Source organism: Aegilops tauschii, chromosome 6 (assembly GCF_002575655.3).
Source record: "Aegilops tauschii subsp. strangulata cultivar AL8/78 chromosome 6, Aet v6.0, whole genome shotgun sequence".
In the NCBI taxonomy this organism is placed as follows: Eukaryota; Viridiplantae; Streptophyta; class Magnoliopsida; order Poales; family Poaceae; genus Aegilops; species Aegilops tauschii.
In genome coordinates, this window is record NC_053040.3 from 457529314 (window position 1) to 457601402 (window position 72089).

The following is a 72089-nucleotide window of genomic DNA, read 5'->3' on the forward strand; positions in this document are numbered from 1 at the left end:
ATAAATATGAATTGCCTGTTGTGCCTGAGGGCTATGTTATGGATGAAGAAACTAAAAGAGACTTTCTTGCTTGCAATGATAGAAGTGATCTTAAGAAATTATTAGCTAAGCTTAAACAAAAAACACTGAATGCTTGAATGAAATATGATCCTGCTTATGCTACCTCACCTATCTTTGTTACTGATAAGGATTATGAATTCTCTATTGATCATAATATAATTACTTTGGTTGAATCTGATCCTTTTTATGGCTATGAATCTGAAACAGTTGTGGCACACCTTACTAAATTAAATGATATAGCCACCCTGTTCACTAATGATGAGAGAACTCGCTACTTTTATATCCTTAAAATATTTCCATTCTCATTAAAGGGTGATGCCAAGATATGGTTTAATTCTCTTGATCCTGGTTGTGTGCGTAGTCCCCAGGATATGATTTATTACTTCTCTGCTAAATATTTCCCTGCTCATAAGAAACAAGCTACTTTAAGGGATATATCTAATTTTGTGCAAATTGAAGAAGAGAGTCTCCCAGAAGCTTGGGGGAGGCTTCTCCAATTACTCAATGCTTTGCCTAATCATCCTCTTAAGAAAAATGAAATACTTGATATCTTTTATAATGGACTAACCGATGCTTCCAGAGATTACCTGGATAGTTGTGCTGGTTCTGTTTTCAGGGAAAGAACACCAGATGAAGCTGAAATTCTATTGAATAATATGTTGACAAATGAAAATAATTGGACACTTCCTGAGCCAACTCCTGAGCCTATTCCTAAGCCAACTCTGAAGAAGAGGGGTGTTCTATTTCTCAGTCCTGAAGATATGCACGAGGCAAAGAAATCTATGAAAGAAAAGGGTATTAAAGCTGAAGATGTTAAGAATTTACCTCCTATTGAAGAAATACATGGTCTTAATTTACCGCCTGTTGAATAAATATATGATCTTAATCCATTACCTATTGAAGAAACTCATGGTCTTGATAACCCGACACAGGTAGTAAATGTAAATTCTCTCTATAGATATGATAAAGCTGAGATCCCTCCTACTAAGTTTGCTAGCCAATGTTTGGATGAGTTTGATAACTTTATGGTTAAGCAAGAAGATTTTAATGCTTATTTTGGTAGACAATTAAAACAAAATGCTTATATGATTGAACACTTGGGTGATCATATGTCTAGAGTTAAAGGTGAACTTAAACTCATTAGTAAACATGCTTCTATGGTTACCACTCAACTAGAAAAAGTACTTAAGGCTCAAAATGACTTGCTCAATGAATTGAATAGTAAGAATAATGACTATGTTGTTAGAGTGGCTACTAGAACTGGTAAAATGATTCAAGAACCTTTGTATCCTGAAGGTCATCCTAAGAGAATTGAGCAAGATTCTCAGAGAAATAATTTAGATGCACCTAGTCCTTCTAAAAAGAAGAAAAATAAAAATGATAGGACTTTGCATGCTTCTAGTGAACCTATTGCTGAACCACCTGAGAATCCTAATGATATTTCTATTTCTGATGTTGAAACACAATCTGGTAATGAACATGAACCTAGTGATAATATTAATAATGATGTTCATAATGATGCTCAACCTAGCAATGATAATGATGTAGAAATTGAACCAGCTGTTGATCTTGATAACCCACAATCAAAGAATCAACGTTATGATAAGAGGGACTTTGTTGCTAGGAAACACGGTAAAGAAAGAGAACCATGGGTTCAGAAACTCACGCCTTTTCCTCCCAAACCATCCAAGAAAAAGGATGATGAGGATTTTGAGCGCTTTGCTGAAATGATTAGACCTATCTTTTTGCGTATGCGATTAACTGATATGCTCAAAATGAATCCTTATGCTAAGTATATGAAAGATATTGTTACTAATAAAAGAAAGATACCGGAAGCTGAAATTTCCACCATGCTTGCTAATTATACTTTTAAAGGTGGAATACCTAAGAAACTTGGAGATCCAGGAGTACCTACTATACCATGCTCCATTAAAAGAAACTATGTTAAAACTGCTTTATGTGATCTTGGAGCCGGTGTTAGTGTCATGCCTCTCTCTTTATATCGTAGACTTGATTTGAATAAGTCGACACCTACTGAAATATCTTTGCAAATGGCTGATAAATCAACTGCTATACCTGTCGGTATTTGTGAGGATGTGCCTGTTGTGGTTGCAAACGTTACTATTTTAACGGACTTTGTTATTCTTGATATTCCCGAGGACGATAGTATGACTATTATTCTTGGAAGACCCTTTTTGAATACTGCAGGGGCTGTTATTGATTGCAGCAAAGGCAATGTAACTTTTCATGTTAATGGTAATGAGCATACGGTACACTTTCCAAGGAAACAACCTCAAGTCCACAGTATCAATTCTATTGGAAAAATTCCATCAATTATTTTTGGAGGTTTTGAATTTCCTCTTCCTACTGTCAAAAAAGATATGATATTCTTATTATTGGGGATGTGCATATCCCTGTTGAGGTAACATAGTGTTATTCGAAATTTCTCCGGTTCCATGTTAGTTGGAATGAGTTTGTTAACAAGACTTGATCAACCTTGTTAGTGGATTCCTTTTGATGAGCATGAGCTGGATGAAGTTAGAAAGCACAACCTTCTGTACGCTCTCTCTACTTTCTGTTATTTAGTTGAAATAAAGTAAAAATAGTATTTTTCTGTCTGTTTTCTGAATTATCCGTGCAATATAAAAATACCCCGAAAATAAAAGTTCTCCAAATGCCCTGCCAATTTAATATGATTTTTTCTGGAATATTTGAGAATATCTGGCACTGAGAACACAATAGGGGGAGCAAGCACCTGGCCACGAGGATCCAGGGCGCGCCCACCCCCTGGGCGCGCCCCCTGCCTTGTTGGCCCGCGGTGGCCCCCCTCCACTTATGCCAGCCACCACACACTTCTTCTTCCTCCCAAAAAAATCACCATCCAGCTCAAGCACGAGTTCTAGCTCATTTTGTTGCGATTTTCGACCTCCTTGCTCAAAGCACCTCTCACAAAACTGCTTTGGGGGATTATTCCTTGGTATGTGACTCCTCCATTGGTCCAATTAGTTTTTGTTCTAGTGCTTTATTCATTGCAAATTTGTGCTGCCTAGGTGACCATGTCCTTGAGCTTGCATGTCAAATTTATATGGTTCCAAGTAGTTCTAATGCATGATATAAGCTCTAGGCACTTGTAGGAGTAGTTGCTATCAATTTTGTTGAGCTTGGTTCACTTTTATTTGAAGTTACTAAAAATTTCAGAATTTTTCAGAAAATAATGAAGAGATTTTTGAGGGGCTCATCGAGCCAAAGCTCGAAGGAAAAGCAAAGTGAAGAAGCAGAGAGGCCCAAATATAATGTGCCTCGCACCGCGGAGGTTCGGCCGTGTGAATGGCCTTCCGATGATTTCTGGAGAGCAGCCGGGATTTATGATGATATTTATGAATTGGCTGAGAATGCAGGCCTCACCGACTTCCTCCATGACCAACGCGAACAGTATCTCTTACTCACCAATACTTTTGTGCAAAACCACTACTATTATCCTAAGGAATCACCTCCTTCAGTAGAGTTTCATTTATATGATGTGGTTAGGAAGATGTCACTATATGAATTTTGTAGGGTTTGCAAAATACCTTTTGAGTGTAGCTTAGAGGAACCACATCGTAAAGATGTGGACGGGTTTATTGATACTATTACTGTACGGGAAACTAGGAAGGTTTCCGATGCAAGAATCACTAGCATACATTTTCCTGTTTTACGCTACTTTGCAATATTTGCTAGTCGTTGCTTAATTGGTCGCGGAAACTGTGGAAACCTTAGTGTTCCTGATATTATTACTTTGTTCCATGGTTTATTCTGTGATAACTCTGTTAGTATGGGCGGTATTATTGCCAAACGGTTAAGTCTGAACCGTACAAAGGGCCCCATCTTTGGAGGCGTCTATGCTTCACGCCTTGCTGCATATTATAACATACCTATTAGGCACTATGAAAAAGAAGAAAAATTGCTGCCTACTGTTTATTTAGATTATAAGAGTATGGTAGCGCATGATTTTATTGTTAAGAACAGGGAAAGGGCGCTTAAATACAAATTGTTCTTTGATAAACATCACCCTGAGACTATTACCTTGCATGTTCCTTCTTTGTTTGATTTATCTGCAGGCTAGTATCTTGTTCCGCTGGCGGCCATTCACGCCTACCGGAACCCTACATCAGCCACAGAGCCAGAGCCAGAACCACAATTTGATCCTCCACGATAGTCTAATTACCAGTGGGATCCGGAGATGATTGCCAACCAGTGGCAATCAGAGTCTTCTTCATCTCAGTACGACCCCAACTACAACTTTGGATATCCGCCAGGCCATCCGTGGCAATAGACCAACTTAGGCCAAAAGCCTAAGCTTGGGGGAGTACGTATCTCTCACCGACATTACATTCATGTTCACACACTCATTGCTAGATGTCGGTGCTCATACTTTTTCACTGTAATATCCATGCTAGTTTATTTTCCTTTTTATGCTTTCTTCTTGTGTGTTTGATAAATCTTAAGAAAAACCAAAAAAAATTAGTTGTAGCTTTAGCTAGTTTACTTTTCATGTTGTAGTAGTAATAATTAAAAAGAAAACCCAAAAAGATTTCCCGTTCTTCTTTTGCTTGTCGGGAGCTTTCCCGTGTAAATAGTTTTATTTCTTTTCTTTTCTTTGGAGGTCGATAGGAGAAGACCATAATTAAAATGTTGAAGTGGCTCTTATATGCATTATTGTTGATTTAACCAAGAGCCCATATTGCCTTGTCTCCTCCTGTTTATTGAATGCTCGCAGATTCCAGCTTAGTCCAATGCACGTGCACTATTATTATTATTCCCATCGTTCGGTCGTGCAAGTGAAAGGCAATAATGACGATATATGATGGACTAATTGAGATGAGAGAAGCTGGTATGAACTCGACCTCTCTTGTTTTTGTAAATATGATTAGTTCATTGTTTCTAATTCAGCCTATTATGAATAAACATGTTTGCAATTACAATTAGAGATTATAGTTGCTTATGCCATGCTAAATTAGCTAGGAGTTTATAATGGTTTACCTTGCGTGCCAACATGCTATTAAAATGGTTGTGATGTGGTATGATAGGGTGGTATCCTCCTTTGAATGATTCGAGTGACTTGACTTGGCACATGTTCACACATGTAGTTGAAACAAATCAAGATAGCCTTCACGATATTTATGTTCATAGTGGATTATATCCTACTCATGCTTGCACTCAATGTTCATTAATTTTAATGCATGTTCATGACTGTTGTCGCTCTCTAGTTGGTCGCTTCCCAGTCTTTTGCTAGCCTTCACTTGTACTAAGCGGGAATACTGCTTGTGCATCCAATCCCTTAAACCCCAAAGTTATGCCATATGAGTCCACTATACCTTCCTATATGCGGTATCTACCTGGCGTTCCAAGTAAATTTGTATGTGCCAAACTCTAAACCTTCAAATGAAATTCTGTTTTGTATACTCGAATAGCTCATGTATCAACTAGGGTTGTCCTTATCTTCCATGTTAGGCGGGTTATTCCCAAGAGGAGTGGACTCCGCTCCTCACTCACAAGAAAATGGCTGGTCACCGGGATGCCCAGTCCCATGCTTTATGCAAACCAAATCAAATAATTGCAAACAAAACTCCCCCTGGGACTGTTGCTAGTTGGAGGCACTCGTTGTTTCGAGCAAGCCATGGATTGATGCTTGTTTGTGGAGGGGGAGTACAAACTTTACCATTCTGTTTGGGAACCGCCTATAATGTGTGTAGCATGGAAGATATCGCCATCTCTTGGTTGTTATGTTGACAATGAAAGTATGCCGCTCAAAACATTATTTATCTCTGCTTTAAAATCGAGCTCTGGCACCTCTACAAATCCCTGCTTCCCTCTGCGAAGGGCCTATCTATTTACTTTTATCTTGAGTCATCACCCTCTTATTAAAAAGCACCAGCTGGGGAGCACCGCTGTCATTTGCATCCATTACTGTTAATTTATATTGGGTATGACTATGACTGGATCTCTTTTACCATGAATTACAATGTCTAGTCAGTCTTTGATCTTTAAAGGTGCTCTGGATTTATGTTAGTCTCAGAAAGGGCTAGCGAGATACCATCTTGTTATATCATATTATGATTGTTTTGAGAAAGCGTTGTCATCTGAGATTTATTATTATTGCTCGCTAGTTGATTATGCCATTGATATGAGTAAACATGAGACCTAAGTGTTATTGTGAATATGGTTAGTCATAATCTTAGCTGAAAACTTGAATGCTGGCTTTACATATTTACAACAATAAGAGCAAACAGAGTTTGTAAAATTTTTTCTTTATCACTTTTAGTTTGTCAACTGAATTGCTTGAGGACAAGCAAAGGTTTAAGCTTGGGGGAGTTGATACGTCTCCAACGTATCTACTTTTCCAAACACTTTTGCCCTTGTTTTGGACTCTAACTTGCATGATTTGAATGGAACTAACCCGGACTGACGCTGTTTTCAGCAGAATTGCCATGGTGTTATTTATGTGCAGAAACAAAAGTTCTCGGAATGACCTGAAACTCCACGGAGATTATTTTTGGAAATAATAAAAAATATTGGCAAAAGAATCAAGGACAGGGGGCCCACACCCTCTCCACGAGGGTGGGGGCGCGCCTGCCCCCCTGGGCGCGCCCCCTGCCTCGTGGGCCCCCTGGAGCTCCACCGACCTCAACTCCAACTCCATATATTCGTGTTTGGGGAGAAAAAAATCAGACAGAAAGATTCATCACGTTTTACGATACAGAGCCGCCGCCAAGCCCTAAACTCTCTCGGGAGGGCTGATCTGGAGTCCGTTCGGGGCTCCGGAGAGGGGAATCCGTCGCCATCGTCATCATCAACCATCCTCCATCACCAATTTCATGATGCTCACCGCCGTGCGTGAGTAATTCCATCGTAGGCTTGGTGGACGGTGATGGGTTGGATGAGATTTATCATGTAATCGAGTTAGTTTTGTTAGGGTTTGATCCCTAGTATCCACTATGTTCTGAGATTGATGTTGCTATGACTTTGCTATGCTTAATGCTTGTCACTAGGGCCCGAGTGCCATGATTTCAGATCTGAACCTATTATGTTTTCATGAATATATGTGAGTTCTTGATCCTATCTTGCAAGTCTATAGTCACCTACTATGTGTTATGATCCGGCAACCCCGAAGTGACAATAATCGGGACCACTCCCGGTGATGACCGTAGTTTGAGGAGTTCATGTATCCACTATGTGTTAATGCTTTGGTCCAGTACTCTATTAAAAGGAGGCCTTAATATCCCTTAGTTTCCATTAGGACCCCGCTGCCACGGGAGGGTAGGACAAAAGATGTCATGCAAGTTCTTTTCCATAAGCACGTATGACTATATTCGGAATACATGCCTACATTACATTGATGAATTGGAGCTAGTTCTGTGTCACCCTATGTTATGATTGTTACATGATGAACCGCATCTGGCATAATTCTCCATCACCGATCCAATGCCTACGAGCTTTTCACATATTGTTCTCTGCTTATTTACTTTTCCGTTGCTACTGTTACAATTACTACAAAACCCAAAAATATTACTTTTGTTACCGTTACCGTTACTTCCATATTACTTTGCTACTAAATACTTTGCTGCAGATACTAAGTTATCCAGGTGTGGTTGAATTGACAACTCAACTGCTAATACTTGAGAATATTCTTTGGCTCCCCTTGTGTCGAATCAATAAATTTGGGTTGAATACTCTACCCTCAAAAACTGTTGTGATCCCCTATACTTGTGGGTTATCACCTTTCCCAGTGACAGCAGGGGCAGCAAGGCGCGTATTGTATTATTGCCAGTGAGGATAAAAATATGGGGTTTATATCATATTGCTTGAGTTTATCCCTCTACATCATGTCATCTTGCCTAATGCGTTACTCTGTTCTTATGAACTTAATACTCTAGATGCATGCTGGATAGCGGTCGATGTGTGGAGTAATAGTAGTAAATGCAGAATCGTTTCGGTCTACTTGTCGCGGAGGTGATGCCTATATACATGATCATGCCTAGATATTCTCATAACTATGCGCTTTTCTATCAATTGCTCGACAGTAATTTGTTCACCCACCGTAGATTATGCTATCTTGAGAGAAGCCACTAGTGAAACCTATGGCCCCCGAGTCTATCTTCCATCATATTATTTTCCTATCAATTTGCTATTTTTGCCGCCGTTTATTTTGCAATCTTTACTTTCCAATCTATATCATAAAAATACCAAAAATATTTATCTTATTATTTCTATCAGATCTCACTTTTGCAAGTGGCCGTGAAGGGATTGACAACCCCTTTATCGCGTTGGTTGCAAGGTTCTTATTTGTTTGTGCAGGTACAAGGCGACTTGCGCGTAACCTCCTACTGGGATTGATACCTTGGTTTTCAAAAACTGAGGGAAATACTTACGCTACTTTGCTACATCACCCTTTCCTCTTCAAGGGAAAACCAACGCATGCTCAAGAGGTAGCAATCACTATCTTATCTGGAAGATTAACTCCCACTTGATTGAAGTGATTGTAGTACTCAGACATTCTTAGCACATGCTCATTAGCTGAGCAATTCTCCTCCATCTTGTAGGCAAAGTACTTGTCAGAGGACTCATACCTCTCGACTCGGGCATGAGTCTGAAATACCAATTTTAGCTCTTGGAACATCTTATATGCTCTGTGGCGTTCAAAACGTTTTTGAAATCCCGGTTCGAAGCCGTAAAGCATGGTGCACTAAACTATCAAGTAGTCATCATACCGAGCTTTTGTCAAAACGTTCATAACGTCTGCATCTGCTCCTGCAATAGGTTTGTCACCTAGCGGTGCATCAAGGACATAATTCTTCTGTGCAGCAATGAGGAAAATCCTCAGATCACGGACCAAGTCCACATCATTGCTACTATCATCTTTCAACTTATATTTCTCTAGGAACATATAAAAAATAAACGGGGAGCTACATCGCGAGCTATTGATCTACAACATAGATATGCTAAAACTATAAGGACTAAGTTCATGATAAATTAAAGTTCGATTAATCATATTACTTAAGAACTCCCACTTAGATACATATCCCTCTAGTCATCTAAATGATCACGTGATCCAAATCAACTAAACCATGTCCGATCATCACGTGAGATGGAGTAGTATTCAATGGTGAACATCACTATGTTGATCATATCTACCATATGATTCACGCTCGACCTTTCGGTCTCAGTGTTCCGAGGCCATATCTGCATATGCTAGGCTCGTCAAGTTTAACCCGAGTATTCTGCGTGTGCAAAAACTGGCTTGCACCCGTTGTATGTGAACGTAGAGCTTATCACACCCGATCATCACGTGGTGTCTCGGCACGACGAACTTTCGCAACGGTGCATACTCAGGGAGAACACTTATACCTTGAAATTTAGTGAGAGATCATCTTATAATGCTACCGTCGAACTAAGCAAAATAAGATGCATAAAGGATAAACATCACATGCAATCAATATAAGTGATATGATATGGTCATCATCATCTTGTGCCTTTGATCTCCATCTCCAAAGCGCCGTCATGATCACCATCGTCACCGGCGCGACACCTTGATCTCCATCGTAGCATCGTTGTCGTCTCGCCAACCATTGCTTGTACGACTATCGCTACCGCTTAGTGATAAAGTAAAGCAATTACATGGCGATTGCATTTCATACAATAAAGCGACAACCATATGGCTCCTGCCAGTTGCCGATAACTTTGTTACAAAACATGGTCATCTCATACAATAAAATTTAGCATCATGTCTTGACCATATCACATCACAACATGCCCTGCAAAAACAAGTTAGACGTCCTCTACTTTGTTGTTGCAAGTTTTACGTGGCTGCTACGGGCTGAGCAAGAACCGTTCTTACCCACGCATCAAAACCACAATGATATTTCAACAAGTATGTGCTGTTTTAACCTTCAACAAGGACCGGGCATAGCCACACTCGATTCAACTAAAGTTGGAGAAACTGACACCCGCCAGCCACCTGTGTGCGAAGCACGTCGGTAGAAGTACTCTCGCGTAAGCGTATGCGTAATGTTGGTCCGGGCTGCTTCATCCAACAATACCGCCGAATCAAAGTATGACATGCTGGTAAGCAGTATGACTAGTATCGCCCACAACTCACTTGTGTTCTACTCGTGCATATAACATCTACGCATAAACCTGGCTCGGATGCCACTGATGGGGAACATAGTAATTTCAAAATTTCCCTACGCACACGCAAGATCATGGTGATGCATAGCAACAAGAGGGGAGAGTGTTGTCTACGTACCCTCGTAGACCGTAAGCGGAAGCGTTATGACAACGCGGTTGATGTAGTCGTACGTCTTCACGATCGACCGATCCTAGTACCGAACGTACGACACCTCAGCGATCTGCACACGTTCAGCTCGGTGACGTCCCACGAACTCACGATCCAGCAGAGTGTCGAGGGAGAGTTTCGTCAGCACGACGACGTGATGACGGTGATGATGAAGCTACCGGCACAGGGCTTCGCCTAAGCACTGCAACGATATGACCGAGGTGGAATATGGTGGAGGGGGGAACCGCACACGGCTTGGAACAATCAACTTGTGTGTCCTAGGGTGCCCCCTGCCCCAGTATATAAAGGAGCAAGGGGGGAGGCCGGCCGGCCTTGGGGCGCGCCAAGGAGGGGGAAGTCCTCCTCCTAGTGGGAGTAGGACTCCCCTTTCCTAGTCCAACTAGGAAGGAGGAAGGGGAAAGAAAGGAGAGGGAGAGAGGGAGGAAAGAGGGGGCGCCGCCCCCCTCCTTATCCAATTCGGACTCCCAAGGGGGGGCGGCCAGCCCTAGGCCCTCTCCTCTCTCTCCCACAAGGCCCATGTTGGCCCATTAGTTCCCCCGGGGGTTCCGATAACCCCCCGGCACTCCGATAAATATCCGGTGACCCCCGGAACTCATCCGGTGTCCGAATATAGTCGTCCAATATATCAATCTTTATGTCTTGACCATTTCGAGACTCGTTGTCATGTCCGTGATCACATCCGGGACTCCGAACTATCTTCAGTACATCAAAACACATAAACTCATAATACCGATCGTCACCGAACGTTAAGCGTGCGGACCCTACGGGTTCGAGAACTATGTAGACATGACCGAGACATGTCTCCGGTCAATAACCAATAACGGAACCTGGATGCTCATATTGGTTCCTACATATTCTAGGAAGATCTTTATCGGTCAAACCGCATAACAACATACGTTGTTCCCTTTGTCATCGGTATGTTACTTGCCCGAGATTTGATCGTCGGTATCCTCATACCTAGTTCAATCTCATTACCGGCAAGTCTCTTTACTCGTTTTGTAATGCATCATCCCGCAACTAACTCATTAGTCACAATGCTTGCAAGGCTTATAGTGATGTGCATTGCCGAGAGGGCCCAGAGATACCTCTCCGATAATCAGAGTGACAAATCGTAATCTCGATCTATGCCAACTCAACAAACACCATTGGAGACACCTGTAGAGCACCTTTATAATCACCCAGTTACGTTGTGACGTTTGCTAGCACACAAAGTGTTCCTCCGGTATTCGGGAGTTGCATAATCTCATAGTCATAGGAACATGTATAAGTCATGAAGAAAGCAATAGCAACATACTAAACGATCAAGTGCTAAGCTAACGAAATGGGTCAGGTCAATCACATCATTCTCTAATGATGTGATCTTGTTAATCAAATGACAACTCATGTCTATGGCTAGGAAATTAACCATCTTTGATTCAGCGAGCTAGTCAAGTTGAGGCATACTAGTGACACTCTGTTTGTCTATGTATTCACACATGTACTAAGTTTCCGGTTAATACAATTCTAGCATGAATAATAAACATTTATCATGAAATAAGGAAATAAATAATAACTTTATTATTGCCTCTAGGGCATATTTCCTTCAGAAGCGTGCTGCTAATCGCCAGCCACGACCTGCGCGTAGTGTTCAGCAGGGAGAGGAAGTTGAGGTAAGTGGCATGCTGATGACACAAGCACCTTATTTTGGTTTTGTTTGGGTCATATAATATATTTTTGTTTTTTCCCATGCCCATGTTTTTTATTTTCTTAGGATGTTGATCAGTTTCGGGCTGTAAAGCGGACTGGACGTGCAACAGTTGCATGGGGAGCTGAATCATCTACTAGGGTAAGTAAATCCTTGAATATCAATGTTTCTCGCTTTTTTAGACGCTGATGAAATTATGCAGCCGTTGGCACCACTATTTTTGTTGTAGTTGCTCAATAACCATCTTGTAGTTGACATCACTGGCCATCTTGATCTAAATATAGTTTTCGCAGAAGTTGACATGAGTTGGCATCTTGTAGTTGACATCACTGGTCACCATTTTGTGCAGGGAGCAGTTGCTAGAGGAGCCGCCTCATCTTCCGCAGCAGATGCTGAGGTATGTGGGTTTTGTGTGTGTTTGTGAGCTATTGAACAGTTTCTTGCAAACCTTTTTTTTCTTAGTTGATGTTATCTTCTTGCAATATCATGCTTATCGTTGCACATCCCCTAGAACTTTTTGTAGTTGTCAGGTCTAGTATGTTTTCTTAGTATTTTTGCAGGTTGCACACTGGTAGTCTTTCAGTTGTCATGATGAACTTTCATAGTTGCACAAAAACATCATATTAGTTGGCATGATCCATTTTATGTTTATATAGTTTTTGCAATACTGGTCCAAATGATCATTGCTAGTTTTTTCTCAGTCCATTTTTTGTCTTGTGTTTAATTTATTTTTCTCATCATCAGGCCAGCGGTGAAGGAGTTGAGGTGGCTGCAGGGGAAGATGTGGTGCGACCATCACAAGCAGGCAGGATAAGGGCATCACCAGGGCGGTTTGCGAAGTTCAACAGCTCGCTATCCGCACCGCAGAAGTCTGAGCTAGTTTCGAGGTGTTTGGGGGCCTCTTGAACTTATCAGACACACTTCCAACGGACCTCACTAAATTCCTAGTCCAGTCCTACCAGCCAGAGAGCTCTGAAATGGTGTTCCCAGGCAGGGGAAGGATCCGTGTCGATGCTGACAGTGTTCATAGGGTATTTGATCTCCCAAACAGGGGTCAAAAAGTCGAATATGTAGTTGACAAGGATGCAACTAGGAGATTCAGAGAGGCTTTCAACATAACTGGAGATTCTCATCCCCAGATCACTACATGGTGGTGTTGGAAATATGCCCTAGAGGCAATAATAAATGGTTATTATTATATTTCATTGTTCATGGTAATTGTCTATTGTTCATGCTATAATTGTGTTATCCGGAAATCGTAATACATGTGTGAACACATAGACCACAACGTGTCCCTAGTAAGCCTCTAGTTGACTAGCTCGTTGATCAACAGATAGTCATGATTTCCTGGCTATGGACATGGGATGTCATTGATAACGGGATCACATCATTAGGAGAATGATGTGATGGACAAGACCCAATCCTAAGCATAGCTCAAAGATCGTGTAGTTCGTTTGCTAGAGCTTTTCCAATGTCAAGTATCTTTTCCTTAGACCATGAGATCGTGCAACTCTCGGATACAGTAGGAGTACTTTGGGTGTGCCAAACGTAACAACGTAACTGGGTGACTATAAAGGTGCACTACGGGTATCTCCGAAAGTGTCTGTTGGGTTGGCACGGATCGAGACTGGGATTTGTCACTCCGTATGACGGAGAGGTATCTCTGGGCCCACTCGGTAATGCATCATCATAATGAGCTCAATGTGACTAAGGAGTTAGTCACGGGATCATGCATTGCGGTACGAGTAAAGAGACTTGCCGGTAACGAGATTGAACAAGGTATTGGGATACCGACAATCGAATCTCGGGCAAGTAACATACCGATTGACAAAGGGAATTGTATACGGGATTGATTGAATCCTCGACATCGTGGTTCATCCGATATGACGCCCCCGATTTGACCGTACACTAATCATGCACGCAAATGTGTACGATCAAGGTCAGGGACTCACGGGAAGATATCACAACACAACTCTACAACATAAATAAGTCATACAAGCATCATAATACAAGCCAGGGGCCTCGAGGGCTCGAATACAAGTGCTCGATCACAGACGAGTCAGCGGAAGCAACAATATCTGAGTACAGACATAAGTTAAACAAGTTTGCCTTAAGAAGGCTAGCACAAACTGGGGTACAGATCGAACGAGGCGCAGGCCTCCTGCCTGGGATCCTCCTAACTACTCCTGGTTGTCGTCAGCGGCCTGCACGTAGTAGTAGGCACCTCCGGTGTCGTAGGTGTCATCGTCGACGGTGGCGTCTGGCTCCTGGACTCCAACATCTGGTTGCGACAACCAGATAGATAGGAAAGGGGGAAAGAGGGAGAGAAGCAACCGTGAGTACTCATCCAAAGTACTCGCAAGCAAGGAGCTACACTACATATGCATGGGTATATGTGTAAAGGGGCATATCAGTGGACTGAACTGCAGAATGCCAGAATAAAAGGGAGATAGCTAGTCCTGTCGAAGACTACGCTTCTGGCCATCTCCATCTTGCAGCATGTAGAAGAGAGTAGATTGAAGTCCTCCAAGTAGCATCGCATAGCATAATCCTACCCGACGATCCCCTCCTTGTCGCCCTGTTAGAGAGCGATCACCGGGTTGTATCTGGCACTTGGAAGGGTGTATTTTATTCAGTATCCAGTTCTAGTTGTCATAAGGTCAAGGTACAACTCCGGGTCGTCCTTTTACCGAGGGACACGGCTATTCGAATAGATAAACTTCCCTGCAGGGGTGCACCACATAACCCAACACGCTCGATCCCATTTGGCCGGACACACTTTTCTGGGTCATGCCCGGCCTCGTAAGATCAACACGTCGCAGCCCCACCTAGGCTCAACAGAGAGGTCAGCACGCCGGTCTAAACCTATGCGCGCAGGGGTCTGGGCCCATCGCCCTATGCACACCTGCACGTTGCGTACGCGGCCGGAAGCAGACCTAGCCCCCTTAATACAAGCGCGAGCTTACGGTCCAATGCGGCGCGCGCAACTCAGTTGCTGACGTCAAAAGAGCTTCGGCTGATACCACGACGTCGGGATACCCATAACTACTCCCACGTAGATGGTTAGTGCGTATAGACCAAATGGCCAGACTCAGATCAAATACCAAGATCTTGTTAAGCGTGTTAAGTAACCGCGAACGCCGACCAGGGCCAGGCCCACCTCTCACCTAGGCAGTCTCAACCTGCCCTGTCGCTCCGCCACAAAGATCCACTCGCGAGTACTCCTACGAGCCGACCCGACTTTAGTCATCTCATGTGTCATGTATGTAGTATATAAGTATATACCCGTGATCACCGCCCAGGTGATCACGGCCCGATAGTATAGCACAGCAGACGGACAAGAATGTAGGGCCACTGATGGAAATCTAGCATCCTATACTAAGCATGTAGGATTGCAGGTAAAGGTATCAACAGTAGTAGCAAGGATAGGCTATGCATCAGGATAGGATATCAAAAAGCAGTAACATGCTACACTACTCTAATGCAAGCAGTATAGAGAAGAATAGGCGATATCTGGTGATCAAGGGGGGGGCTTGCCTGGTTGCTCTGGCAAGTAGGAGGGGTCATCGACTCCGTAGTCGAACTGGGCAGCAGCAGTGTCGGTCTCGTAGTCTACCGGAGAGAAGAGGGGGGAAGAAACAGTAAATACAATGCAAACATAAGCATGACGATGCGTGACATGAAAATGAGCGGTGCTAGGTGTGACCTAACGCGACAGTAGACGGTACCGGTGAAGGGGGGAAACAACCGGGAGGTATTCCCGATGTTTCGCGTTTTCGGTCAGACGGACCGGAGGGGGAAAGTTGCTAGTTCGATAGGTTAGGGAGGTGTGGTGGACGAACGGACTGCGTATTCGGATTCGTCTCGTCGTTCTGAACAACTTTCATATAGAAAACATTTTCATCCGAGTTACGGTTTAAAAGATATGAATTTTCAAAGTTTATTTGAATTTCTGGAATTATGTGAATTAAGCAAAAATGAATTATGACGTCAGCATGAGGCAATGCTGACGTCAGCAGGTCAACAGGTCGGCTGACCAGTCAAACCAGACAGGTGGGTCCAGTGGGACCCACATGTCAGCCTCTGTTAGTCTAATATTAATTTAAACTAAACTAACAGTCTAATTAGAGGGGTGGGCCCCATATGTCAGTGAGTGATTAGTTAATCTAATTATTTTTATTTATAAAACATTTTTCTTTTTCCTTTTGTTTTTAATTTTTGCGGCGGGGCCCGCATGTCAGTGCCTGGGCCTGCCCAGTCAACACGTTGACTGGGTGGACCCAGTCAACGGGGCCCACGGGGCCCACTGGCAGTGGCACTGGGGGGGGGGGCCAGGCCAGCCACGTCGGCGGCCGGCGCCGGAGCAACTCCGACGAGCCAAACGCGGCGGCGCGGCTCGGGAGGGGCGCGGGTTTCGCGCACAGGGGGTCTGCGGGGTCGTGGCTGGGCGCGTTCGACGCGGCTCGGCGCCGCGCGTCCAACGGTGGTGGCCGGAGCGGCTGGAACGGCGGGGGCGAGCGCTACGAGCTCGCCGGCGGCGAGGTACTTCGGGCTGTGGCGGGTGCGGCGTTAGGGCGCGCGAGCGGCCGAACTAGCTAGCTAGGCGGGTGCTACACGGTGCGGTCGAGCTAACGGGCATACGCCCATGACCAAATGGTCACCGGAGACCCGCCGGCGACGAGCTCCGCGGAGCGGCGTTCGGGCGCGCGTGGGGAAGCCGCTAGGGGGCGCGCGAGAGAGAAAGGACAGGGGAGGAGGGGGGAGGCTCACGGCGAGGCTGTAGGGGGACGGCAGCGTGCTCGGGGAGGCTCGAGGCGGCGAAACGAGGCGGCGATCGACGGCGGCCGTGCGGGGAAGACGAGCTCGGGGAGGTCGTTGCAGTGGCTCGGAGCTCCAACGGAGAGGTGGAGGTGGTGTAGTCGAGGGCGGCGACGGCGTACGACACGGCGAAGTGGCGATTGGGGCACGGTGGCCGCGGGAACGACGGTGAACAGCGGCGACCGCGTCGGGCGTGGGGAAGGGAGGAGCGGCGCGGATCTGGGGGGGGGGGGGGGAGAGAGGCGCAGAGGCCGAGAGGAGAGCGGGGCGAGTGGGAGAGAGGCCCGAGGAGGCGGGGGTGCTGGCGCCCTTATCCTCCCCGTAGCCGGCGAGGGGGTGCGGCGGGGACTGCCCCTGTTCCGACCCCGGTCGGGGGAACAGGGAAGGGGGCGAGTGGGAGAGGTGGGCTGGGCCGGGGGTCGGCCCAGTCGGGCCAGGGGTCCAGTGGGGGGGGAGGGCCTTCTCCTTTTTTTCTTTTTTCTTTGCCTGTTCTGTTTTCTGTTGTATTTTCTTTTTATTTATTTATTTTCTTTTCTGTTTTATTTCATTTAAAAGTATTTAGGTATTTTATAAAAATGTGTTTTCTCCACCATAATTACGAGTGTATTATTTGGCACCCACCGAACATTTTTGTTTAAATTTTTGAAAACTTTTATTTTCCACTTTGATTTTAATTGAAGTTTGAACTAGGAGTTTGAAAAGAAATGTGATGCAATTGTGATCAAGCCCTGTTTAGCAACATGATTGGCTTAATCTCAGAGAGTTACTGTAGCATGATTCTCGGGGTGTTACAAATCTCCTCCACTACAAGAAATCTCGTCCCGAGATTTAGGAGGTAGAAGGAAACAGTGCGGGGTATTCTTCGCGCAGACGATCCTCTCGTTCCCAAGTGGCCTCATCTTCAGAATGGTGCGACCACTGGACTTTGAGAAACTTGATCGCCTTCTGACGTGTGCGGCGTTCAGCTTGGTCGAGAATGCGGACCGGATGCTCCTTATAGGAGAGGTCTTGCTGCAATTCGAGCACTTCATGATCCACAGCTCGGATTGGATCCTTGAAGCAACGGCGGAGCTGTGACACATGGAACACATCGTGAACCTGAGAAAGGTTCGGCGGTAGCTCCAGTTGGTATGCCACTTTTCCACGCCTTTCGAGAATAGTGAATGGGCCAATATAGCGAGGAGCTAGTTTTCCCTTGATCCCGAAGCGGTGAGCACCCTTCATAGGTGTGACTCGAAGATAAGCCTTTTCGCCAGGTTGATAGACCATGTCTTTATGATGACGGTCATACTGACTCTTCTGACGTGACTGAGCAGTCTTGAGATTCTCGCGAATAATGCGGACTTGTTCTTCGGCATCTTGGATAATATCCGGACCGAAGAGTGGACGTTCCCCAGTTTCTGACTAGTTCAGAGGGGTTCGGCACTTTCGTCCATATAACACTTCGAAGGGGGCCATCTTCAGACTAGCTTGATAGCTATTATTATAAGAGAACTCAGCATACGGGAGAGATTCCTCCCATTTCTTGCCGAAGGAAATAACGCAAGCTCGAAGCATGTCTTCGAGAACTTGGTTGACGCGTTCAACTTGTCCTTGCGATTGAGGATGAAACGCAGTACTGAATGACAGATGAGTTCCCATAGCTTCTTGGAAACTTGCCCAGAATCTTGAAGTGAATAAGCTGCCACGGTCTGAGCTGATAACCAATGGAATACCGTGGAGTGAAACAATCCTGGACATATAGAGCGTTGCCAACTGGCTAGCAGTGATCGTTTCTTTGACTGCCAGAAAATGTGCAACTTTGGAAAGTCGGTCAATGACGACAAGAATAGCATCATTGCCTTTCTGTGATTTGGGAAATCCAGTGACGAAGTCCATCTCAACATGGTCCCATTTCCATTCAGGAATAGAGATAGGTTGCAGAGTTCCAGCAGGCCTTTGATGTTCTGCTTTGATACGACGGCAAACGTTACACTCAGCAACATAACGAGCAATGGCTTGCTTCATATTAGACCACCAGAATCTCTGACGGATGTCTTGGTACATCTTTGTACTACCAGGATGGATACACAGAGGTGTATCATGAGCTTCTTTCATAACTTCCTGTGTCATATCCAGGTTTTTCTCTGCACATGGCACCACTAGGCGGCCCTTGAAGTATAAGGTGCCATCTTCAGCAATAGTGAAGAATGAGGGCTTTCCTTCTGCGAGGTAGCGCTTAATCTTGTGGGCTTCAGAGTCATACTTCTGTAGCCTTTTGATGCTGTCCTCGAGATCTGGTTTAGCAACTAGGGTATTGAGGGAACCCTGGGTAACAACGTGGAGGTTCACCTTGCCAAACTCCTTAGGAGGGGGAGCGAGTGCACCCGGAGGAACAATATGGAGGTTCAGCTTCCTGAATTCTTCAACAAGCGAGGGCTGAACTTTATGAACCTGGAGGTGGTTGCAGTAAGACTTGCGGCTCAAGGCATCAGCCATTACATTAGCCTTGCCTGGCGTATAGGAAATACCCAAGTCAAAGTCTGCAACAAGCTCCATCCATCTCTGCTGACGGAGGTTCAGATCTGGCTGAGTAAACAGATACTTCAGGCTTTGGTGGTCAGTGAAGATCTCGCAATGATTACCGAGAAGGTAATGTCGCCACTGCTTCAGCGCATGAATGACAGCAGCAAGTTCGAGGTCATGAACTGGGTAGTTCTCTTCGTGAGGGCGCAATTGTCGAGAGGCATAAGCAATCACTTTGCGGTCTTGCATTAGGACACAGCCTAATCCTTGACGGGAAGCGTCGCAGTAAATGACAAAGTCCTTCTTAGTATCAGGTGGAGCTAGAACTGGAGCAGAAGTCAACTTGTCTTTGAGTGCCTGGAAACTTTCCTGACACTTGTCTGTCCATTGGAACTTGACACCCTTATGCAATAGGTTAGTCAGAGGCCTGGCGATCTTAGAGAAGTTCTCGACGAATCGACAGCAATAGCTGGCGAGACCGAGAAAACTTCTGACTTGCTTAACGTTCTTGGGAGGAGTCCAATCAAGAATAGCCTGAACTCGCTCGGGGTTGACGGCAATACCATCCTTAGAGATGACATGCCCAAGATAGGTTACTTCCGGTAGCCAGAATTCACATTTGGAGAACTTGGCATATAGTTGATGTTCTCGTAGCTTTTCCAGCACAAGTCGAAGATGTTCAGCATGTTCTTCTTCGTTCTTGGAGAATACCAGGATATCATCCAGATAAACCACGACGAACTTGTCGAGGTAATCCATGAATATATAGTTCATCAGACGAGAGAAGGTGGCTGGAGCATTGGTTAAACCGAAAGACATGACGGTGTACTCGTATGAACCATATCGAGTCACGAAGGCGGTCTTTGGGATATCCTCTTCGCGAACACGGATCTGATGGTAGCCCAACCTCAAGTCGAGCTTAGAGAACACTGACGAACCCGCCAGTTGATCATACAGATCATTGATCCGAGGAAGAGGGTATTTATTCTGAATGGTAGCTTGGTTTATAGGACGGTAGTCTTGAACCAATCGGTTAGTCCCATCCTTCTTCTTGACAAAGAGAGAAGGTGCTCCCCAAGGAGAGCAACTTGGGCGAATGAATCCTTTGCGAAGAGATTTGTCGATTTCCTCCTTAAGCTCAAGGAGTTCATGCGGCAGCATTTTGTAGGGTCGCTTGGCTATAGGAGTGGTGCCTGGTTTCAAGTCGATGATGAATTCGACAGCTCTAGCAGGGGGAATCCCTGGGAGTTCTTCAGGGAAGACGTCGAGGAATTCACGCACGACGGGAATGTTTTCAATGCCCTCGAGTGGTGCAGCGTTCAATGCATTCAATGCATAGAGCCTTGCCTCGGCATTTTGCACCAGATGAGCTTGGTAAGCAACTATTTCATCTGAAGGGTGTAGCAGATGGACGGTCTTAGTGGCGCAAACTATAGAAGCAGTATGCGCTTTCAACCAATCCATACCCAAAATGAGGTCGATGTTAGACGTCTTCAGGATAATGGGAGAGGCATAGAATTCCAGCCCTTCGATTTCCACGGGGACATCGATGCCAACCAAGGAGGTTTGACACTGTCCCACGGGGGTTTTGACCAATACAGAGGTGTTCATCTCCTCACATTTAACGTTGTGCTTGTATGCAAAATCTTCTGACATGAATGAATGCGATGCACCTGTATCAAATAAAACGGATGCTGGTACTGAATTTACGAGGAGTGTACCCATCACAGTAGCAGGCTGGTCTTGAGCTTCGTTGAGATCAACGTGGTTGGCATGAGCACGACCATAAGGCTTAGCATTGTTGTTGCGGGGCTGGTTGTTACCACGGCCCGTTGCTGGAAGGGCAAGTTGATTCTGATTCTGATGGCAGTCCCTGGCATGGTGACCTGGTTGTCCACACTTGTAGCACAGACCATTATTGGGAGTGGGAACAGGAGCCTGGGATGGTGGAGCTGGAAGCCTTGACTGCCTAGATGGTGGTGGAGGCAGACGAGGTGCAGCATAGTTCTGCCTTGGGGCAGATGCATTTGGACGGTACATGCTGTTCGGGATCCATATCTTACGCTTCTGTGAAGGCGAGCCCGAAGATGAGCCCGTGTCACGGTTGCGTCTGTGAGAGCTCTGGTATTCCTACAGACCAGTTTCGACATTGATGGCCTTGCTCACCAAGGTGGCGAAATCAGCAAAGTCATGCACTAGAAGTGCGAGCTTGTTGTCAGCTTGAAGGCCATCACAGAACTTCTCCTGTCTGCGTGCATCAGTTGCAATGTCTTCTTCAGCATAGCGGGACAAGTCCAGAAACTCCCGCTGATAAGCTTCGACAGTTTTGTTGCCTTGGGTGAGGTTGCGGAACTCACGCTTCTTCCGGTCCATGACTCCCTGAGGAATAAAGCGGGCACGGAAAGCTGCTTGGAAGTCTGGCCACGTGATGATTGTTCCAGCTGGCAGAGTACGCCTGTGGCTGTCCCACCATTGAGCTGCGGGTCCCTTCAAGAAGAAGGAAGCAAAGGTGACTTAGCTGGCAGGGGCTACATCGGCAGACTCCATCTCATAGGTGATGTCACGGAGCCAGTCATCAGCATCCAGAGGCTGAGTTGAGCTGCGGTAGATGGTTGGGTTGAGGCGTATGAAATCTTGAAGAGTCACTTGGGCTGGCTGCTGGTTCATATTGGGGCGAGGAAACTGAGCCATCATATTTTCCATGAACTGGCGGTTCAGTTCAAACTGTTGGATCATACCAGCCATGTACTCAGGTGGTGGTGGGGCATCGCCACCACGACCACGACCACCTGGTCTAACCATCCTGCTAATATATAACAGGGGTAGTTCAGCACTGAGAAATATTTGCAAAGACAAGAATCATTCATGATGAAACATGCATAACGAAAGGAGCACGATAGCTACTACATAGTAGTCGGCATAACTTACAAAAGGGGTCATGCATAGAGTTCAGTACATAGAGTTCAGTACATAGACTAAAACATCATAGGCGGCACACAGGCTCGCGGCGACTGCAACTAATACTACAAGCAAGCCTACATCAGTCCCAAGAGGTACTGTGGAGGTAATCGTAGCCCGACAGCTGGTAGTGAGGCAACAGATAGCCCTCGACGTCAGCAGACTGGGGGCCGCGGATACTCAGGTGTAGAACCCGACGCTCAGGTGGCAGAAGAGGGCCAAGTGCTGGAAAGTAGCCTCCCACCTCTGGCAAACCGACACCGTGGGGCATCACGGTCCTGGCTGGGTAGATCGCAGTACGTGGTACCTGTCCAGACCGGACAAAGGGGTGCAGCAGCGTCAGAGCTCGGTAAAGGTGCTGACGGGTGGTGTACATCTCGTGGCGAAGAGCTCGGTTAGCTCGATCCAGCCCATCAGCATGCAGAACAAGGTGCTGATGGTAGAAGGGCTCTCGGGTGACCGTGGAGTAGGCAGCAGTATAGTATCCCTCCGCACCAACATCAGATGCGATAGCAATGTGCCTGAAAGGGGAGGTGTCCAACTCCTGATACTCTCCACGAAGACGTGTCAGAGCAGCATAGGCAGCATCGTGGACAGCCATATCGATGGCCACACCAACACCATGTGCGGTGTGCAGCACAGTAGTGGAGTCGTACTCCCGAGAGTAGAGGTGGACGATGGCACGGTACTGCTCCTGGTTAAAGTCCTGGTACTCCTCGTAGACGGTGTACTCAGGGTTCCAGCGATAACCCAGATAGGTCATCATCTCAGCTAGCACCGCAGATGATCCCGAGGCACCAATGGCCATCGTGTGGCGAACGACCTGCCTCGTGGGTTCCATCTGAAAGCAAAGACGTTTCAAAGGAGTCAAATGACAGTGTGTGAATTGTTCAAAATACTACTCTAAGAAACAACTATGGTTTATCCAACTTTGGGGTGAACGCGGTCACGGGATCCTAGTGTTAAAGTTAGTAAATTCGTTTAACCCGAGTAGAAGAGAGTTCAGAGTCCCAGAGTAAAGGTCGAGGAGTAAAAGATCCTAGTACCACCCAATGGCGACGTGGGCCCGTAAGACACACAGCCATGTTAGTAAAAGTTTTGTAATGTCTAGACTCGACTTCGGCCAAGGAGTGTGGAAAGGGGGATTCCTACAGGCAGTCGGCTCTGATACCAACTTATGACGCCCCCGATTTGACCGTACACTAATCATGCACGCAAATGTGTATGATCAAGGTCGGGGACTCACGGGAAGATATCACAACACAACTCTACAACATAAATAAGTCATACAAGCATCATAATACAAGCCAGGGGCCTCGAGGGCTCGAATACAAGTGCTCGATCACAGACGAGTCAGCGGAAGCAACAATATCTGAGTACAGACATAAGTTAAACAAGTTTGCCTTAAGAAGGCTAGCACAAACTGGGGTACAGATCGAACAAGGCGCAGGCCTGCCTGGGATCCTCCTAACTACTCCTGGTCGTCGTCAGCGGCCTGCACGTAGTAGTAGGCACCTCCGGTGTCGTAGGTGTCGTCGTCGACGGTGGCGTCTGGCTCCTGGACTCCAACATCTGGTTGCGACAACCAGATAGATAGGAAAGGGGGAAAGAGGGAGAGAAGCAACCGTGAGTACTCATCCAAAGTACTCGCAAGCAAGGAGCTACACTACATATGCATGGGTATATGTGTAAAGGGGCATATCAGTGGACTGAACTGCAGAATGCCAGAATAAAAGGGAGATAGCTAGTCCTGTCGAAGACTACGCTTCTGGCCATCTCCATCTTGCAGCATGTAGAAGAGAGTAGATTGAAGTCCTCCAAGTAGCATCGCATAGCATAATCCTACCCGGCGATCCCCTCCTTGTTGCCCTGTTAGAGAGCGATCACCGGGTTGTATCTGGCACTTGGAAGGGTGTATTTTATTCAGTATCCAGTTCTAGTTGTCATAAGGTCAAGGTACAACTCCGGGTCGTCCTTTTACCGAGGGACACGGCTATTCGAATAGATAAACTTCCCTGCAGGGGTGCACCACATAACCCAACACGCTCGATCCCATTTGGCCGGACACACTTTTCTGGGTCATGCCCGGCCTCGTAAGATCAACACGTCGCAGCCCCACCTAGGCTCAACAGAGAGGTCAGCACGCCGGTCTAAACCTATGCGCGCAGGGGTCTGGGCCCATCGCCCTATGCACACCTGCACGTTGCGTACGCGGCCGAAAGCAGACCTAGCCCCCTTAATACAAACGCGAGCTTACGGTCCAATGTGGCGCGCGCCACTCAGTTGCTGACGTCAAAAGAGCTTCGGCTGATACCACGACGTCGGGATACCCATAACTACTCCCACGTAGATGGTTAGTGCGTATAGACCAAATGGCCAGACTCAGATCAAATACCAAGATCTTGTTAAGCGTGTTAAGTAACCGCGAACGCCGACCAGGGCCAGGCCCACCTCTCACCTAGGCAGTCTCAACCTGCCCTGTCGCTCCGCCACAAAGATCCACTCGCGGGTACTCCTACGAGCCGACCCGACTTTAGTCATCTCATGTGTCATGTATGTAGTATATAAGTATATACCCGTGATCACCGCCCAGGTGATCACGGCCCGATAGTATAGCACAGCAGACGGACAAGAATGTAGGGCCACTGATGGAAATCTAGCATCCTATACTAAGCATGTAGGATTGCAGGTAAAGGTATCAACAGTAGTAGCAAGGATAGGCTATGCATCAGGATAGGATATCGAAAAGCAGTAACATGCTACACTACTCTAATGCAAGCAGTATAGAGAAGAATAGGCGATATCTGGTGATCAAGGGGGGGGGCTTGCCTGGTTGCTCTGGCAAGTAGGAGGGGTCGTCGACTCCGTAGTCGAACTGGGCAGCAGCAGTGTCGGTCTCGTAGTCTACCGGAGAGAAGAGGGGGGAAGAAACAGTAAATACAATGCAAACATAAGCATGACGATGGGTGACATGAAAATGAGCGGTGCTAGGTGTGACCTAACGCGACAGTAGATGGTACCGGTGAAGGGGGGAAACAACCGGGAGGTATTCCCGATGTTTCGCGTTTTCGGTCAGACGGACCGGAGGGGGAAAGTTGCTAGTTCGATAGGTTAGGGAGGTGTGGTGGACGAACGGACTGCGTATTCGGATTCGTCTCGTCGTTCTGAACAACTTTCATATAGAAAACATTTTCATCCGAGTTACGGTTTAAAAGATATGAATTTTCAAAGTTTATTTGAATTTCTGGAATTATGTGAATTAAGAAAAAATGAATTATGACGTCAGCATGAGGCAATGCTGACGTCAGCAGGTCAACAGGTCGGCTGACCAGTCAAACCAGACAGGTGGGTCCAGTGGGACCCACATGTCAGCCTCTGTTAGTCTAATATTAATTTAAACTAAACTAACAGTCTAATTAGAGGGGTGGGCCCCATATGTCAGTGAGTGATTAGTTAATCTAATTATTTTTATTTATAAAACATTTTTCTTTTTCCTTTTGTTTTTAATTTTTGCGGCGGGGTCCGCATGTCAGTGCCTGGGCCTGCCCAGTCAGCACGTTGACTGGGTGGACCCAGTCAACGGGGCCCACGGGGCCCACTGGCAGTGGCACTGGGGGGGGGCCAGGCCAGCCACGTCGGCGGCCGGCGCCGGAGCAACCCCGACGAGCCAAACGCGGCGGCGCGGCTCGGGAGGGGCGCGGGTTTCGCGCACAGGGGGTCTGCGGGGTCGTGGCTGGGCGCGTTCGACGCGGCTCGGCGCCGCGCGTCCAACGTTGGTGGCCGGAGCGGCTGGAACGGGCGGGGGCGAGCGCTACGAGCTCGCCGGCGGCGAGGTACTTCGGGCTGGGGCGGGTGCGGCGTTAGGGCGCGCGAGCGGCCGAACTAGCTAGCTAGGCGGGTGCTACACGGTGCGGTCGAGCTAACGGGCATACGCCCATGACCAAATGGTCACCGGAGACCCGCCGGCGACGAGCTCCGCGGCGCGGCGTTCGGGCGCGCGTGGGGAAGCCACTAGGGGGCGCGCGAGAGAGAAAGGACAGGGGAGGAGGGGGAGAGGCTCACGGCGAGGCTGTAGGGGGACGGCAGCGTGCTCGGGGAGGCTCGAGGCGGCGAAACGGGGCGGCGATCGACGGCGGCCGTGCGGGGAAGACGAGCTCGGGGAGGCCGTTGCAGTGGCTCGGAGCTCCAACGGAGAGGTGGAGGTGGTGTAGTCGAGGGCGGCGACGGCGTACGACACGGCGAAGTGGCGATTGGGGCACGGTGGCCGCGGGAACGACGGTGAACGGCGGCGACCGCGTCGGGCGTGGGGAAGGGAGGAGCGGCGCGGATCTGGGGGGGAGAGAGAGGCGCAGAGGCCGAGAGGAGAGCGGGGCGAGTGGGAGAGAGGCCCGAGGAGGCGGGGGTGCTGGCGCCCTTATCCTCCCCGTCGCCGGCGAGGGGGTGCGGCGGGGACTGCCCCTGTTCCGACCCCGGTCGGGGGAACAGGGAAGGGGGCGAGTGGGAGAGGTGGGCTGGGCCGGGGGTCGGCCCAGTCGGGCCAGGGGTCCAGTGGGGGGGAGGGCCTTCTCCTTTTTTTCTTTGCCTGTTCTGTTTTCTGTTGTATTTTCTTTTTATTTATTTATTTATTTTCTTTTCTGTTTTATTTCATTTAAAAGTATTTAGGTATTTTATAAAAATGTGTTTTCTCCACCATAATTACCAGTGTATTATTTGGCACCCACCAAACATTTTTGTTTAAATTTTTGAAAACTTTTATTTTCCACTTTGATTTTAATTGAAGTTTGAACTAGGAGTTTGAAAAGAAATGTGATGCAATTGTGATCAAGCCCTGTTTAGCAACATGATTAGCTTAATCTCAGAGAGTTACTGTAGCATGATTCTCGGGGTGTTACATCCGATGAGATCATCGTGGAACATGTGGGAGCCAACATGGGTATCCAGATCCCGCTGTTGGTTATTGACCGGAGAGGCGTCTCGTTCATGTCTGCATGTCTCCCGAACCCGTAGGGTCTACACACTTAAGGTTCGGTGACGCTAGGGTTGTAGAGATATGAGTATGCGGAAACCCGAAAGTTGTTCGGAGTCCCGGATGAGATCCCGGACGTCACGAGGAGTTCCGGAATGGTCCGGAGGTGAAGAATTATATATAGGAAGTCCAGTTTCGGCCACCGGGAAAGTTTCGGGGGTTATCGGTATTGTACCGGGACCACCGGAAGGGTCCCGGGGGTCCACCGGGTGGGGCCACCTATCCCGGAGGGCCCCATGGGCTTAAGTGGGAAGGGAGCCAGCCCTTAGTGGGCTGGGGCGCCCCCCATGGGCCTCCCCCTGCGCCTAGGGGGGCGCCCCACTTGCCTTGGGGGCAAGTCTCCCCCCTGGCCGCCGCCCCCCCATGCAGATGGGTTCCTGGCCGGCGCCCCCCTCCCAGGGGGCCTATATAAAGGGGGGGAGGGAGGGCAGCAACATTACAGCCTTGGGCGCCTCCCTCCTCCCCTGCTACACCTCTCCCTCTCGCAGAAGCTTGGCGAAGCCTTGCCGAGATCCCGCTACATCCACCACCACGCCGTCGTGCTGCTGGATCTCCATCAACCTCTCCTTTCCCCTTGCTGGATCAAGAAGGAGGAGACGTCGCTGCACCGTACGTGTGTTGAACGCGGAGGTGCCGTCCGTTCGGCACTCGGTCATCGGTGATTTGGATCACGGCGAGTACGACTCCATCAACCACGTTCATTGGAACGCTTCCGCTCGCGATCTACAAGGGTATGTAGATGCACTCCTTTCCCCTTGTTGCTAGTATACTCCATAGATGGATCTTGGTGAGCGTAGGAAAATTTTAAAATTCTGCTACGATCCCCAACAGTGGTATCAGAGCCAGGCCTATGCGTAGTTACTATGCACGAGTAGAACACAAAGTAGTTGTGGGCGTTGATGTTGCCAATTCTTCTTGCCGCTACTAGTCTTATCTTGTTTCGGCGGTATTGTGGGATGAAGCGGCCCGGACCGACCTTACGCGTACGCTTACGTGAGACAGGTTCCACCGACTGACATGCACTAGTTGCATAAGGTGGCTAGCAGGTGTCTGTCTCTCCTACTTTAGTCGGAACGGATTCGATGAAAAGGGTCCTTATGAAGGGTAAATAGAAATTGGCAAATCACGTTGTGGTTTTACGTAGGTAAGAAACGTTCTTGCTAGAAACCTATACAAGCCACGTAAAAACTTGCAACAACAATTAGAGGACATCTAACTTGTTTTTGCAGCAAGTGCTATGTCATGTGATATGGCCAGAAGATGTGATGAATGATATATGTGATGTATGAGATTGATCATATTCTTGTAATAGGAATCACGACTTGCATGTCGATGAGTATGACAACCGGCAGGAGCCATAGGAGTTGTCTTTATTATTTTGTATGACCTGCGTGTCATTGAATAACGTCATGTAAATTACTTTACTTTGTTGCTAAACGCGTTAGCCATAGAAGTAGAAGTAATCGTTGGCGTGACAACTTCATGAAGACACAATGATGGAGATCATGATGATGGAGATCATGGTGTCATGCCGGTGACGAAGATGATCATGGTGCCCCGAAGATGGAGATCAAAGGAGCAAATGATATTGGCCATATCATGTCACTATTTGATTGCATGTGATGTTTATCATGTTTTGCATCTTATTTGCTTAGAACGACGGTAGTAAGTAAGATGATCCCTTATAATAATTTCAAGAAAGTGTTCCCCCTAACTGTGCACCGTTGCGAAGGTTCGTTGTTTCGAAGCACCACGTGATGATCGGGTGTGATAGATTCTAACGTTCGCATACAACGGGTGTTGACGAGCCTAGCATGTACAGACATGGCCTCGGAACACACGCAATACACTTAGGTTGACTTGACGAGCCTAGCATGTACAGACATGGCCTCGGAACACGGAAGACCGAAAGGTCGAGCATGAGTCGTATAGAAGATACGATCAACATGGAGATGTTCACCGATCTTGACTAGTCCATCTCACGTGATGATCGGACACGGCCTAGTTAACTCGGATCATGTTTCACTTAGATGACTAGAGGGATGTCTATCTGAGTGGGAGTTCATTGAATAATTTGATTATATGAACTTAATTATCATGAACTTAGTCTAAAATCTTTACAATATGTCTTGTAGATCAAATGGCCCACGTTGTCCTCAACTTCAACGCGTTCCTAGAGAAAACCAAGCTGGAAGATGATGGCAGTAACTATACGGACTGGGTCCGGAACCTGAGGATCATCCTCATAGCTGCCAAGAAAGATTATGTCCTAGAAGCACCGCTAGGTGAAGCACCAATCCCAGAGAACCAAGACGTTATGAACGCTTGGCAGCAGCGTGCTGATGATTACTCCCTCGTTCAGTGCGGCATGCTTTACAGCTTAGAACCGGGTCTTCAAAAGCGTTTTGAGAAACATGGAGCATATGAGATGTTCGAGGAGCTGAAAATGGTTTTCCAAGCTCATGCCCGAGTCGAGAGATATGAAGTCTTCGACAAGTTCTTCAGCTGTAAAATGGAGGAAAATAGTTCTGTTAGTGAGCACATACTCAGAATGTCTGGGTTGCACAACCGCTTGTCTCAGCTGGGAGTTAATCTCTCGGATGACGCGGTCATTGACAGAATCCTTCAGTCGCTTCCACCAAGCTACAAGAGCTTCGTGATGAACTTTAATATGCAAGGGATGGAAAAGACCATTCCTGAGGTATATTCAATGCTGAAATCAGCGGAGGTGGAGATCAGAAAAGAACATCAAGTGTTGATGGTGAATAAAACCACTAAGTTCAAGAAGGGCAAGGGTAAGAAGAACTTCAAGAAGGACGGCAAGGGAGTTGCCGCGCCCGGTAAGCCAGTTGCCGGGAAGAAGTCAAAGAATGGACCCAAGCCTGAGACTGAGTGCTTTTATTGCAAGGGAAGTGGTCACTGGAAGCGGAACTGCCCCAAATACTTAGCGGACAAGAAGGCCGGCAACACCAAAGGCATATGTGATATACATGTAATTGATGTGTACCTTACCAGTACTCATAGTAGCTCCTGGGTATTTGATACCGGTGCGGTTGCTCATATTTGTAACTCAAAACAGGAACTGCGGAATAAACGGAGACTGGCAAAGGACGAGGTGACGATGCGCGTCGGGAATGGTTCCAAGGTCGATGTGATCGCCGTCGGAACGCTACCTCTGCATCTACCTACGGGATTAGTTTTAAACCTCAATAATTGTTATTTAGTGCCAGCTTTGAGCATGAACATTGTATCTGGATCTCATTTAATTTGAGATGGCTACTCATTTAAATCCGAGAATAATGGTTGTTCTATTTATATGAGAGATATGTTTTATGGTCATGCCCCGCTGGTCAATGGTTTATTCTTGATGAATCTCGAACGTGATGTTACACATATCCATAGTGTGAATACCAAAAGATGTAAAGTTGATAACGATAGTCCCACATACTTGTGGCACTGCCGCCTTGGTCACATTGGTGTAAAGCGCATGAAGAAGCTCCATGCAGATGGATTTTTGGAGTCTCTTGATTACGAATCATTTGACACGTGCGAACCATGCCTCATGGGTAAAATGACCAAGACTCCGTTCTCCGGAACAATGGAGCGAGCAACCAACTTATTGGAAATCATACATACCGATGTGTGCGGTCCAATGATTGTTGAGGCTCGCGGAGGATATCGTTATGTTCTCACTCTCACTGATGACTTAAGTAGATATGGGTATGTCTACCTAATGAAACACAAGTCTGAAACCTTTGAAAAGTTCAAGGAATTTCAGAGTGAGGTTGAGAATCAACGTGACAGGAAAATAAAATTCTTACGATCAGATCGTGGTGGAGAATATTTAAGTCACGAATTTGGTGCCCACTTAAGGAAATGTGGAATCGTTTCACAACTCACGCCGCCTGGAACACCTCAGCGAAACGGTGTGTCCGAACGTCGTAATCGCACCCTATTGGATATGGTGCGATGTATGATGTCTCTTACCGAACTACCGCTCTCATTTTGGGGCTATGCTTTAGAGACTGCCGCATTCACTTTAAATAGGGCTCCGTCGAAATCCGTTGAGACGACACCGTATGAATTATGGTTTGGGAAGAAACCTAAGCTGTCGTTTCTAAAAGTTTGGGGATGCGATGCTTATGTCAAGAAACTTCAACCTGAAAAGCTCGAACCCAAGTCGGAGAAATGCGTCTTCATAGGATACCCTAAGGAAACTATTGGGTATACCTTCTACCTCAGATCCGAAGGCAAGATCTTCGTTGCCAAGAACGGGTCCTTTTTGGAGAAAGAGTTTCTCTCGAAAGAATTAAGTGGGAGGAAAGTGGAACTTGATGAGGTGCTAGTCACCCCTTCCGAACCGGAAAGTAGCACAGCGCGGGAAGATGTTCCGGTGGTGCCTACACCGACTGGGGAGGAAGTTAATGATGATGATCATGAAGCTTCGGATCAAGTTGCTACTGAACTTCGTAGGTCCACAAGGACACGTTCCGCACCAGAGTGGTACGGTAACCCTGTCCTGGAAATCATGTTGTTAGACAATGGTGAACCTTCGAACTATGAAGAAGCGATGGCGGGCCCGGATTCCGACAAATGGCTAGAAGCCATGAAATCCGAGATAGGATCCATGTATGAAAACGAAGTATGGACTTTGACTGACTTGCCCGATGATCAGCGAGCCATAGAGAACAAATGGATCTTTAAGAAGAAGACAGACGCGGATGGTAATGTGACCATCTATAAGGCTCGACTTGTCGCTAAGGGTTATCGACAAGTTCAAGGGGTTGACTACGATGAGACTTTCTCACCCGTAGCGAAGCTGAAGTCCGTCCGAATCATGTTAGCAATTGCCGCATACTATGATTATGAGATATGGCAGATGGACGTCAAAACGGCATTCCTTAATGGCTTCCTTAAGGAAGAGTTGTATATGATGCAGCCGGAAGGTTTTGTCGATCCTAAGAATGCTAACAAAGTATGCAAGCTCCAGCGCTCAATCTATGGGCTGGTGCAAGCATCTCGGAGTTGGAACATTCGCTTTGATGAGATGATCAAAGCGTTTGGGTTTACACAGACTTATGGAGAAGCCTGTGTTTACAAGAAAGTGAGTGGGAGCTCTGTAGCATTTCTCATATTATATGTGGATGACATACTATTGATGGGAAATGATATAGAATTCTTGGAAAGTATAAAGGCCTATTTGAATAAGTGTTTTTCAATGAAGGACCTTGGAGAAGCTGCTTATATATTAGGCATCAAGATCTATAGAGATAGATCAAGACGCCTCATAGGTCTTTCACAGAGTACGTACCTTGACAAGATATTGAAGAAGTTCAATATGGATCAGTCCAAGAAGGGGTTCTTGCCTGTATTGCAAGGTGTGCAATTGAGCACGGCTCAATGCCCGACCATGGCAGAAGATATAGAAAAGATGAGTGTCATCCCCTATGCCTCGGCCATAGGGTCTATTATGTATGCCATGCTGTGTACCAGACCTGATGTAAACCTTGCCGTAAGTTTGGTAGGAAGGTACCAAAGTAATCCCGGCATGGAACACTGGACAGCGCTCAAGAATATCCTAAAGTACCTGAAAAGGACTAAGGATATGTTTCTCGTTTATGGAGGTGACGAAGAGCTCGTCGTAAAGGGTTACGTCGACGCTAGCTTCGACACAGATCTGGATGACTCGAAGTCACAAACCGGATACGTGTGTATTTTGAATGGAGGAGCAGTAAGCTGGTGCAGTTGCAAGCAAAGCGTCGTGGCGGGATCTACATGTGAAGCGGAGTACATGGCAGCCTCGGAGGCAGCACAGGAAGCAGTCTGGATGAAGGAGTTCATTACCGACCTAGGGGTGATTCCCAATGCGTCGGGCCCGATGACTCTCTTCTGTGACAACACTGGAGCTACTGCCCTTGCGAAGGAGCCCAGGTTTCACAGGAAGACCAGGCATATCAAGCGTCGCTTCAACTCCATTCGTGAAAGTGTTCAAAATGGAGACATAGATATTTGTAAAGTACATACGGACCTGAATGTAGCAGATCCGTTGACTAAACCTCTCCCTAGAGCAAAACATGATCAACACCACGACGCAATGGGTGTTCGATTCATCACAATGTAACTAGATTATTGACTCTAGTGCAAGTGGGAGACTGTTGGAAATATGCCCTAGAGGCAATAATAAATGGTTATTATTATATTTCATTGTTCATGGTAATTGTCTATTGTTCATGCTATAATTGTGTTATCCGGAAATCGTAATACATGTGTGAACACATAGACCACAACGTGTCCCTAGTAAGCCTCTAGTTGACTAGCTCGTTGATCAACAGATAGTCATGATTTCCTGGCTATGGACATGGGATGTCATTGATAACGGGATCACATCATTAGGAGAATGATGTGATGGACAAGACCCAATCCTAAGCATAGCTCAAAGATCGTGTAGTTCGTTTGCTAGAGCATTTCCAATGTCAAGTATCTTTTCCTTAGACCATGAGATCGTGCAACTCCCGGATACCGTAGGAGTACTTTGGGTGTGCCAAACGTCACAACGTAACTGGGTGACTATAAAGGTGCACTACGGGTATCTCCGAAAGTGTCTGTTGGGTTGGCACGGATCGAGACTGGGATTTGTCACTCCGTATGACGGAGAGGTATCTCTGGGCCCACTCGGTAATGCATCATCATAATGAGCTCAATGTGACTAAGGAGTTAGTCACAGGATCATGCATTGCGGTACGAGTAAAGAGACTTGCCGGTAATGAGATTGAACAAGGTATTGGGATACCGACGATCGAATCTCGGGCAAGTAACATACCGATTGACAAAGGGAATTGTATACGGGATTGATTGAATCCTCGACATCGTGGTTCATCCGATGAGATCATCGTGGAACATGTGGGAGCCAACATGGGTATCCAGATCCCGCTGTTGGTTATTGACCGGAGAGGCGTCTCGGTCATGTCTGCATGTCTCCCGAACCCGTAGGGTCTACACACTTAAGGTTCGGTGACGCTAGGGTTGTAGAGATATGAGTATGTGGAAACCCGAAAGTTGTTCGGAGTCCTGGATGAGATCCCGGACGTCACGAGGAGTTCCGGAATGGTCCGAAGGTGAAGAATTATATATAGGAAGTCCAGTTTCGGCCACCGGGAAAGTTTCGGGGGTTATCGGTATTGTACCGGGACCACCGGAAGGGTCCCGGGGGTCCACCGGGTGGGGCCACCTATCCCGGAGGGCCCCATGGGCTGAAGTGGGAAGGGAACCAGCCCTTAGTGGGCTGGGGCGCCCCCCATGGGCCTCCCCCTGCGCCTAGGGTTGGAAACCCTAGGGTGGGGGGGCGCCCCACTTGCCTTGGGGGGCAAGTCTCCCCCCTGGCCGCCTCCCCCCCATGCAGATGGGTTCCTGGCCGGCGCCCCCCCCCTCCTAGGGGGCCTATATAAAGGGGGGGAGGGAGGGCAGCAACATTACAGCCTTGGGCGCCTCCCTCCTCCCCTGCTACACCTCTCCCTCTCGCAGAAGCTCGGCGAAGCCCTGCCGAGATCCCGCTACATCCACCACCACGCCGTCGTGCTGCTGGATCTCCATCAACCTCTCCTTTCCCCTTGCTGGATCAAGAAGGAGGAGACGTCGCTGCACCGTACGTGTGTTGAACGCGGAGGTGCCGTCCATTCAGCACTCGGTCATCGGTGATTTGGATCACGGCGAGTACGACTCCATCAACCACGTTCATTGGAACGCTTCCGCTCGCGATCTACAAGGGTATGTAGATGCACTCCTTTCCCCTCGTTGCTAGTATACTCCATAGATGGATCTTGGTGAGCGTAGGAAAATTTTAAAATTCTGCTACGATCCCCAACAGGTGGAAGATGATTAAGGATATGGTAGGAAGAATGGATGGCACATTCATTATGGCCTGGCTTGCGGTTGCATTCAACACTTTTCTAGCACCAACCACGGCCCTGAAGCTCAGCCCAAAGTGCTACGGACTTGTGCTAGATCATGAAATGCTCAAGAACACAAACATCTGCCTCTTTGTAGCAGAACACATAAATGAAGCTTTTCGGAACATGGACTAGGAGAAGCAAACCGTCTGCTACTGCTTGTATCACTTGATGGTTAGTGAAAACGAGCACTTCCATGTGTTTTTCTTCTTTGTGCAGTTATAGTTTCTGAAATACTCCTCATAATAACTGAACTTGGGTTTCCTTTGTTGGTTCTGCTGCAGATACTATACCTTGATGTGCTCGTTCATGATATCCCAGTAAGCAACTGCGCGATACGAGCGAATGCATGGGACAGTAGCCTAATTGCCAAGGTGATCAAGAAGGACACGATCTCTCCTGGTGTGTTCGGAAAATTACAAGTGAGTTCTCTTTTTTTCCAACAGTGGCTCTTTTTATGTTCTATTTCATGTCTGCTCACTTTTTGGTAGTTGCACAAAAACTGTGATTAGTTGGCACAACAATGCGTGCAGTTGCACAACTTGTAGCTTTAACTTTGGCATCTGCACACATGTTCATTTTTAATTGGCACATCATCTGTTTTAAGTTGCATAGTTTTACTTATCTTGTTGCACAAATGTGTGACATTAGTTGGCAGAAACTTTTTTTAGGTGCCGATGTGGGTTGCACAGTTTTTTTGGTTTGTTCAGTTGCATATATGTAGAATCCATTTTGTCTACCCAGTATCTTGTTGTAGTTGCACAGGTTATAAGGTTTAGTTTTCGTTCAACACAAAATCTGTTTTGATAACCTTGTTATTTCCTTTTTCTCTTTTTTACATCATCTTAAAGAGGAGTATAGGGGCACGAAGCAGACACCACTATTTGGTGGTATTTTGCAAGCTGAAGCATTCGTGGCATCCAAGTTACCAATAACCTACAATCCACAGGTTAGTCTTTGCATACAGGAGTTTGGATCAGTTACCGACATTTTCTTTGGCTGGGATGTATGTTCAGTTGCACATATATGCTTTTTTTAGTTGCGAGAATACATGATTCAGTTGGCTGGGATGTATGTTGAGTTGCACATATATGCTTTTTTAGTTGGACATATTCTTTAGACAGTCAATGTGTTCGTTTGCAAACAATAACTTCAATTTGCTAGAATGCATGTTTAGTTTTGGCTACAATGCATGTTTAGTTGGCTAGAATCATGTTTTAGTTGGCCAGAAAATATGTCTTAGTTGGCTTGCTGAACACATCATGGTCAGTTACCGACATTTTATTTTTTAAAATGGTTTCTAACTGAATCAGTACTGAATCTTTTTTTGTGCTGATGCAGAAAAAGGCAAAGATTGCCAAAGTAGTCAATGACCTGTGCAAGGCAGTAACTGAATAGGTTGGCACCTTCATTGAAGTAGTTGCCAAGATCGATGACGAGGAGTCGGATATTGATCCCTACGTACAACAACCATCAACGGGAACCAGGACGTCACGCCATGCTCCAAAAAGAAAGAGACGGGTTTCACCTATACAAGAAGAAGAAGAGTTTGTTGAGGAGGAGTCAGAAGAAGATGAGGAAATGGAAGCAGCGCTAGATGTTGGAGATGACGAGGGCACACATGCGGATGAATCAGAGGAGGAGGACAAAGAGGAGGATGACAAAGAAGAAGATGCAGAGGAGGAGGAGGAGGAGGAGAAAGAAGAGGAGGACAAAGAAGAAGAGGACAAAGGAGAGGAGGAGGACAAGGAAGAAGATAATGAGGCAGAGGAGAAGGAAGAAGAAGATGAGGCTAAAGAGGGGGGTGGAGACAAAGGTGCAGCAGTTGATGGCAGTGAGGGGGAAGGAGATGACGAGATGTTGATGGTGATGATCAAGGGGGATCCAATGGAGGCAGTGACAGCAGCGATGACGATGATGACAATGGCCCTGGTTCCGGGGGTATAGGCGGCAACACAACCAGGGGACTAGCAGCTCTGCCAACCCTAGCAACAGCAGTAACTCAATGAGCAGCAGGAGCACACTACAGATGTTGATTGACAAAACTTGCTAGAAAAAGAAGGATTTGCCGAAGTCAAAGAAAAATGACAGAGCGGAGTCTCAGGGGAGCATTGATATGTTTAAGCAGTGCAACTTGAAGCGAGCTTTGCCAACTACTTTTCCCGTGCCAGATTTTAGTGACCAAGAGATGTGTCAGAAGATCAATTTTGCCATTGATCAGAAGTTGTTCTTATTAAGTGAGGCTGAAAAGAATCAAGTTGACATGGAGGAAGCAGGAAAGGGTCTAGACTGGGTTCATTCAAAGAAAAAATACAAGGAATATTTGAAGCAACTTCCTGATATAAGCTCCAGCAAGAGCAAGGCAGCATCTGTGGCAAACCCTCATGTGGTTCAGAAGCACAAAGCAGTTTCAGTGAAGAAGAATCTGAAGTTGCCTCAAAACCAACAACAAATGCTGAGGGTAGATGCTGAAATAAATGCGGAGAAGAAAGCTGCCGCGCCAACTGTTGTGCCAACTGTAGTGAGCAGAGAGGCAACCAACACTCAAGATGTGACAGTAATACATGTTGAGCCTACAACCATGATAGGAGCTCAACAGATCAAGGGGAAGACTGCTATGTCAGCACGCCCACCTAAACCAGCTAAGCAGCAAAAGATTCTCAAGTTTGCCAAGAGCACAAAGGGGGAACAGGGCACAAAAGGTGTGGGGTTCAGAAACGAGACAGAACAACGTGCCACAACCATCGATGCAGGAGTGCCAAATTCAGCTAGATTGCTGCCAACTAAGGCTGGAAAGATGCCAACTGCAGATACTACTGTACCAACTGAAGTGTCAATTAGCAGTGGGGCCACAGTCAAAACTACTACTGCTGCTCAGGAAGGCACCACTGCAACTGCAAGCCCCAAGGTGCCAACTCATATAGATACTTCAATGCCAAACACAAAAGGAGGTGATCAAACTGCCAAAGTGCCGTCTCCAAGAGCTAACACATAGCAGCCAAGCAAGCCTGCATCACCAAGAGCTAACTTTCAGCACTCATTAACACAAGAGGAGGTGTTCAACATTGTAAGTAGGTGCAAGCCTTCTAGGCCGCCAACTACAACACTATTGCGAACCAAGTCAGCGAATGATGCACCTGTGTATGTGCCGCAAGAAGATGCCCTGGGCCTTCAACCCATACGCAGCTCAAACTCTTACAGCTATCATGGTGACAGGTTCTGCGATGCACTATCTTTTGACCTGAGCATAGATGATGATGCTAAGGCTGCTCCATCACTTGCTCCAGTAGCACAAACAGGGAAGCCAGTGCGACTGTCATAGATGAGGGTGAGTTGGACCCATCAACTATGAACAAAGGATGTGTTGCTGCTAATGCTGGCAAGGGATTAGCTCAAGAGCCAAATGTTGGATCACCAGACAGTTGCCACACCCCGATATGCGCAGAACCAACAGTTGGCACGAGCAGTTCTTCAGGACCACCTGTTGCACGAAGACAAAGAAGGGTAATAAGGCCCGGAGCATCTCAAAGGTCTCCATTCATTGATTACAACAACAAGAAGACGTTCAATTCCAATGAGGCAGTCAACAAGCTTTACGTTGCCCTCTTGTATTGGGTCAGGCATCACCCAGGAGCAAATGATGATGCTACCAGGTAAACCAACTCCCCACAGCCTACATACATATCTTTTTTAGTTGCACAGGACCACCCACTTAGTTGCACAACAAGCAGAGCATTTTGCACAGAACGGGCCTTTTAGTTGCACACTATTTTTTAATACACATTTTTTTGTTGCTGTGACCCTTCAAGCTAACTTGTCTTTTTATTTCTTTAAAAAAAATTCAGCCCTGAGATAATTAGGTATGGTGCTTTCTACATTTCTTTAAAGGAGTTAGTTGATTCCATGAAGCCGGTTCAATGGCTGTCAAGAATTGTTATTGAGACTGGAATCTTACACATCATGGATAACTTACCAGAAGGATCAAAGAAGGTCGTTATGCCACTGAGGTTTTCTGTAAGTTTTTTCAAAACCTTTTTCTCCTCTTCTTTTTTGTAGCACTTTTTGTTGACCAATTGAGGGAGTCCTTTCATCTAGTAAGGAGTTTGAGGCATGTTTATAATTTATGCAGATCAATTTACAACAAGGGATCCACAATGTGAATGAGATAAACAAGAAGTTTGAATACAAGGACCGTCTCGACAAGCAAGACTTGGTGAGTGTTGTGCCCACATGATCCATCTCTTAGTTGGCACTCATAGCATGTTCAGTTGCACATGACACATCTATTAGTTGGCAAATACTTACTGGCAACCTGTTTTAACTTCACCAAGTCTTTATTGTTTTTCTTACCTACAGCGTGTATCTATGTCTGAATCGTTCATGCGTGCAGGTCATGCTGCTAGTTCTTGAGTGCGCTGATATAAACGACCGTGAAGGAGGCAGGCATTATTGGGTCTTCAACGTCAACTTGAGGGACGAACGTTTTGAAGTTCTTGATTCAAGCAGGAAGCTAGACGACATTGAGCTGATGAACACCGCCTCTACCATTGCGGGGGCAGTACGCCAGCTATGGAGGAAGTATTACCCAAAGCACAACATCGAGCACTTCCAGATTATTGACATTGACGTACCGAAGCAGCTCGGCAAGTAAGACAAGAAGCATGGCATTCTTCTCATTTTTTACCATCAATCTGTAGTTTTTAAAATTTTCTACATGTACAATCTATAGTTTTTTAAGACACACAACTAGTTTGCAATCTGTTTTTCATTTTTATGAGTTTCTCATGGATTAGCTGGCCAGTTGCACAGTGGCACATAATTAGTTGCACAGTGGCACATAAGTAGTTGCACAAATTCACAGAGTACATTATCTTTTTTGGTTTTAAATTTCTGTAACAATTTTTCTTTTTTGCCCACCGCAGCAATGAGTGTGGGATGTTCGCACTGCTTAACGCCACTGAGTGGAACGGTAGCCAACTGCCCAACTACGAACCCAAGGAAGTACTCAACATCAGGAAGAAGCTGGCATATGATTGGGTCACCAGCACGCACAACTCCGCCCCATGGAGGAAGTTGCTCAGATACGACAAGGACTAGGTCAGTACTCTTTTTATTCTCTGCCCCATGGAGGAAGTTGCTGGTTTGCACAATTTTTGAGTAGATTTGTAGTTGCACACTAGTAGTAATTCCGTTGCAACTCAATGTCATCACTTTTGTTGACACATTAGGAGCACTGGACATACAATTGTTCAACAACTAAATATTAAACCATTTGCCAACAAAGGCACAAATAGCAACCATTTTACACAGTGCATGAACTAATTCAAGAAAAACAACTTAGAGAAGAGAAAGCATAGATGTTGAATGTGTCCACTTGGTCCCAACATTGCTAAAAAACCATCATTCTTTTCCTTTTTGTCAGAAAGATACAAACAATGCAAGAGAATCACAGCAGCCTGAGTGGACACACACCAGCAGTGTGCTCTGTAGATTGGCAGTGGCTGCATTTGTTTTTCTTCTTTGGGTGTAGCTCTAGCGCCGATTTGTACCGTCGACTCTTCGCCCTACCCTTTGTAGTAGACCTTGGAGGATCTCTGGGCACAAAATCATCAGAGGCTTGTGCAGGGGATGCAGCCTCCAACGGGGCAGTAGGACAAGTGTGCGTGGGCGCTGGAACATCACGAGGTTGTGTTCAATCACCTGTGGAATAATCATATAAAAAGTTTAGTATTTTTTTTACGCAACCAGGACTGATGTTCTCTGCAATCACATAGCCCATGCTGTGCAACTAACTGGTTGCTGTGTGCAAGTTAAATTAAAAAAGAAACCCTGTAGTAGCACGGCCCGTCATGGCACTTGGATGGTAATCACCTATAGCCAGAACAGGAAAAACAAGTTAGTTTTTTATCTTGATGCTCGAACTAACATAGCGCGCGCAACTGGGTAGCCTATTCCGTGCAACTGGGCACCATGATGTGTGCAACTGAAGTTACACACCTAGTTGCATGAGGAGTTGGGGCAGGTAATTACCTGGGTGATGAGCCCCCTGAGTACTCCCTGTAGGGCCATTGGGAGGAGCACGCGGGGCACCGCTTGTTGGGCCAGGTGGGGGAGGAGGTGGCGGAGCATGCTATGTAGGGCCTGGAGGTGGAGGAGGACCTCGAGGGTTGCCATCACCTATAGCCAGAACAGGAAAAACAAGTTAGTTGTTTATCTTGATGCTCAAACTAACATAGCGTGCGCAACTGGGTAGCCTGTTCTGTGCAACTGGGCACCATGATGTGTGCAACTGAAGTTACACACCTAGATAGATGGGTAGTTGGGGCAGGTAATTACCTGGATGATAAACCCCCTGAGTACTGCCTGTAGGGCCACTGGGAGGAGCACGCGGGGCACTGCTTGTTGGGCCAGGCGGGGGAGGACGTGGCGGAGCATGCCGAGTAGGGCCAGGAGGTGGAGGAGGTCCTCGAGGGTTGCCATCATCTGATGGCCCCATAGCAGCAGCCGATTTTTTCTTTTTCTTGGACTTGTTTAGGTGGCCGATCTCGGTACGTGCTCCGCGCATATGCTTGTATACAATGGCCTGTGCTGCATCAGAGCCACTCGCAAACTTGGCTAGTTTCCGAAAATTGTATATCATGTTTCTCTCCCTTATCTGCTTCTTTGATTGAGGAGGCATTTCATCCGGTTGCTCATACCCAGTCCCTGGCGCACTAGGGACAGCAGTAGGTGTCCACCGTCTTAGCATGTACCTTTCCGGTATGACATCAACTTCAATATGGGTGAACACCTTGAGGATGTGGCAACAGAGCATGCCGTCATTGTACATTTTGCAGCACTCACACAAATAGGAACCCTCCTCCACCTTTGCCTGCACCAAGTAGTTTCTAGAACCATATTTGGCAACAAATTCCTGGTTCGGTCTGAGCTCAAAAATATCAGCACCAACTTGGAACGCATTATAACGTCCAATCAGCTCAAACTCTTCTTGGAACTTGCGGTAAAGGTCCCTAGTGTAGGTTTCGTAAGCTTGTCTGTCTATTGGGAAGTTGGACCATAGCTCAATCTCAAGGTGTTCTGTCATGTAATCATTGCAGCCTTCCTTGGCAAGGATGTGGTTCTGAATTTTTTCATATTGCTTGACGAAGTTCAGCATTGAGTTGTGTGGGTTCACATATCTTTTTAGGACGACATTGAACCCCTCACTACGCTGTGTAGACTGCAGGAAGGGGAAGAACCTGTGTTTGAAGTAGCACGGCACCCAAGTTGACCTGTATTTGTACAACTTCTTAAAGTGTGTGTGTGTGTGTCATAGCCTCGTACTTCATCATTAACCCAACCCAATTCTGCTCAAACTCGTCTATAGTGAAGCTGAAGTCAACACATTAGTTGAAATCATCAGAGAGCCCTGGATTTCGGCACAACAACTAACCAATTTTTTCTTGAGCCTTTTTCATGATGTGCCATTGACAACAGCGATGCACGGTGGTTGGAAAGATGTTTTGTATTGACTGCCTCATTGCACCATCCTGGTCGGTTATGAAGTTGTTAGGAGGTTTGCCATTCATAGCCTCTAGGAATGCTCGGAAGACCCAATCAAAGCTCGATGCCAACTCCCGACTCACAAACGCGCAACCCAGCATGAAAGATTGGCCATGTCGGTTTATTCCGATGAAGGGCGCGAACGGCATATTATACATGTTGGTCATGTAGGTGGTGTCAAACGATATGCAATCGTGGTACGCCTCCACATACGCTTTTCGAGCTAAGCCATCCACCCAAAATATGTGACAACTCTGTCCTCTTCATCATATTTTACCTTATGGAAGAAGTCTGGATCGGTTTTTTGTATATCCTTGAAGTGCGCAATTGTCTCAATCATGTCACCCTCCTTTGTGTCATCTCTATGGAAACTTGTACACAGATTTGTTATTGCCTTTGGTCCGAACGGCACCATCATCTCAGATCCATAGAACTCTGCCATTACATGCATCATACGTCCTGCATAATACAAAATGAAACCATATTTTTTTAGTCGCACGAATGCACACATCCAGCTGCACAACAATATAACATGTGTTGGCACAGAGGATAGTTGCAGGAAATGGACAACTAGCTGCACCTTTAAAAACACTTGCACTTTGTACACAACACATTATGTAGTTACACAGTGAAGGTAATTTAGTTGTACAACAAAGCAGCAAAGTGATATAGAAAACTGGATGGGAACTTGGACACTAGTTGCACACTTAAGGCATTTTAGTTGCACACCAGTACCATAACAGTTGCACAATGGACTGCCTACAGGGAAACTTAATTCTGTAAGGGATATAGAAACACACCTGTAGTTAAGTTGCAGTTATACAAGATGCGCAATTTTTTTTCATCAGGAGAGATGCCTTGGTGGAATCTCAAGTATTTGGACAACGAAGGTTTGTTCACCAGCGGATGATTGTGGTCACGAACAAAGTGCGTCACCTGCCATCGCCCATCTATCAGCTTCACCAACATCTTTGCCTTGCATTGAGTGTGCTTTATTGTCTCGCGTTTACGCTTCTTCTTTTTCTTACTAGTACCAGCCTCCTCTTCAGCAAATATTGGAGGTTCATCTTCCATCTCCTCATCACTGTCAATAGGTTTTGAATCTAGTATAGGGTCCAGGACAGGAGGAGCCTCAACTCCTTCATCATCAGCTTTGGGCTTCTTGAACTTGTTGCAGCAAAACTGCTGTTTTACCAATATATTGGTGTGGGGTGTCCGCCTAGAGGTGTTCATTTTGACAGAGAAACCCATCCGTAGGGCGTAGCTGTTGTAGTGATCCTTAGCAATTTGAAGGCTGTCAAATCTCATGCCAACATAGGGTTCCATGGGCTGAGAACCAGCCTCATCTTCTCCTTCTTCTCCTTGCACAGCACCATCAACAGCACCAGCTCCAAGCTCAGTCCTGGTTGGACCAGGAACATTTGCCGCGGTGCCCGTGTCATCAAGAGTATGGCTCTCTGACTCCAAAGACACCACTACAGGGGCACCATGGGTTGATGACTGCCCTGCCACATTGTCATGGCCCATAGGGTTAGGCCCACGACTTGTTTGCGTGTAGTAAACAGATCGCCCATTTTCTGTCCAATTTCCTTGTGGTATGCTGGGTTGCTGCTGATCCATATCATGATGAAGCTCATTGAGATCAGGAGGCAACTCATTGAGATAAAAAAGAAGGAAGTGATGTCATCAGTTTAATCATGAAAGAGTGTTTTCAAACAACCTAAAAACTTAGTAAATAGCCAATTGCACACCATTATGACAATCATAGTTCCAAAAGCAACATGTCTATAGCAGAATCTTTATTATAACAGGTATGGTTTTTTTGTTTGCACAGAGTTGTTATGTTAGTTGCACAGTTTGCAGTAAATAGCTGGCAAGAACATGACTTTTTTTACTACAGAGTTTTTCCTGACTTTTTCCTCTATTTTTTGCAATGATCCGCAGGTTTTCTGTTTGGCAAGGAGCTGATTCAGATTTGTTTGCACATAATTTGGACATAATTTGATGCCACAATTGAGATGAGGAAATCCAGGTGAAAGAAGAAAGAAGAATTGGATGACAGATTATAGATATATGTTTTTCATCGCCATTTCTGTTTTTACTTCTAGTATATTGAACATATTTTTTTACACTATAGCTTTGCAATAGGTGTGGAACCAGAATATATGTGTGGGATAAGAATATATGCGTGACTATTTTAATATGGTTTGTAGTTTCATTAGCTATGGACAAAAGTTCTTGTGTTTTCGCTGTCGTACTACAGATTTTTGGTTTTGGCTACAATAGATGTCTCAGTTGGCCAGGATGCATATTTTCAGTTGGCCAGCATGCATGTTTAGTTGGACAGTCAATGTGTTCAGTTGGTTAGAATAGATGTTTCACTTGGCCAGGATGCATATTCAGTTGGCCAGCATGCATGTTTAGTTGGCCAGGATACATGTTTTTATTGCACATATACTTCAGGTTTTCTATAGTGTTCACTCAGAATACATGTTCAGGATACTTGTTCAGTTTGCCTAGCATGCATGCTGAGTTGCCAGAATACAAGTTCAGTTGGTTGGGATGCATTTTCCGTTGGCTACAATGCATGTTTAGGTTTTTGGCTACAATGCATGTTGAGTTGGCTAGAATCATGTTTCAGTTGTCCAGAGAACTTGCTTTAGTTGGCTTGTTTAACATATCTAGGTGGGGGAAACTTGGTTGGCATGCATGTTAGAAAAATGTTCGGTAAAGTTGGTCTCAAGCCATGTTTATTGTGCAACTAAACCTAAATGACTTGTGTTTAGTTGCACAAACCAGGAAACAGTAGGCTTCTATCCATGGTTAGTTGCACAGTAATTCGTGGTACTTGTTTTCAGTTGCAGATATGACACTCATGGAAGGGAGGGTGGGGTTATGTGCCAAATCCACCTCTTTTTGAAGCAGCTTCTCCATGGATTTCTGCTAGATCCATGGAGAAGGGGGTTGACATATGCAGTAGAAAAAGGGGGGAAGTGAAGAGGGGCAGAGGGAAATTACCTGATGTTGCTGCCTGGTATGGCTTTGACCACCCTGCCCTTAGATCTTTTTTGAAGCAGCTTCTTCTTCTACTTTGGGGCTGCCATGGCGACTGTGTAGGAGGAGGAAGAAGGGCCTTGGATCCCCTTCTATCGTGGAGAAGAAGAAGGCACCGTGGTGGCGTGGGGGCGAGCGGGCGTGGGAGGGTCTGTGTAGGTATAGCTGGCCACGTGGGAGCGTGGGGAGAATTTTCTCTCCTTCTGTTTGGGCCTATCGGGACTGGCCGCTTGATCGTGTGGGTTCGGTGGTCGCTTTCCGTTTCTGAAGCGCGGGACCGCGGGGATAGAGACTTACCTTTTTAGGCCGGCCGCTCGATCGCACTAGTGGGCAGCCGGCCGCCCACTAGACGCGTCCATCTCAAAAATCCTGTAAACTTTACAGACTTTTTTTAGGGATAACTGTATTTTCTTCCTTTTTAAGGGTAACTGTAAATTTTAAGGACCGAAACGACCAAGCAATCGCGTAATCGAAGCCCACCCGGACGATCCAATCGGAGCCCAAGGCTCTCTCGTTCCCTTCGTCTCGCTCCCTCTTTCTTTCCTTGTCTAAAGAAAAAAAACCTCTCTCTCTTCCCGCCTGTCCGCCCGCCCAAAAAAACTTCCCCCAAAAAACCACCCACCAAGCAGCAGGCCGCCATGGCGGAGGAGCAGATGGAGGAGGCGTCGTCGTCCGCGGCGGCCTCCGGCACGCCGTTCCAGCTCCAGTTCGACAAGCCCATCCCCTTCCAGGTATCTCGCCTCCCTCCCTTCCCCCGCTGTTGGAAACGCCCGCGCGAGTGCGCCTCGACGAGCTTCGCCATTCTGCGCTGAAGCTTCTGCATCGCCCCTCCCCTCCCCGAATTAGTGCGGGTCAGAAAGTCCCCCCTGCCCCCGCAGCGGCGACTCGGGTGGCCGAAAACCTAGGCCCGCCGCCGGCCTTTCCCCGGCCCTCTCCCCTCCTCGTCGCCACCCGAGGGGTCCGCCGGCTCGCCGCCTGGGCTCCGTGTCGCGCCGCTCTCTCGTGCGGTGGGCTTCGGACACGAGGCGGCGGCCTCGCGGGAGGACACGGGTGGATTTGGGCTGGTAATCCAGGGGTGGCCGCACCCTTACCGCATGCCAACCGTTTGCTGAAATTCCTAAGAGGGCTGGGCCGGGACCTAGTGGTTCCCTACTGTCACTTCGTGCGGCTGAGAGGGCTCTTGGCTGGGACTTAGCAGTGGATCGATTCGTCTGACCTCAACATGATCAGGAACCGCGCTATTTTGATAATCCGGAGCGACAAACACCATACTGGTTTATCGAGTTTAGCTTTGGCATTTGCACCCAGTGATCCATTTTTCAGCCCTTAAGACATGCTTGATTCATCCGATTTCTATTTTATACCCTATTCAGCAACATTCAGCTATATAGTCAGCTATATAGATCTGACAGTTAGCGCTGCTGAGTATTTGACATCTTTATGTATTGCGTGCACCTTTGCCATTTTCTGTTATTTATTTATTATAGATTCATATTAATATGATCCATTAGAAATTGTCTTACATATGTTCTACTATTGTTAGATAAAATTGGCAGAGTGGAACCCAGAGAAGGATCTGCTTGCTATGGTTACTGATGATTCCAAGGTTCTCCTCCATCGCTTCAATTGGCAACGGCTATGGACTATATCCCCTGGTTGCTACCTCCCACCCCCCCTGGTGCTCAAGAAAAACGATGATACATCTATCACATTATTGTTTTTTCTTCCTTTTAAATGCTGAAAAAGCAAATATAGTTATTGACATTTACTCATGTTCGGTATGTTCAAAGAAGTACATGTCTTGTGTTGAGGTGCACCTTGTCTATTCAACAATAAGTACATAAGCACATATTTGCAGTCGTATCCTAAGTAAAAGCCAGATGCTTTGGCAATTTGTGTTTAGAAGAAATGACATCCCTGCTCCATGACAAACTACACCAGCTGAGAACGCTGTCCGTTTTCTTTTGCAGTCTTATTATACTCGCACCCTTAGGGCCTCTTTGGAATGCATATGCAGGATTCTAAAAAAGGCAGATGCCATGACTTCCTGGATCTTACATGAACTTGCAAACATGTCTCTTTAGACTTCCACAAAAAGTTTGCTGGAATTTAAAGATAGAGAATGTGCATACAGGACACAAAGAATAATTTTCATAAGGTCTAACCCCTAGTAGATCCTTTAAAATTGGGATGTTGGAGAGCAACCCATATAGTTTTTTGGTGGTCCCATTCCTTCGATCCAAAGGGCTTCTATTCAAAAATAATGCTATGGATTGAAATCCTACAAAATCGTATAAAAATCCTTCAACCCATGGGAAGAGCTGGCAGATCCGACATCGGCACTGGATAATGGATCACCTGGCGGTAGCCGAACTTCGAAAATGACCCTTTTCTTTTCCTTCCTCAAAATGCAAGGGGCCCTTGATGTATGCTTTCTCAGTAGTTGAACTGACAGCATCTGTTTTCAAGTTAAAATGGTAGCAGGCACTAAAATAGTAAAATGCTTATTTTTCAGGGAAGTGCATCACATCAATTTGCTGGAGCCCTGATGGTAAAATAGTAGCACTTGGTACAGAAGATGGTTTTGTTCTTTTGCATGATGTTGAGGTGTGTATGCTGAAAGCAATGGGTAGAAACTATTGATGCCTTCTTTTTTGTTGCCGGACTATCTTTTCATACTTCATGCAAACGTGAACTCTGCATGGTTCCTTATAATTTGCTAATGGCACTGTTCTCATTCTGGCCTTCATAACTTTTGACTTTTATGTATGGAATTATCAGGAGATCACTGGGGGCACATGCTCCCAAGGACCTCTGAGACAACTATGTGCATACATAAAGAATATGGATCTTCCCATAAAAAATTGTGTCTCAGTAATATAATGAAGTGGTTAGTTGATGCTAAAACCAGACATATTGATACAGCACATTTCGAATTGCTTTATTTTCTGTTGAGCACCATTTCGAATTTGCAATCTGTTGCAGTTTCATCGTAACTGAATTTGCAATATCATTTTTTTTATCACTGTGTGTTAGTAGTTATTGTAAAAACTCCTTATATGATCTTGAAGGTTGTAACATAAGTACATAATCTATTTTATGTTTTGACTCTTGTGCAATTTGTGTTTTTTGTATTACACAAACAATCATGCATGCTATTACAGTTTACTTGTTACTTCTATTTACTTTACCACTTCGTGTATGTATAAATAACGTGAGTGCTAATTGCAGAATGGGAAGATGTTACGAAGTATAAAATCTCATGATGTTGCCATCATATGTCTGAATTGGGCAGAAGATGAACCACTATCAAGGGTATATTTATTCCCTTGAAAAACATTTACTATATTTACTCAAGATATTATTTGTTAAATCACATATAGCTTGCATCTTATTGAAAATTATTCAGTGAAACTTGCAACCGGAGATGATCAACTGCTTGAATTTTGCACTTACTGAGAATAGTATAGGGTTTCAGTGGAAAAGTTCCTTACTAGAGCCCTCTGCTAATTACTGCAGACTGACAAGGAAGACTTGTTATCTTATGAAGACCGCACTACACGTTTCTTTCCTCCTGCTCCCGTGATGCCTAGGATAGGTGGGCTCAATTCGGGAGATACTGGTCTTGCAGATGAGAATGAAGAAGCCATTCAGGCATTTTCAAGTGCTTCGTGTCAACGTTTTAATATTCTGTGCACTGGTGATAAAGATGGTTGCATTTGCTTCAGTATTTTTGGAATATTTCCAATTGGAAAGATAGTAAGTAAACACAACAACTGAATGCTCTACATTTACAGTCAATATAATCAGCTATGCATGCTTTCTTCTGATTCTCAAGGTTGTTCTTATCATTAATACCCTTTTGTTACTTTGACAGCAAGGCTCGTATACCTTAACAGTAAATATGATATTATGAAATAGTTATTTCTGCAATATTTTTACGATCTATGGATATTGACAAACTGTTGCCTACCTTTTGTCTTTGTAAATTATTAGTTCTGGGGCATACCCTGGCAATAATGAGTTTATTGTTGATATTTCAGAACATAAATAAGGTTCCAATCCATGTTCAATCCTCTGGAAAAAGAACTAGCTACCGACTTCAGGATGTTTCCATAAGCAAGGTCATTAATTCTTCACTTCTTAGGTTCTTATGCATGTATCAGTCTGCTGGATATGATATTCTGAGCAATAGTTGTTCTTAATATCAGGTCTCTTTATCACGAAATCTCCATCAGTTGGTTCTTCTGTGCTCTGGAAAGCTGATTAATACTGACAACCTTTCTCTCAGTAATGATCTTTCTGTTGGGGTACATTGTTTGCACCTTGATACCTCTATCTTTTCCAACAGGTAATGGCATACCAATTCCATTGCCTTTTAATGCCTTCTGTCCTTGTTCCAAAACCATCTTCTTCTTGTGGTCTTGTATGAAAATAAAAATAGATCCACAAAAGGTGCTAGAATAACACATTCACTGGCACCTAAAAGATTGAACTCTGACGGTCCAATTCACCGATCGTAACTAATTATTTGGCCAAGTGTAAATATCTTAGGCTTTTGTTGTTTCCCTAAAATATAGCAGCAGTATTTCAGTACTAAAGTTTGTAAGGATATTGACTGCTGTGCTGTTCCTACTAAAATTGAATAAAGATTTTTTTATTCTGTTTGTCTTATCACCAATAAAGGAAAAATGAGCTACATCAGGTGTCTCAACAAGCGTCAAGTATTCAAGATCTGGTCGAAGTTGTCCGTGCTTCCATATCTATGATGTCCAAACAATGGTCGAATGCTATGAACTTATTTCATGAGAAATTTAGTGCCTTGCCTTCTCTGCTTACTGCCCATGGTATGATAGGTTTCTTTTGAAGCCATAACCATCAAGAATTACATACCTTTATTTTTCTACGTTGGTCTAAGTTTTTGACCATTTACAGGGATGGAATCTAGCTCCGAGGATGAGTTTATGAGCCTTTTGTTTGGGACACATACAAGTCCGGCTCTACATCAATTTCTAGTCAGCTCCCTTGGTGAAGCGGTATTTATTGCTATTGCCATAACTTGCATACCTTCTTTTCTTAAATAACCTGTCTAAACTTGTTATTTTTTATATGAAAGGGTCTCAAGAGGATAGCTAAGACTATTGAAAGTGCTGGAAGAGAACTTCGTATTGTTGTCAGTGAGCATCTTCAGGTCAGCTACTACATAATGATACCAGAGCAACATATTATTGGTACTATTGTCTGTATTTTTGGTTCACTTCTAATGGATACTATAGAGTTTGTTAGGCAGCTTCACGTCTTTCTGCTATAATTAGTTAAGTTGTTAGTGCTTTACTAGTTAGTTGACTCAGTTATTAAAAACAAAGTTAGTTGACTCAAACCAGGAAGTACTGTTAGTATTGGTAGAATACCACAGTCATGTCTTCCTCTATATCACAACATTAAAGTCATAGCTCACTAATTGGAGGTCAACCCATCTGGTTTAGCCAGACTAAACATGTGTTATACCTGCAACCTATTTCAAGTTTCTGTAATTAAAATTGAGTTGCTTGCTAATATGTTCTTTATTTATAGCCTGCAGTCGAAATTATTTCATTCAGACTTGCAGAACTGAGAGGCCTTGCGAGATGGCGTTCACGGTTTCAGAACATTGGGTTAGATGAAAAGCTTATGGATGGTGTAACTGAGAGGGTAGGGATGCTAGTTGTGCAAGTTGAGCGCTTTTCAAGGGTTGCAGCTACTGTTCTTTATCTGGTACACTTTTTTTCTTGTTTCATGTTTTCTCAAATTTTGTTGAGAATTGGGACTCGTGTCATCTTAAAATGAGGCTCCTTCCTGAACAAGTGCGCATATCATTTCCCTTTTTTTTTTGGCATATCCAGTTGTGGTTACTGATGATAATGTACCTTTGGTAGTTTCTCATGTAGTAACTTTCATTGATTCATTGACTTTCCAGTTCCAAAATTTCCTCAGCTGGGTTTTGAAGTGTGTTAAGATATTGTTAAGTGAACCAACTGATCAAGTTCCATCCACAAACAGGTTTATGTCTTTCTTTCTTATTGTCCTCTTCATTCTCATGTCATGAATTTTGTTATTAACTAGCAGGGGATTATCTTCTGTAGTGAACTTGTGGTGATTTTTCTGAAGTTTCTTCTTGATAAGGATCCAATCAAGCAGTTACTTGAAACAGATCAGATATTTGAGTGGGATATGTAAGTAGCATGCCAGTTGTTGTTTTATGTTTGCTATTGATTTATTGGACTTTATTTACACTATCTGTATAGATTGAAGATTTTTGGTACCTATTTGCATGTTACTATTCACCATTTATAAACATAAGTGCATGGTTGTATCTGGACACGGATGGGTTGTACTGTTGTACTATGGAAGTTTTCGTAGATGCAGTTTTCGTACATGGTTGTGTCTTGGCGTTGCTAACTGCATGGCTTATCTTTAAAGAAGAAACATCATTCCTGCATGTATGTACCTTTGTGGTCTGGACGTTTTTAGCATTGCTTTCATAGTTCGAAGATTTATGGTACCTATTCCCAAGTTGTGATGATGCGTGGCTAACTTATTTAATTGTGTGCAACACACTTCTTCAGTGATACTGCGAAACATGTTGAGCACCTAGTAGTTTTTGGAGGATTTACAGACACAAAGTTTTTGGAAAGGAGTTTGGCCAAGCAATTTAGCGAGTTGGAAGAAAGGTGAATCATTTTATTGCTTCAAATTATTTGCCAGTACACGTGTCTCGACTCAATGTACTGTCAGTCAAATCTTTGTGTATTCAGTTTCTACAGACAGAATAACTTTAAACTTGTTCCTTGTTACTTAAAATAACTGTTCCTTCCTTTTGTGAAGCAATTTTATGCTATGCTAACAACTCTATATCCCATATTTTTTAGCTTGAAGGAGGCTTTCTTGATGCCATTCACTACTGTATCTTCACAAATACATTGCCAAGGATTGCTTCCTCTTTATCCTGTTACATCGTCCGATGCCTTGTCATCAACCAGTACTCCAGCATCAATTGCGTTCTATAAGGTTTATGTTCTCTTTGGTGATTTCTTCCAACAAACTAATGGTCCTGATGTGAACATACTCATTGCTTATTTCCATGTTTTTCTTTAACTTATTCTGTACATGCTTTGCATTGGGTTCATGATCTGTCACTTTTCAAAGTCCTAACTGATTACTCAAAATAGCAGGATAAAGATTCTCAGCATAATGCTTCTTCATATAGCTCGACTGACTACATATGCTTCAAGATACCTGATGGATCGTTAAATTTAAGAAATTTCGTTGCTGTGATAAAGGACTTCTGCAACTCATGTAGTACCTCCAACACACCATCACTTTCAGGTTTTCTGTTGCATATACCTGTTGAATACGAGTGTGTTGATCTGTCTCTTTACAAGGTATTCACTGTTACAGTTATTGAGGCAATACTTTGCTTTTGTAAAGCACTTTGCATATCTTAGAAAAGAAAACGGTTATTCACAGGACAACCAGGTGGTTTTACTACTTAGTGGAAAGTCCAGTTCTGAAAATGCCGGGAGATCTTGGATGGTTATGCTGCAGACAGAGAACCTCTCTTTTTCACAGTTCTCAAGAACATTCCCTGCAAATTATTACAATCTCCAAGAATTGGAGGTACGAATTTACTTAAATGAGAACAGTATGGGAGAAACCTACTGAAATAAGTTATACTACACAAAATTAAAGTAGCCATATTAGTAGTAATTAATCGCTGCAACAAGATAAACAAAATCGCACTGGATCTGTAAATTGGTCCATTGACAGGAGATGCTTGTTGAAGCTGACTTTACTTTTTTTGCTGGCAAATGGTAATAGCGCTAATTTCCTGCCATGAACATGTATAGGCGCTGGAACTCCAATTGGATACAGATTATGGAAAAGTTCGTAGCGTCCCTCACCCTTTGTCTACTCCGCTGGCAGTCAGTGGTAGGTTGAGTGTTTATTTCTGCACATGATTTTTAGTTGGTATTCATTTCACATAACGAGTAATGTTTACAGCCTCAAGAGGAGTGGCTTGCATCTTCTCATCGCGGAGGCATGCTTTGGTCTATATCCTCGATGAGGACGAAGACGAGGATGAAGATGAAGGTTCTGAGATGGAGTGACCATGGTACAACAGCAGCAGCTTCAGCTCGCCATGTAGCAGAAAAGATTGTGGAATCGCACTATCCTGTGCTGAAAACAGAGCATGCGTAGCTTTGAGTCACAATGAGCAACCTGCGGTCATGATCACCGGGAGCCTGGCGCAGGACACGTAGTCCCACAGCTATGCAAATGCTTGCTCTGATTTTGATTTCTGAAGATGTGTTTGATCACGCAGTTGCTGCAGCTAAAAGGTGTCGGTACCGGCTTGGTCAGGTCTGAAACTCACATTTCGGGCGTACACCTGCAGAGTGAACTTAGGACGGTACTCTGTAAATGGTGGTGTTGCAACAGAAATGTTGTACTCCCTGTAACTTTGTACTAAACCAGTGACAAGTAATATGAATCGGAGGGAGTACCTAGTTTTGCTGTTAATTGTGTGAAGTTGGTGTGTTGATAAGTTATTAAGCATGGTTGAGCTTTTATGTAACGCCAGGACAGCACTGAAGCGAAGTCATCTTGGCATTTGCCAGTTCACTCGTTTCACAGCTTTGAGTTTTTTTTTTAGAATCATCTCAAAAGCGTACTTAGAACAAAGCGGACATACGGTAGCCCATGAGATCGCGTTTGACATGGTCCTCGGCCCAAAACAAGGACGCCTGGTTTAGCCACGATAATGATCTTTGTGTCCTACCTAAACCCCTGTTTGGCGACGCAGCCAACTCGAATTGCTCTGGGCCTATTATAATAGCGCATCCTGTCCGTTCGCTTTCCCGCGAAGCCCCTCTCCCTCACCGCCTACATCGTCGCCGAGTTCCGATCCTCCCGTACATCTCGAGAAAGGCGTACGTCGACGGGCCATCGGTGACAACGAATCAATTCCCCGTCAGCGTGTCCAATCATGTCGTTGCCGAGTTCGGATCTCCCCTTAGATTTAGACCTAGAGAAAGGCGCCGCGGCCTGGCCGGCGGCGACAAGGGGCAAATTTGACAAATTTAACCTATAGACGAAAACAAATCGAACTGTCCGTGAAACTATTTCACGCGGCTGACCCGTGGCGCCTAGCTCTCAGGCGCTGCACTAGTGCAACGCCTAGGAGCTAGGCGCTACACTGTATAGTGTGGCGCCTAGCTCTTAGGCGCTGCACACTGACTTAGTAATTTTCGGATCACACGGGTGCGACGCTGGCTGTGTAGCGCCTATCTGTGAGGCGTTGCACAGTGTAGTGTGGCGCCTTCGTGTCGGGCGTCACATAAAAAGGTCAGCCGCGTGAAATAGTTTCACGGACAGTTCATTCTGTGATTTGATTTCGTCCATAGGTTAAATTTGTCAAATTTGCCACGACAAGGGAGGAGGAGCTGGCCGTGCTGAACCCTCGCATGGTCAAGTATATCATCGCGCTGGTGAGTCTTTTGCTCTTGTCCCCCCTTCTCTTGCTTCTAGATGATCTACCCAGCATCAGTTTCAGTTTCTTTCTGACAGTCATGCAACCATGTCATTAGACTAGTCACAGTGGGTAGTAACTTAGACTAGTAACATGTATATATGTCACTAGTCTATATTACTACTTCTATAGTGGGTAGTAACATATATGCAGTGTCATGCATTACCTCATTTATTACTTTGTAGACTCATCTTGTCTTGATATGTGTGATGTTACAGTAACTAGCTATGTTACCACATGCCCCTCTTTTCTCATTAATTACTCGCCACATCATATATTTTGTCTAGAGATGTGTGATGTTACCACCTATGTTACTCTCACTGTGGGTAGTCTTAGTATGTGTTGCTAGTCGTACGCACGCAGGTCACTGTGTCGGGTATAATTATGCATTGATGCATCCTAATTTCTAATGCTAGTCAATTACTCTTAACTTACGATTGTGTTGGTGTAAGCTCAGACTTCCCAGTGAACTAATAATGGTCAGTGTGGATTGTTGAGATGCCCACTCATTGCCACCCCAAACCGGAAAAGAACGAAGCATACGGTTTGGCCATGACAAGATCTTTGTGCCCTACCAAAGTATTGAGAAGAATCCTATCTTTGTGCTTGATACATACAACTGTTTTTAACAACAATCTCACAGCTAGTATCAAGAGCCTACATAACAAGAGCATCCCAGTAGATTCACCTTAAGTATCTGTCTGCTGATTTTGGCCATTCTGATTTGCTAATGCTCGGTGCTTTAGTGACATGTTAACCTTTTCATTTCTAATCAAGAATATGTTGTGACCTATAGCTTCTGCTTGTCGTGCTGTTCATCATTGAATTCCAACAATTCATCTTGTAAAATTTTCTTTTGTGCTTAGAAACTAACTTTTTATTATCCTGCCTGCTGCTTGTCTATGCTTTGTAGGTTTTGATCATAATGATCTATTTGCTGCTTACCACTGGCCTGATCGCATGGACTATGAAGGTTTCCAACAACCCGTGGGATGCATGGCCGGTTGTTATTATCGTGTGGCTATTCTGGATGTTGTTACTCTGTGCGCATCTTCAGCTTGCCAAGCTTGCCAAGAAGCGTACACTAGGAAGCGATGATGGTGATCTTAGTACCAAACTACTGGCATCTAAGAAATAGGCCAACGAGTGGGTTTTGCGAATAAGGGGCACCGTTTATAGTTAATATCTGTAGTACGGGGCCTTGGTCGTGGTACCGAACTGGTAGTTGCATGGTGCCTGCGTTTAATCTAGTTATTGAGCTTTCGTAGTAGCTTCAAGATTTGGGTGAATTTCATTTTGAGAGATTGTATTGAGAGTGTGACTTAACGCTCTGATGGCTATGATTGTACAACGTTTATTTCTTGTTCCACGTGTGTTTAGACTCCCTCTGATCCATATTAATTTAGGTTTGTCTAGTACAGCTTTGTTTGTACTAGACCAACGTGTCAATTAATATGGATCGAAGGGAGTAGGGGATAATGGCCAAGATACATAGGGAAAAATGAACAATGTTGAATTTTTCAATAATTTAATTTCTAGTGCCTAAATTAGTAAATCCAAGGATGGTCAGAGAGGAATAGCTTGTGGAGGGAAATATTGCTCAAATTAGTTGTACAAGCGATACCAACATGAGCTGCTTCTGTCTGAAGAAAAAAGTATGCAAGGGACCACGCTGTCCAAACTGCGTAAGCCATCCAATGCAGGCTTGTATTGGTCCGCGACGCGGTACGGACGTGTTTTCTCCTACAAACTCGAGACAGACATGAGGAAGGTTTGCGGGAGCCCGGACCGCTGTCATGCCCGTTTCTCCCCCATCCCCGTGCGCCTTCCCGTCGGCCGCCAACTGCCCGTAGTCATGTCGCTGTAGAGCGCGCCGCTCCACATTGAAGGCGTCTGTCGACGAGGTGGCGGCCAACATGTCCGTGCCGCCGCCATCAACGAGAAGAAGTAGAACACGGGAGGCCATTGCCGCTTGGGTCCCGAGAAGGCCACCGTCGGTGACCTGGCTGGTTCTTCTTTATCTCAGACCATCCTGAGCACCCGCCTGAGCTCCACGGAAGTACCCTTCCCCTGCGGCTGAAGCACCCTCTTTGTCGCTCCAATGTGCGGCGCAATCGAACATAGGGAAGATACAGGGGAAGTAGAATATGCCTCCGGGGCTCCCGGCAGCCCGGTTAGTGGGCTATTGGACATGGGGAAGATAAAGGGATTCGCCGCGACCGGCCATATGTTAGTGTAGTGTATCCGTGTAGTGGGAGTGGAGCTCCGCGCGATCGTACATGTACATAGTTTTAGCTTTTTAGTTGAAAATATGTTCAAAATGTAACCGTTTTCATCGAGTTTGTATGAAATTTGTCATGTTTATATGAAACTTGGCCTTATTTGCATGAACTTCATCCGGTTTGTTAAAAAGGAGTTTAAAATATATGCGGCTACGGTTGAATGGCGTCTCCCCGCATCCATGTCCGCGAACTGGTCTTTCTGTCCACGGACGGGTGCGGGAGAAAAATTTACGGATTACCGTTGGAGATGCCCTTACATCAAGAATGACAATATTGATGGAGTAGCTCCCTTGACCGACAATCTCTTCACTGGGTGTCTTGGGAGAAACTTGCATCTCCTAAAATCAGTGGTGGGATGGGCTTTTGGGATCTCGGTACGTTTAACCTAGGTAAGCAGGGATGGCGATTAATCACTAAACCTGGGTCGCTGTGTTCAAGGGTCCTGAAGAGCCGTCATTTTCCAGATACGGATTTCATGAATGCTACAGTACCATAGTCTGCTTCACCAGCTTGCAGAGCTATCATAGCTGGTCGGGAGGCTCTGGATGTGGGACTGTTGAAGCGCGTTGGGGATGGGTTCTCCTCTCCATTTGGAATGATAAATGGATTTCTGATTCTGCGTCTATGCCCCCCATGCTGAAACCAGCAAATACAACGCTTGCAATGGTCAGTGAGTTAATTGATAAAGAGAACTGGACGCGGAAACAAGATCTGGTGCTGGAATTTTTTTTGGCTCCTGATGCTGAAGCAATATTGAATATTCCGTTGAGAAACGGAGGAGGGGAAGTTTTTCGAGCCTGGGCGTTTGAAAATTTAGGTGTTTATAGCAAAAAGGCCCGTGCGTTACAACGGAAGAAAAAAAATCATAATCTTCAATGGCCATGACCACTTTTTGCTACATCACCGAGATACACTATCACTCTCAGTTTCGTGAAATCATGAACATTTTTTTACATGTCAAGCTCCTCCTTAATACCGGCTCAAGTCATGAAGGAGTCCGACGGCCATTCACACCGGCACACAAGGGCTTCTCGTGGTGGTTCGAGGTCCGGCTCGCGTATTGCAAGCCTGGGAGAACTTTTGCTGGAGGAACCACCTTGAAACATTTTCTTAAGAATTTTCTTCCTCTAAAAAAATTCTGAAATTTTTAGTAACTCAAAATAAAATTGAAGCAAACTCAACAAAATTGATAGCAACTACTCTCATAAGTGTCTAGAGGCTATACCATGCATTAAAATTATTTTGGACCATCTAAATTCAACATGCAAGCTCAAGAAAATGGTAACCACAACAACAAAAAATTGCAATATATAAAGCACTAGAACAAAAACTAATTGGACCATTGGAGAAGTCACATACCGAAGAATAATCTCCCAAAACCGTTTCAGAAACGGAGTTCCGAGTAAGGAGATCAAAAATTGCCGTCAAAGGAGCAAGAACACGGGTTTGAGCAAGCTAGTGATTTTTTCTGAAGGAAGAAGAAGGGGGTGGGTGGCTGGGATAAGTGAGTGGGTCCTTGTGGGACATACAAGCCCACTAGGCCCGCCCTAGTGGTGTGGCGCGCCATGTGAGCTTGTGGCTCACAGATGCACCCCCCTAGGGTGTGTTCAGTGCCAAAAAATATTAAATATTCTACAAAAAATCATACTAAAATTTCAGGGCATTCTGAGAACTTTATTTCGGGTCATTTTTTATTGTACGGAAAATTCAGAAAACAGGATAATCATGGCATTTCTACTTTATTAATTTTAAATAACAGAGAGTAAATGCTGGGTACAGTAGGTTGTGCTTACTAAATTCATCGACCACATGCCTCTAAAAAAGAATCCATTAATAAGGTTGATCAAGTCTTATTAACAAACCATTTTCGAATGACATGAAACTGAAGAACCTTCCTATAACACTAGGCTACCTCAGCAGGGATATGCATCTACCCAATAATAAGAGTTTTATAATTGTTTTTGATTGAAGGAAGAGGAAATTTGCAACCTTCAATAGTAATTGTCGAAGCTTTTTCAATGACATTGATACCATTCAGTTGAAATTGTTTCTTCGAAAGTGTACCATATGCTCATTACCATTAATATGAAAAGTGACCTTACTTTTGTTGCAATCAATACCAACCCCTGTAGTATTCAAAAAGGGTCTACCGAGGATAATCGACATGTTGTGATCCTCGGGCATATCAAGTATAACGAAATTTGTCAAGATAGTAACGTTCGCAACTACGATAGGCACAACCTCACAAATTCCAATAGGTATAGCAGTAGATTTATCAGCCATTTGCAAATACATTTCAGTAGGTGTGAGTTTATTCAAATTAAGTCTTCTATATAAATAGAAAGGCATAACTAACACCGACTCCTAAATCACATAGAGCACTTTTAACATAACTTCTTTTAGTGGAGCATGGTATAGTGGGTATTCCTAGATCTCCTAGTTTCTTAGGTACTAAAGAGTAATTTGCAAGCATGGTAGAAATTTCAACTTTAGGTATCTTTCTTTTGTTGGTGACAATATCCTTCATGTACTTAGCATATGGGGGCATTTTCAATATATCAGTCAAATGAGTATGCAAAAAGACTGGCCTAAGCATTTCTGAACACATGGTTCTCTTTTTACCATGTTTTCTAGCAATGAAATCTCTTTTGTCATATCTTTTGTTCTTAGTAGGTGGGGTATTAAGATCAACAACATGTTCTATTTCTACATCATTATCATGTTCTTTATCATTTTCTAGTTGAGAATCAACATAACATCATCATTATCATTATCATTATCGCTAGGTGAATGTTCATTACCAGATTGTGTCTTAGCATCAAAAATAGAAACATCATTATTATTCTTAGAGGGTTTTTCTACCTCAGATTCTCTAGAAGCACGTAAAGTCCTATCATTTTTCCTTTTCTTTTTCTTCTTAGATGGACTAGGTGCATCAATATTAATTCTCTGAGAATCTTGTTCAATTCTTTTAGGATGACCTTCAGGATACAGAGGTTCCTGAGTCATTCTACCCCCTCTAGTCATAACTCTAACAGCATGCTCATTCATATTATTATTCATCTCATTGCGTTTTAGTTGTTTCATAACATACGCATTGAAATGTTCTTGCTTAACAATGTAGTTATGAAATTTATCTAGGCATTGACTAGTGGATTTATTATAAAGAATATCACCTTCATCAAATATTATAAGAGATTTTACCTCTACTACCTGTGTCGGGGTGTCGAGACCATGTATTTCTTCAATAGGTGGTAAATTCTTAACATATTCAACTTTAATACCTTTTCTCTCATAGATTTATTTGCCTCTTGCATATCTTCAGGACTGATCAATAGAATACCTCTCTTCTTTGGTGTTGGTTTAGGTGGTGGTTCAGGAAGTGTCTAATCATTATCATTTCTCAATATATTATCCAATAGTTCTTCAACCTGTTCAATAGTTTGTTCCCTGAAAACACAACTAGCACAACTATGTAGGTAGTCCCTAGAAGCATCGGTTAGTCCATTATAAAAGTTATCAAGCATTTATTTTTTCTTAAGAGGATGATAAGGCAAAGCATTAAGTAATTGGAGAAGCCTCCCCAAGCTTGAGGGAGATTCTCTTCTTCAATTTGCACAAAGTTAAATATTTCCTGTAAGGCAGCTTGTTTCTTATGAGCAGGAAAATATTTTTCAGAGAAGTAATAAATCATATCCTGGGGACTACACACACAACCAGGAGCAAGAGTATTAAACCATATCTTCATCACCCTTTAACGAGAAAAGAAACAACTTAAGAATATAGTAGTAGCGAATATTTTCCTCATGAGCAAATAGGGTGGATATATCATTTAATTATTAAGGTGTGCCACAATAATTTTAGTTTCATAATCATAAAAAAGATTAGATTCAACCAAAGTAAATAACTCAGGATTGACAGAGAATTCATAATCCTTATCGGTACCAAAGATAGGAGAAGTAGCAAACTTACGATCATATTTCATTCCTACATTCAAAGATTTTTCTTTCAGCTTACATAGTAGTTTCTTAACATCTTCCCTATCATTACAAGCAAGAAATTCCCTAGATATCTCTCCATCCATAACATAACCCTCGAGTACCCTAGGCATTTCAATTCTAGGAGAGCTGGTATAATAAGTGTATCATAAATTTTAGCATTGTCAAATTCTTTAGCTTTAGCAAGTTGTTCATCAAGAAATTCACCTAGTGGCACAGTATTATCAAGTAAAGTACTAACATCATCATAAGCATCATTCATAGCAGAAGCATCATCATCAATTACTTGCAACATATCAGAATTAATAGCAGGTGGTGGTGTCGCAGGCCTACTCAAAACAGAAGGTGAATCAAGTGTAGAGCTTGGCAGTTCCTTACCATCCCTCGTCTTAGAGGGAACGATCTTGGTTCTATCACCTTCAGATTCTTCATAGTGATCAAATGATATAAATCTCAAGTGACTTAGCAAACAGAGCTATACTCCCCGACAACGGCACCAAAAACAGGTCTTGATAACCCACAAGTATAGGCAATCACAACAGTTTCCGAGGGTAGAGTGTTCAACCCAATTCTATTGATCCGACACAAGTGGAGCCAAAGAATATTTGCAAGTATTAGCAGTTGAGTTGTCAATTCAACCAAACCTGGAGACTAAATATCTGCAACAAAGTGATCAGTAGCACAGTAGTATGATAATTTGATAGAAGTGGTAGTAATAGCAATAGCAATAGAAACGATAGCAGTAGCAATAGCAGTTTAACAGTGATTGTAACAACAGCAACAACAGAGATAGTAACTTAGCAAGATCAATATTCGATAATTGTCTTGGATGATATTCATCATGTAACAGTTATAACCTAGGGCGACACAGAACTAGCTCCAATTCATCAATGTTATGTAGGCATGTATTCCGTATATAGTCATACGTGCTTGCGATAAGAACTTGCATGGCATCTTTTGTCCTACCCTCCCGTGGCAGCGGGGTCCATAAGGAAACTAATGGATATTAAGGCCTCCTTTTAATAGAGAACTAGAACAAAGCATTATCGCATAGTGAATACATGAACTTTTCAAACTATGGTAATCACCGGAAAGAAACCCAATTTCTGTCACTTTGGGGTATGCGGATCACAACACGTAATAGGTGCGTAAAACTTGCAAGATAGGATCAAGAACACAAATGTATTCATGAAAACATAAAGGGTTCAGATCTGAAATCATGGCACTCGGGCCCTAGTGACAAGCATTAAGCATAGCAAAGTCATAGCAACATCAATCTTAGAACATAGTGGACACTAGGGATCAAGCCCTAACAAAACTACACTACTGCAGGATGCTGCTAATGCGACACTATAATTAGAGACCTTTTGACGAAACTATGTGCGATGCATTAATCGTAAACAGTGATGTAAAAAAACCGAAGAGATGCAAAACGTTTGTGATGGCAGAGACATCAAACATGATTAGAATTATGGTTGCGTGTGCGATGAGTGGCATACGGTTGATCCATACGAACTATTTGCGATGAGTCAGAACAACAGAAACGGGCAGCCATATTAAGGTGTGTGCGATATATGGCATACAGTTTACTCGGATGAACTATTTGCGATGATAGAGTTGAACACAAACGATTCGGCATAACAAGATGTGTGTGATACCCGACAAACAGGCCGGTAATCAGAATTGTGTGTGATCATTATAGACAACACATACGATTTTTGTGTGTGAATTGTGTGCTCAATAGGGCACACAATTCAAGAAATCAACCTGTGGACGATTGATACGTCTCCAACGTATCTATAATTTTTTATTGCTTCATGCTATATTATATTCTGTTTTGGATGTTTAATGGGCTTTATTATACACTTTTATATTATTTTTAGGACTAACCTATTAACTGAAGGCCCAACCCAGAATTGCTGTTTTTTGCCTATTTCAGTGTTTCGCAGAAAAAGAATATCAAACGGAATGAAACCTTTGGGAACGTGATTTTTGGAACGAACGTGATCCAGAGGACTTGGACCCTACGTCAAGAAAGCTACCAGGAAGGCACGAGGTAGGGGGTGCGCCTACCCCCCCAGGCGCGCCCTCCACCAGAGTGGGGCCCACTTTGCTCCACCGACGTACTTCTTCCTCCTATATATACCTACGTACCCCCAAACCAATAGAGGCATCCACGAAAACCTAATTCCACCGCCGCAACCTTCTGTACCCGTGAGATCCCATCTTGGGGCCTTTTCCGGCGTCCTGTCGGAGGGGGCATTGATCACGGAGGGCTTCTACATCAACACCATAGCCTCTCCGATGATGTGTTAGTACTTTACCTGAGACCTTCGGGTCCATAGTTATTAGCTAGATGGCTTCTTCTCTCTTTTTGGATCTCAATACAAAGTTCTCCACGATTCTCGTGGAGATCTATTCGATGTAATCTTCTTTTGCGGTGTGTTTGTTGAGACCGATGAATTGTGAGTTTGTGATCAAGTTTATCTATGAAAAATATTTGAATCTCCTCTGAATTCTTTTATGTATGATTGGTTATCTTTGAAAGTCTCTTCGAATTATCAGTTTGGTTTGGCCTACTAGATTGATCTTTCTTGCAATGGGAGAAGTGCTTAGCTTTGGGTTCAATCTTGCGGTGTCCTTTCCCAGTGACAGTAGGGGCAGCAAGGCACGTATTGTATTTTTGCCATCGAGGATAACAAGATGGGGTTTATATCATATTGCATGAGTTTATCCCTCTACATCATGGCATCTTACTTAAAGCGTTACTTTGTTCTTTTGAACTTAATACTCTAGATGCATGCTGGATAGCGGTCAATGTGTGGAGTAATAGTAGTAGATGCAGGCAGGAGTCGGTCTACTTGTCTCGGACGTGATGCCTATATACATGATCATACCTAGATATTCTCATAACTATGCTCAATTCTATCAATTGCTCAACAGTAATTTGTTCACCCACCATAATACTTATGCTCTCGAGAGAAGCCACTAGTGAAACCTATGGCCCCCGGGTCTATTTTCCATCATATTAATCTTCCAACACTTAGCTATTTTTATTGCCTTTTATTTTACTTTGCATCTTTATCATAAAAATACCAAAAATATTATCTTATCATATCTATCAGATCTCACTCTCGTAAGTGACCGTTGAGGGATTGACGACCCCTTTATCATGTTGGTTGCGAGGTTCTTGTTTGTTTGTGCAGGTGCGAGGGACTCGTGCGTGGTCTCCTACTGGATTGATACCTTGGTTCTCAAAAACTGAGGGAAATACTTACGCTACTTTACTGCATCACCCTTTCCTCTTCAAGGGAAAACCAACGCAGTGCTCAAGAGGTAGCAAGTAGGTTTTCTGGCGCCGTTGCCGGGGAGATCTACGCCAAGTCAAGTCAAGTCAAGACATACCAAGTACCCATCACAAACTCATCTCCCTCGCATTACATTATTTGCCATTTGCCTCTCGTTTTCCTCTCCCCCACTTCACCCTTGCCGTTTTATTCGCCCTCTCTTTTTGTTTGCCTCTTTTCGCTCGCTTTTCCCTCGCCATGTCGGAACCAAAAAGAGTTGGGGGTTCTCTCCCGAGCTTGGACGATCCTTCTATTCTATCTAAACTCATAAATAAAGCTATGGAAAAACCTGCCGGAGTTGTCAATGAGAGTCTTAATAATTTTGATGAAGATGATTCCGGAATTTTTCGTTATTTACTCGATGAATCTTTGAAAGATGCTTGGGATAGGCTGTTAAGGATCCCGGCTAGCTATGTACCCCAATATCAAATTGAGGTTTACCTAAAAAGCTTTTATGTTGCGTTGCCCGCTTCGTTCAAACAAGTTTTAGATTCTATTTTTGAAGAGGGTTTTCTTGAAGGGGACCCCATAGATACCTATGAAAAGATGAAAACTATATTTGGGCACCCCATGAATGAGAAAGTTGAATCCACATCTCTTTTGCTCTCCTACCAAAACGAATCTATCAAAGAAATAAAAGCTAGCCTAGATGCCAATTTCCGCAACGTGATTAATCTTTCTTCTACCATTAATAGCCACGTGCTTTATCAAAATAGAAAGATTAATTCCATAGATAACAAGTTTGCTCTTTTCTTCCCTAAAACCAAAGATGGCAATACCTAGATCTATCCTTGCTTTTATGCCTAGCTAGGGGCGTTAAACGATAGTGCTTGTTGGGAGGCAACCCAATTTTATTTTAGTTTTTTGCTTTTTGCTTCTGTTTAGGAATAAATATTTGATCTAGCCTCTTGTTAGATGTGTTTTTATGTTTCAATTAGTGTTTGTGCCAAGTTAAACCTATAGGATCTTCTTGGATGATAGTTATTTGATCTTGCTGTAAATTCCAGAAACTTTCTGTTCACAAAAACAATTGTCAAAAATCACCAGAACGTGATAAAATATTGATTCCAATTGATTCTGATCAATAAGAAAATTTCCTAGGTCTTCCTATTTTTTCTGAATTTTTTGAGTTCCAGAAGTTTGCATTAGTTACAGATTACTACAGACTGTTCTGTTTTTGACAGATTCTGTTTTTCGCGTGTTGTTTGCTTATTTTGATAAATCTATGGCTAGTAAAATAGTTTATAAACCATAGAGAATTTGGAATACAGTAGGTTTAACACCAATATAAACAAAGAATGAGTTCATTACAGTACCTTGAAGTGGTGTTTTGTTTTCTTTCGCTAACGGAGCTCACGAGATTTTCTGTTAAGTTTTGTGTTGTGAAGTTTTCAAGTTTTGGGTAAAAGATTTGATGGATTATGGAACAAGGAGTTGCAAGAGCCTAAGATTGGGGATGCCCATGGTACCCCAAGATAATCTAAGGACACCAAAAAGCCAAAGCTTGGGGATGCCCCGGAAGGCATCCCCTCTTTCGTCTACTTCCATCGGTAACTTTACTTGAAGCTATATTTTTATTCACCACATGATATGTGTTTTGCTTGGAGCGTCTTGTATTATTTGAGTCTTTATTTGTTAGTTTTCCACAATCGTCCTTGCTGTACACAACTTTTGTGAGAGACACACTTGATTCAGAATTTGTTAGAATACTCTATGTGCTTCACTTATATCTTTTGAGCTATATAGTTTTTGCTCTAGTGCTTCACTTATATCTTTTAGAGTACGGTGGTGGATTTGTTTTATAGAAACTATTGTTCTCTCATGCTTCACTTAGATTATTTTGAGATTCCTACAAAACAGCATGGTAATTTGCTTTAATTATGATAGGCATTCAAGATTTTTTTTCTTATGAGTGTGTTGAATACTATGAGAAGTTTGATGCTTGATAATTGTTTTGAGATATAAAGATGGTGATATTAGAGTCATGCTAGTTGAGTAATTGTGGATTTGAGAAATACTTGTGTTAAAGTTTGTGATTCCCGTAGCATGCACGTATGGTGAACCGTTATGTGATGAAGTCGGAGCATGATTTATTTATTGATTGTCTTCCTTATGAGTGGCGGTCGGGGACGAGCGATGGTCTTTTCCTACCAATCTATCCCCCTAGGAGCATGCGCGTAATACTTTGCTTTGATAACTTGTAGATTTTTTCAATAAATATATGAGTTCTTTATGACTAATGTTGAGTCCATGGATTATACGCACTCTCTTCCTTCCACCATTGCTAGACTCTCTAATACCGCGCACTTTTCGCCTTTATCATACACTCACCATATACCTTCCTCAAAACAGCCACCATACCTACCTATCATGGCATTTCCATAGCCATTCCGAGATATATTGCCATGCAACTTACCACCGTTTCGTTTACTATGACACGCTCCATCATTGTCATATTGCTTTGCATGATCATGTAGTTGACATCGTATTTGTGGAAAAGCCACCGTTCATAATTCTTTCATACATGTCACTCTTGATTCATTGCATATCCCGGTACACTGCCGGAGGCATTCACATAGAGTCATATTTTGTTCTAAGTATTGGGTTGTAATTGTTGAGTTGTAAGTAAATAAAAGTGTGATGATCATCATTTTTAGAGCATTGTCCCAAGTGAGGAAAGGATGATGGAGACTATGATTCCCCCATAAGTCGGGATGAGACTCTGGACTAAATAAAAAAAAGAGGCCATAAAAAAAAAGAGAAAAGGCCCAAATAAAAAAAGAAAAAAAATGAGAGAAAAAGAGAGAAGGGACAATGTTACTATCCTTTTACCACACTTGTGCTTCAAAGTAGCACCATGATCTTCATGATAGAGAGTCTCCTATGATATCACTTTCATATACTAGTGGGAATTTTTCATTATAGAACTTGGCTTGTATATTCCAATGATGGGCTTCCTCAAAATGCCCTAGGTCTTCGTGAGCAAGCGAGTTGGATGCACACCCACTTAGTTTCTTTTGTTGAGCTTTCATATACTTATATCTCTAGTGCATCCGTTGCATGGCAATCCCTACTCACTCACATTGATATCTATTAATGGGCATCACCATAGCCCGTTGATACGCCTAGTTGATGTGAGACTATCTTCTCCCTCTTTTTGTCTTCTCCACAACCACCATTCTATTCCACATATAGTGCTATGTCCATGGCTCACGCTCATGTATTGCGTGAAGATTGAAAAAATTTGAGAACACCAAAAGTATGAAACAATTGCTTGGCTTGTCATCGGGGTTGTGCATGATTTAAATACTTTGTGTGGTGAAGATAGAGCATAGCCAGACTATATGACTTTGTAGGGATAACTTTCTTTGGCCATGTTATTTTGAGAAGACATGATTGCTTAGTTAGTATGCTTGAAGTATTATTATTTTTATGTCAATATTAAAATTTTGTCTTCAATCTCTCGGATCTGAATATTCATACCACAATTAAGAGAATTACATTGAAATTATGCCAAGTAGCATTCCGCATCAAAAATTCTGTTGTTATCATTTACCTACTCGAGGACGAGCAGGAATTAAGCTTGGGGATGCTTGATACGTCTCCAACGTATCTATAATTTTTTATTGCTTCATGCTATATTATATCCTGTTTTGGATGTTTAATGGGCTTTATTATACACTTTTATATTATTTTTGGGACTAACCTATTAACTAGAGGCCCAGCCCAGAATTGCTGTTTTTTGCCTATTTCAGTGTTTCGCAGAAAAAGAATATCAAACGGAGTCCAAATGGAATGAAACCTTCGGGAAAGTGATTTTTGGAACGAATGTGATCCAGAGGACTTGGACCCTACGTCAAGAAAGCTACCAGGAAGGCACGAGGTAGGGGGTGCGCCTACCCCCCCAGGCGCGCCCTCCACCAGAGTGGGGCCCACTTTGCTCCACCGACGTACTTCTTCCTCCTATATATACCTACGTACCCCCAAACCAACAGAGGCATCCACGAAAACCTAATTCCACCGCCGCAACCTTCTGTACCCGTGAGATCCCATCTTGGGGCCTTTTCCGGCGTCCTGTCGGAGGGGGCATTGATCACGGAGGGCTTCTACATCAACACCATAGCCTCTCCGATGATGTGTGAGTACTTTACCTGAGACCTTCGGGTCCATAGTTATTAGCTAGATGGCTTCTTCTCTCTTTTTGGATCTCAATACAAAGTTCTCCACGATTCTCGTGGAGATCTATTCGATGTAATCTTCTTTTGCGGTGTGTTTGTTGAGACCGATGAATTGTGGGTTTATGATCAAGTTTATCTATGAACAATATTTGAATCTCCTCTGAATTCTTTTATGTATGATTGGTTATCTTTGCAAGTCTCTTCGAATTATCAGTTTGGTTTGGCCTACTAGATTGATCTTTCTTGCAATGGGAGAAGTGCTTAGCTTTGGGTTCAATCTTGCGGTGTCCTTTCCCAGTGACAGTAGGGGCAGCAAGGCACGTATTGTATTGTTGCCATCGAGGATAACAAGATGGGGTTTATATCATATTGCATGAGTTTATCCCTCTACATTATGTCATCTTACTTAAAGCGTTACTCTGTTCTTTTGAACTTAATACTCTAGATGCATGCTGGATAGCGGTCGATCTGTGGAGTAATAGTAGTAGATGCAGGCAGGAGTCGGTCTACTTGTCTCGGACGTGATGCCTATATACATGATCATACCTAGATATTCTCATAACTATGCTCAATTCTATCAATTGCTCAACAGTAATTTGTTCACCCACCGTAATACTTATGCTCTCGAGAGAAGCCACTAGTGAAACCTATGGCCCCCGGGTCTATTTTCCATCATATTAATCTTCAACCACTTAGCTATTTTTATTGCCTTTTATTTTACTTTGCATCTTTATCATAAAAATGTTGGAAATATGCCCTAGAGGCAATAATAAAATGGTTATTATTATATTTCCTTGTTCATGATAATTGTCTATTGTTCATGCTATAATTGTGTTATCCGGAAATCGTAATACATGTGTGAATACATAGACCACAACATGTCCCTAGTGAGCCTCTAGTTGACTCGCTCGTTGATCAACAGATAGTCATGGTTTCCTGACTATGGACATTGGATGTCATTGATAACGGGATCACATCATTAGGAGAATGATGTGATGGACAAGACCCAATCCTAAGCATAGCACAAGATCGTGTAGTTCGTTTGCTAGAGCTTTTCCAAATGTCAAGTATCATTTCCTTAGACCATGAGATTGTGCAACTCCCGGATACCATAGGAGTGCTTTGGGTGTGCCAAACGTCACAACGTAACTGGGTGGCTATAAAGGTGCACTACGGGTATCTCCGAAAGTGTCTGTTGGGTTGGCACGAATCGAGACTGGGATTTGTCACTCCGTATGACGGAGAGGTATCTCTGGGCCCACTCGGTAATGCATCATCATAATGAGCTCAATGTGACCAAGTGTTTGGTCACGGGATCATGCATTACGGTACGAGTAAAGTGACTTGCCGGTAATGAGATTGAACAAGGTATTGGGATACCGACGATCGAATCTCGGGCAAGTAACGTACCGATTGACAAAGGGAATTGTATACGGGATTGATTGAATCCTCGACATCGTGGTTCATTCGATGAGATCATCTTGGAACATGTGGGAGCCAACATGGGTATCCAGATCCCACTGTTGGTTATTGACCGGAGAGTCGTCTCGGTCATGTCTGCATGTCTCCCGAACCCGTAGGGTCTACACACTTAAGGTTCGGTGACGCTAGAGTTGTAGAGATATTAGTATGCGGTTAACCGAAAGTTGTTCGGAGTCCCGGATGAGATCCCGGACGTCACGAGGAGTTCCGGAATGGTCCGGAGGTAAAGATCTATATATGGGAAGTCCTATTTTGGCCACCGGAAAATGTTCGGGATTTTTCGGTATTGTACCGGGAAGGTTCTAGAAGGTTCCGAAGTGGGGCCCACCTGCATGGGGGGACCCACATGAACGTGGGTAGTGGGGGCAAGGCCCCACACCCCTGGTCAAGGCGCACCAAGATCCCACCTTAGAAGGAATAAGATCATATCCCGAAGGGATAAGATCAAGATCCCTAAAAAGGGGGATAACAATCGGTGGGGAAGGGAAATGATGGGATTTATTTCCCCCACCTTTGCCAACGCCCCAATGGACTTGGAGGGCAAGAAACCAGCCCCCTCCACCCCTATATATAGTGGGGAGGCGCATGGGAGCAGCACCCCAAGCCCTGGCGCCTCCCTCCCTCCCCTGACACCTCTTCCTCCCCGCTTGCGCTTGGCAAAGCCCTGCCGGGATCCCGCTACTTCCACCACCACGCCGTCGTGCTGCTGGATCTCCATCAACTTCTCCTCCCCCCTTGCTGGATCAAGAAGGAGGAGACGTCCCCGCTCCGTACGTGTGTTGAACACGGAGGTGCCATCCGTTCGGCGCTAGGATCATCGGTGGTTTGGATCACGACGAGTACGACTCCATCAACCCCGTTCTCTTGAACGCTTCCGCGCGCGATCTACAAGGGTATGTAGATGCACTCCCCTCTCTCTCGTTGCTAGATGACTCCATAGATTGATCTTGGTGATACGTAGAAAATTTTAAATTTCTGCTACGATCTCAAACAGTGGTATCATGAGCTAGGTCTATTCGTAGTTTCTATGCATGAGTAGAACACAAACTTGTTGTGGGCGTAGATGTTGTCAATTTTCTTGCCACTACTAGTCTTATCTTGTTTCGGCGGCATCGTGGGATGAAGCGGCCCGGACCGACCTTCACGTACGCTTACGTGAGACAGGTTCCATCGACTGACATGCACTAGTTGCATAAGGTGGCTAGCGGGTGTCTGTCTCTCCCACTTTAGTCGAATCGGATTCGATGAAAAGGGTCCTTATGAAGGGTAAATAGAAGTTGGCATATCACGTTGTGGTTTTACATAGGT

General features: G+C 44.5%; 1 protein-coding gene and 1 pseudogene across 2 annotated transcripts; both read left to right on the forward strand.

Moving 5' to 3' along the window:
- The first annotated feature begins 46442 nt into the window (after positions 1 to 46442).
- LOC109774781 (anaphase-promoting complex subunit 4) lies at positions 46443 to 54540 on the forward strand. 2 transcript variants are annotated; one of them, XM_020333542.3, is made up of 19 exons: positions 46443 to 46657; positions 47470 to 47581; positions 48442 to 48533; positions 49158 to 49241; positions 49446 to 49685; positions 49970 to 50050; positions 50138 to 50277; positions 50613 to 50773; positions 50862 to 50962; positions 51043 to 51117; positions 51501 to 51680; positions 51883 to 51965; positions 52049 to 52138; positions 52532 to 52636; positions 52835 to 52973; positions 53135 to 53347; positions 53433 to 53582; positions 53813 to 53894; positions 53967 to 54485. In XM_020333542.3, exons 1-19 carry the CDS (start codon positions 46565 to 46567, stop codon positions 54071 to 54073), a joined length of 2328 nt encoding a protein of 775 aa, XP_020189131.1. In that variant the 5' UTR covers positions 46443 to 46564; the 3' UTR covers positions 54074 to 54485. The 2 variants fall into 2 exon arrangements, with proteins under 2 accessions (XP_020189131.1, XP_020189132.1); XM_020333543.4 differs by having other exon boundaries at positions 46465 to 46657; positions 53138 to 53347; positions 53967 to 54540.
- Positions 54076 to 56632, forward strand: LOC109774782 (uncharacterized; annotated as a pseudogene).
- Positions 56633 to 72089: the final 15457 nt, after the last annotated feature.

Excerpts from the sequence above, each read along its gene's own strand:
- LOC109774781 (XM_020333542.3), top strand. The coding sequence starts at position 46,565 with ATGGCGGAGGAGCAGATGGAGGAGGCGTCGTCGTCCGCGGCGGCCTCC. Across the intron at positions 49,242-49,445 it reads AAGATGAACCACTATCAAGG|ACTGACAAGGAAGACTTGTT; the intron begins GTATATTTATTC and ends TAATTACTGCAG. Across the intron at positions 52,139-52,531 it reads CAGATATTTGAGTGGGATAT|TGATACTGCGAAACATGTTG; the intron begins GTAAGTAGCATG and ends ACACTTCTTCAG.